This window comes from Apium graveolens, chromosome 2, assembly GCF_009905375.1.
Source record: "Apium graveolens cultivar Ventura chromosome 2, ASM990537v1, whole genome shotgun sequence".
Taxonomy (NCBI): Eukaryota; Viridiplantae; Streptophyta; class Magnoliopsida; order Apiales; family Apiaceae; genus Apium; species Apium graveolens.
Window position 1 is genome coordinate 164,957,060 of NC_133648.1, and position 72,089 is coordinate 165,029,148.

At 37.0% G+C, this 72,089-nt stretch overlaps 1 protein-coding gene across 1 annotated transcript; it reads right to left on the minus strand.

Moving 5' to 3' along the window:
* Nucleotides 1-31,763: 31,763 nt before the first annotated feature.
* LOC141707967 (protein NOI4-like) lies at nt 31,764-38,006 on the minus strand. Its single transcript, XM_074511420.1, has 3 exons — nt 37,802-38,006; nt 36,625-36,807; nt 31,764-32,090 (listed from the first exon to the last, which is right to left on the minus strand). The coding sequence occupies exons 1-3, from the start codon at nt 37,805-37,807 to the stop codon at nt 32,046-32,048; spliced, it is 234 nt and encodes a 77-aa protein (XP_074367521.1). The 5' UTR covers nt 37,808-38,006; the 3' UTR covers nt 31,764-32,045.
* Between the last annotated feature and the right edge of the window lie 34,083 nt (nt 38,007-72,089).

The window sequence follows — 72,089 nt, forward strand, 5'->3', positions numbered from 1 at the left end:
CTGCCACCCTGGTTCGCCCCAAATCAACCCGGAACTCAAGTTCCGATGTAAAACCAACAAGGTTCAACCAATTTCCAGCCAAAACCCGAATTTAATCATTTCTCAATCAAAAATCACGTTTAATATGTCTAAATGATGCTCAGGATATCTACAAACGTTTCCTATAATCAAAATCTATCAAACTAGTATCAATAATCAGTAAAATCGAAAAATAAAAAGGGATAAAACCAAGAACTCGCCTATAACATTCTGGGACTAAAACAAATCAAATAAATGCATAAATCGATTCTCCTGATCATTATAAAGCTATTCATAACCTCAGAATCATTCAACAATCATCAATAATCAAAAATCGGAATTCAAGAACATGAACCAAAAATCGATTTTCACAATCAAGCAACCTCAATTTATAAAAATGGTACCAATAGAACGGGCTCATTGAGAGGATTGTTTTGGTAGGTCGAGCATCAACAGAGGATCCCTAAATCTCCCAAAATCATTGGATTTGTGTTCTTGAAGAAATTTTACCCCCAATTTTGTTCCCGGCTATTGTTTTTAATGAAAATAAAAATGAAATAAAAGATTTAATGGGCTATTTATATTTTTTGAAAAATAAATACCCTAAAATCAATTTAGGGTATTTTTATTCCCTAATTAAAATAATTAAGCCCCAAAATAATAATTACGGGGAATAATTTTAAAAATAGTAAAATATAAAATTTGTATCAAATTTTCCCCAAAATTGTGAATAATTCAAAAATATAAAATACATGGTATTTGAAATACGTATAATTTTATAAAAATAAAAACGTAAATTTTGTGGGTTTTGACGTCCTGATGGGGTCCCGGTCCGTTAATTTTTGAAAAACCGAAATGATTCTTAAATTAGCAGAAAAACCTGAAAACACATTAAATAAATTAAACACACATAAAACGAGATAAAACGATTAACTCGATAAAGACACAAATAAACACGCATCTAAATTAAGGATCGATTCATATAAATGCATCTTAAACACGTAACAAGTATCTCATTGAATCATATCGGATCCGAAAATAGATTATTTAGCCGCTAAGTAACTATAGAAACGATACAATTTAATATCAGATTTGGATAATTATCAAAACCGGGCTTCTTATAAAATACTTTAGACGAAAATAATGTAATAATATCCCGCCTTTCGAGAATACGGGTTTTGTTGATTTATCAAAACGTTTATCGTATTGAAAATTTTACGTCGGGACGCGTACGGGTCAAACCGTAATCCGGATTGAAAAAGTCAAAACAGGGAAAATGTCCGGAATTACCAGATTAGGTTAGGAAGGAGTTTTTGGAAGAGTTTCGGGTTTTAAAAATGCAAAAACAGTTGAAGTTGGACGATTACCGGTTTTATAAAATAGTTTTGTAATTATTCAGAAAATAATTAATAAATTCATAAATCATTATAAATTCATATAATAGTCCAAAAATTACCAGAAAAATATCATAATTATCTATATTTTATCATGTATATATTACAAATTAAAATGCTCAAATAATATCACATATAAACATCCAAAACATCAACTCTAATTATCATATAATTCACTAAAATTCACATAAAATCACATAAACAATTTCAAATAATAATAATAATAATATTTGCAAATATGGGATATTAAAATGTACCCCCTTATAAGGATTCCGTCCTCGGAATCAGTAGAAGAAAGCACTAATGGTCTTGTTACCAACTTCCCAATCTTGCATACGCAACTTTTCTCAAAATTTCCAATAACACTGCAATTCCTTATACCACACAGTTATTACGAAAGCTTCACTCTGCACCATTGTTCCATCCACATCCTTTTTACAATTCTTCAATAGAATCACTTTTACTGATTGCGAGAAAGAAGAATAGAGAGAGAGATAGAGAGAAAGAAAGAGAGAGAGTGAGTGAGAGAGAGAGAGAGATAAATAGAGAGAGAAATAAAGAAACATACCGACTTCGGAATACGCCACTGATATTATAACCACATCACAGTCCACTGTTGCTCTTGGTAATCCCATCACATAGCCTTACTTTGACTCGACCAGGATAACTCAGCTTAACTTGATTGGCATACCTTCGAATATTTGAGATAATAAAATAATGGAATTTCAAAGAGAAAAGAATTTCATATCATAACGGGTTTCCCACCATTGTGGTTACCAAAATCTGAATTTGAGAGAAAGTATTGTTGAAATGAAAAAATAACTGAGAGATCAATATGATCAAACGAACTTGGTATTGCATGCCAAAATCAAACACTACTAAAGGTTGTTAACCTTCTTGTATTCACAACACACACAAGTGATGACGTCCCATCCAACTCCTATCACACAGACAGGTATACCTTGTGTCCCCTATAGTAAAGGTTGTTCACCTCAGTCGGAATCTAAGAATATGAAAGGAATTCAAACTCAAATGAATAAAACTGAAAAGATTTCAAAGCTGATATTTCCGAAGAAAATAAAATCCAGAAAACAAGATTCTAGCATAAAATGATAAACGAGTGTTAGGGAATATATCCTCTAACAGATACCTCTTTTTGAGAGATGACAAAAGAAGTTATAGAAATAGAAGGTATTTCCAAGGTCTTAATACTTATCTTATATTTTAACTCTTCGGTTGACTCGTCATCCGATTCTAGACATTTCTTCACGTTCCAAGGATATCAATAATCTCCATCGTCGTCGAAACGTAGTAGCCTCGGAAGATTCCATAATAGAATTTTGCAACTTCCAAGAGTTTTGTCCATCTCAGCACAATCATCTCAAATGAATGCGCCTATCTTAGCTTACTCGTTGGTACTATATCCAATAGTCCAACAGGAACTCGATATGAGCTCAAGCGTCCTCACATAGCTATACACACTCCTACGCACTCTCGTTTCTAGTTTTCTATAACCTTAGCTCTGATACCAACCTGTAACGCCCCCAAATCCGGGGTCAGGGGATTTGGTCATCAATATGAAACTTCAATCCAAATTAACCTGTTAAATCAAAGTGCAAATGCCAGCGGAAGTTATTTATCATTTATTACCCCAAACTAATCCAAGATCTTTTAAGGTTACAGTTCTAGAAACAAGAAATCCAAATTCTACAAATAAATTTTTCTCTTTCTTTTTCTTTTAAAACTCTTTTCAACCGATTCCAAAACTCAAAACTTAACCCGCTAGTATAAATTCGAAAAGAAGTATACTAGGCCCAACTATAAAATAACACAATTATAATATAATATAATATAAACAACTTTACAAAAAAGAACTTACACTAGTCCGCAAATCCCTGGACCCACCACCTTCCAAAAACTTCTTCTTTGCTTCCTCGAATTACACGGCTAAACAATGCAAGTTAATCCTCACTGGATGTTAAATTTAAAAACAGGCAAATATGAGCGAAAGAAATACCCAGCAAGATCATTATAGCATGTACAGGGTCATTTTGATATAAAACTGACATATCCAATAGGGCAGAATATTTTAAAATCATAATTGCTGAAACAGAAAATTTGTTAAAGAATCAGATAATTGTTTCTCACTGTATTCAAAACTCTTTTTGATATTTTCGAGCAAAATACTTCAGCAATACTTTGAATCTTGACGAGAATAAAACTCGTAAAATAGTGTTTACGGAAATATCTAAAACAACGAAAACAAGAAACAATGATTATGGAATGAATCATAAATTTTATTCAAAACCGAGCAAAAACTGAATCAAGACTGCATTTCACCTTTAATCCAAAACAGAAACAGTTGATAAATCATTTATTCTATGATTATCAAAAATAATATAATAATTAAATTGGGATCATTCACCGACGGACGTACTATCACATGTTGATCAGCCCATGTGATAGCACAAGGTCGTGATTCATAGAAACATGTCCCCAAAATATGAGTACTCAAATAAAAAGGCAATATATCTGCCTGTGGCACAAATCGTGTCATAATATTTCATATGACACTTAGAAATAGCCCTTCGTTGGACCGTCCGCCCCGGTCACTTACGCATTGATCCAATCTTAAAACATTTTATTGGTAGGGGGTCATAATAATCGACACCCGAATAATTTTACTCCCCCATTTACTTGGGTAGGAAAATTCACAACCAAATTACTTTTTTCAAAATACAAAACATTTATAAATCCAGTAATTTGATGAGTAAAATCACTTAGCTATTCTGAACATAGAATAACAGAAGAGTACTTGCCTAAACAGAATCATTTAATTCAGCGATATGTAAAACATTTATCTATTTCGAACTGAGAATTGGGAAAGCAATATTTGCATAAGAAGATTTAGAATAAATATCACTTGAACAATAAGTTATGATAGGGATACTTGCCTTTAGGTTTTTAGCAGTTAGTCACACCCACAATGACGCATCTATTCTGACATTCTGTCTCAAAACATCACCGTCCTTCTTTTCAACACTTTACTGATATGCTGCTCCTGCGATTACTAGAAGCCAGATATCCAATACCATTCCATTTCATTCTTTATCCAACGTCTTGTCCTGATCAACTCGAACAATCTGCATCTATAATTAAAAGATAACACTTTAATCGTCTAAACGATAATTACTCGACGAACTGCGCGTTAAAACCCTATTGTCTACCCATACGATAGCCCGCACATAATTACAACAGCCAAACACAGGACTCTTGACCCACATATGCACATAACTCACATAGCACATAAGCACATAATCCATGTAACCTATAATTCATATAACACATGACTCGGTTCGTCAAAACATTCGACTCGGTACGTCTACGTACGTTTAAAACTGAAATCGGGTTAAAATACGTCTTTTTGGTGAATACGTGACTCAAAATTAACTTGCACAACAAGCGATCTTTCGAAAAAAAAGGATTTGGATCTCGAAAGTATTTTTAATGAAAGCGAAATATTTTTCTGAGTCGACTCACGTTCGTTTCGTATTAAACAGACGAACGATTTATTAATTACGAATAAAATAAGAATAAATCAATTAATAATAATATTAATTGATTTTTAAATACCTAAATATATTTTTAAAAGCTCATTATAATTTTTAAATTATTATTTAGGAAAAATCAGAATTAAAAATAATTTTTCCATAATTTTTGGAATTAAAATAAAATTAATACAAACTATCTAAATAAATTGATTAATTATTAATAAAAGAAAATATTTTTTTGGAATTTAAAATAATTAAGATAATGATTTTTAGAATTTAAAATAATAAGTAAATGATTTTTGAATTTAAAATAAATGATTTTTAGAAAAATAGAAATGAATTTTGAAATAAAAATAAAAAGAAATAACAGAAACAAGTTTACAGGGTGGGGAACTAGACAGGACAGATCGAAGGGTGGGGGAATTGGGGAAGACGACCGGAGTTCGGACGAACACGGCCGGAAATTGGAAACACGCCCAGAAACCGGCGAGTTACGCCGACTTCCGGCTGAAAGGAATATGTCCTAAGTCCAATCGTGTATTAGGATTTAGGAATAACTTTTATGTAATCTGTTTTGATTTCATTGATATTAATAAAGACTTGTTTTGTTTTTATTACGGGCTCTATCTATTTACGTGTTTAAATAAGATATACCATAGTTTAGAGTAAAGCTTTTTATGGATTATGATGAGATCATAATAGTGAGACCTAAAAAGATGATAACTCTAAACTTAAATAGTTCCTGGTCATAGGATTACTAACTGGTAATTAATAATCCACAAAGATCGGTACATACTATGCTTGCTTCATTATGAAGGATGTCTGTTCTCATAGATATTTGTGTGGTGACACTATAGCTAGTATGTAGGTGCTTATTATAGAATAAGTTCACTGAACATGACTCGCCCAGCTGAACAACTGTTGGAGTTCACTCACGTGTCAGCAGTTGTTCGCTTAGTGATAGTTGTACAAGTATCCTTAGACTTGAGGTCATCATAGTCATCTTGTGTACACTGAACTATGCTTTGGTTTAGTTCTTAGTCTCCAGGGACAATTATTAGGGCTCTTCTGGGTATAGGAATTTGTACACGAAGATAGTGTATGATCAATAAAGGATCTACCCCTTCCAGTGAAGGAAGCGAATGTTCAAAGCTGATCCACTTATGCTAGTTCAGGAATCTCTGGCCAGAGTGAATGAAATTAGAAAGGAGTTTCTAATTTGCATAGAACTACGCATAGTAAATGGTAAGCAAGTGATTGAATTAGATAGGCTTGACACGAGATCCATGCCTTGTATTTAATCGGGACATTGTAGGGTAGAAGGAGTTTATTGTACGGTAACTATTCACTGACAGGTTCTTGGTATTCTAAGCAGTGAATTTATATTATCCGGATAGTCGCGATATGTTGAGAAGCATCACTCACGATGTAGAATAAATGTGATTAATTAATTAATCATATTTAATAAATTAGAGAATTTATATAAATAATGATAAAATAGTTTTATTATTATTTATTTCTACTACCGGCTTAATATTGAACCTACAGGGTCACACCATAAAAAGAGAATGATTTTATGGTGGAGGAATTAATTAATAATGGCTAATAATTATTTATTTGTGAAATAAATAATTAATTAGCAAATTTAATAATTGATTAAATGAGATTTAATTGATTATAAATTAATTAAGAAAAGTTCTGTTATGGATAAAAAACTAAGGTTATTATTTGCTGTATTTATTACCAAGATTCGGGAGCTCAAGGCCTTTAATGGCTGCTCTCGTGTTTCGTAGCTTAATTCTGCCTTTACGAGATGCCTACGTATCTCTGTGAATTAGAGAATCAAGCCAAAAAATGTAGTTCTGATTGATGGGGGTGAGACCCCTTATATAGATGTTGGGAGTCCTTGAATTAGACTTGGTATAGGAGACTTGGTGGGCAAGTCTCATAATTAGAATGGACTTTGGAGTCCTAGATAGTAGGAAACTGATTCCTTATCCTTTTAGGTCCCCTTGAGGCTAATCTATAAGGATTTATATCCTTATCGGGACTCTTCTCAATAGCTGATTTTTCCCTTATTAATTAATTACGAAATTAATTAATAATCAGGGCTTTTGGGCCTTCTTTATTTCATCAGGCCTGATCTGGTCCATCAGGCTTAACCTTTCTGGTCTGAGTATCGTATATCTTTTTATTGGGCCTAGCAGCCCACACCTTGCAGTATTTAATTATACTATCATAATTTATTTATCCCTATCATTTGCCCCCCAACTTTTGGGAAACATTGATTAGGTTTCGCAGAAGTTAAGTCTGTTTATTCCCTTACAGGGTTTCGTTTTCGCGTAAAGTGTGGAGCGACTTACACATTTACAATGAATTTTCCTTTTATTCAGGAATTATCTTAATTTCCAGGAATTTTTCCCTTATTCCCGGGATTTTTCCCTAATTTCCTGGGATTTGTCCTTAATTTTCCGGGATTTATCCTTAATTTCTGGATTTTCCCCTAATTTTCTGGGATTTGTCCTTAATTTCTGGATTTTTCCCTAATTTTCTAGAATTTATCCCAAATTTTTGGATTTTTCCCTAATTTTCTGGGATTTTTCCTTTAATTTCTGAATTTTTCAGATTTCCAGCCCTTTTTCGACCAGGATCCTAGTCGAAATTTCGACCTGGATCCTAGTCGAAATAGGGGTCAGCCTTGCCATCCTGGTCGAAGGAATTCGACTAGGATCCACGACCTGGAATTCGACCAGGATCCTAGTCGAAATTTCGACCTGGATCTAGGTTCCAGGATCCTAGTCGAAATTTCGACCTAGATCTAGGTCGAAAATTCCCCACCTTTTTTAGCTTCTGGTCATGAGCCTATCGACAAGGATTTCGACCAGGATTCTAGTCGATATTTCGACCTGAATCCTGTTCGAAAATTCTTTGGTTTTCTTGCTTCCTGGTCGAAGGATTTCGACTAGGATCCACGACCTGAAATTCGGTCAGGATCCTAGTCGAACTTCGACCTGGGTTTTTAATCCTCATTCCTGAAAGATGTTTGGCTAATTCGACCTCATTCCTGGTCGAGGTTTTGACCTCAATTCAGTCCTATTTTTTCCGTTGTTTTCGTGTATCTAGTCGAAAAATTTCGGGCAGGATTCACGACCTGGAATTCGACCTGAATCCTGGTCTCTTTTATCCGTTATTTTCGGGTGCCTGCTCGAAAGTTTTCGGGCAGGATCCACGACCCGGAATTCGACCTGAATCTTGGTCTTTCACTAGCCTTTTTTTATTTGGCTTTAATTTAAGGTATTGTATTTTCCAAATCCTAATTGGATTTGGGCCTGGCCTTCTTTATTGGGCCTCTCCAAAACTTACTGGGCCTCTTTTATTGGGCTTCTCCAAAACTTACTGGGCCTCCTTTATTGGGCTTCTCCAAAACTTACTGGGCCTCCTTTATTGGGCTTCTCCAAAACTTACTGGGCCTCCTTTATTGGGCTTAATATTGATCCGTTTAGAATCCTCTAGAATCTTTGGAATATTCTGGAATGTTCCTTTTTATGGGCTTTTTCCATGGGCCTTTGTCCTTAATGGGCTTTCGTCCCTTCAACTTCCTTTTCCTCTTATATAAAGAATTGAGGACAGGCTACTACTTCCTATCTTCTCATTTCTAAGTTTTCTTCTTTCTCCTCCTGCTAAGATTCTCAGAGCAATAACAGCTAGTCGGAGCTCAAAGCCTTTTTTAGGAGCGCTTCTACAGGTAAAATCCCTCCCTTTTCTTTTCGTGTCTATTTTATTGGGTGCCCTTCTTAAGATATCCTGTATGTGTCCTTCTTGCAGATGGCGGACAAGAAAATGACCCGCTTGGCCAAGATGAACGTGGCTAGAAAGTCCAACGAGTTCCCTATCCGATCGAGGTACACTTCTTTAATCGATATGATCAACACTCGAGGGGACGAGTACCCGACTGATGCGCATCTGGACGCGCACAATCATATCAGTGCCTTACGAGACCCCAAGGAGCTGGAAAAGTTGAGCAGCTGCTTCAGAATCAAGGAACCTTTTAAGCTGGTTCTTGTAGGTCCGGCCGACAGGGCCTGTCAGTGGAAGAAGGACGCGCTATGCGTCTATAGGGATACTCTAAGGGCAGGTATCAGACTCCCTGTTCATCCATTCATTCCTTTGCTACTGGCTGATGTGGGCATCAGCCCTTGCCAACTTCCCCCTAATTCTTGGAGGCTGATTCTGTGCTATCTGTCGCAATGCACCAAGCACAATGTCCCCACATCTGTTGCTGTCTTCAGAAAGATTTTTCAGTTCAAGAATAGCCCTGATAAAAGTCCGGGTTGGGTTTCTATAAATCAGCGCCCCACTATCCCCCATATCGTGAATGGGAAGTCCATCCCTGACAACAACTTGGGGTGGAAGAAAGATTTCTTGTTCATTATTTGGAAAGGTGGAGATTGGGGCTCCCTGTTTCGATCATCCTTTGGGCTGGCCGTGGACGGGAGCCCAAATGATATAACTTTGTCTGAGGAGGAGGCTAGAGCTTTCAACCTCCTTACACAAGACAACGGTACTTCCCATTCTTGGGATCTTATCCGGGAGACCGTCTTGGTAGAACGCGGCCTCTCGCCCGTTCATAAGAAAATTAAGTTCCCTTTCTTACCTCCTTTATTTCCTTCATTTTTTATTCCATTGATCTTCAACTGACTTCATTTGTTGCAGTGGCTGAGAAGATTGAGGAGGCTACTAAGCCTAAGGACCTGGAGACAACCAGGATGAAGAGGGCTGGGAAGGTCTTTAAAGACCCTCGACTTGGTGATCGCTTCCCTGAGTTCCTCCTTCAGGCAATGGAGCCAAGCGAGGAAGGCCCCAGCCAAGTTTTGGGCACCAAGCAGAGGCCAGGGGCCTATTTTCAACCTGCTTGGGGGATCCGGGGCAAGGACTCAATCGTGGGCAGCACAGCGCTGTCCAAGGAATGGTCTAAGCATTCCATCTCCCCGGTGGACTATCAAGATTTTGTCCTTCAACAGGACTTAGAGGGGAATGAGCTATTTGGAGCCCAGGCTCTGGCGACGGTACGTCCTTTACCTATGCCCTTCATACTTATCTTTCCATGTTTCTTTTCTAAACTTCTGCTGTTTCTCTTGCAGGCTAACGCCCATTTCCAAGGGGCAATTCACCAAGCTAAGGCTTGGAAGGTTGGCCTGGAAGATGCCAACAAGAAGTTGGAGGAGGCCAACCAAAAAATAGAGGCCCTTGAAGCTCAACTGGCCTCTTCCACTTCTGACCTGGAAACGGCCCGGGCAGAAAATGTCATTCTGAAGGCGCAGAATGACAAAGCTTTTGATGGCTGGATGGACACCCAGGAATTCAAAGACTTGATGGTGGAGCATGATGCCCTTCTTCACCCAGTTAGCTACAAAGAGGGCTGAGACGCTGCTGTGGAGGCCATCCAGGATGATTTTCCAGAGGTCCTCGAGCAGTCCTCCTTTCCTTGCCCTGTGCGAGTTCCAGAGCTTGGAGGTGTTACTGAGAAGCTTGCTGATATGATCAAGGATGGAGAGGAGGAAGATTCTTCCGAAGAGGAGCTTAAGCCTATCGCTAAGAAGGCCAGGGTGGAAGAGCCTCTAAGAGCAGCGCCTCAACAGCCAGCATCTCCCGCAGAGGGAACCGCTACAGGGACTTCGGAGGGGACGACCGAGACGTCCGAAGGAACGACTGAGACATCCGAGGAGACTTCGGATAGTGGTTTCGAGGAATCTCAGCCTTCCAAGGCCTAAGTTTTTTTTTTGTATATCTTCTTTTTAAACTTCATTCATATCAGAACTTGTTACCCTCCGGGGTTATATTTCATATGTTGCTTTTCTTGCCTCTTTCTATTTTAACTTTACAATCTTAATACGCATTTGAACTTTAAACATCCTTAGATTGAAATAATTTCAAACTCTTTAATATGAAGTCTGGTTTTCCAAAACCTTACACAGCATGGGTTCGACCCTAATCAACAATAACTAGACAATGTAAATTCTACTGGAATATAAAATCCTACGCAAGCAAAGCTTCAAGGTGCTTTTAAACCTACTTGTCACGATGACAAGTGAGAATCGTACTTCGCCTATCTTATACGTAGTAAACCTTCAAGTTTTGTGCGTGCCAGGTCCTCGGGACTTCAAAACCATCCATAGTTTCCAGCTTGTAGGTTCCTCTACCCTGAACGCTCTTGACTCTGTACGGCCCTTCCCAATTCGGGGCAAGCTTTCCTTTCTGTCCGACACCAGAAGCCTCTATTTTTTTCAAGACTTGATCACCTTGTTTAAAAAACCTCTCTTTAACCCTTAGGTTGTAGTAGAATGAAGCCTTTTTCTGATATTCTACTATCTTTGCATGTGCTTTATCTCGCACTTCATCGATTAAATCCAGGGCTAACCTCTGCCCTTCATCATTTTCTTCCTCATCGAAAGCCTGAATCCTTGGAGAGGAATGTGATATCTCTACTGGAACTACTGCTTCTGCCCCATATGCCAACATGAAGGGAGTTGCTCCTATCGTGACTCTACAGGTAGTCCTATAGGCCCATAATATTAGAAGTATTTCATCTACCCAATTATTTCTTGACTTCTCGATCCTCTTCTTTAGTCCATCCAGGATTATCCGATTTGCTACCTCTGCTTGCCCATTGGCTTGCGGGTGAGCCACAGAGGTGAATCGTAACTCAATTTCATTTTCTTCACAATACTTCTTGAATTCCTCATTGTTGAATTGTGTTTGATTGTCAGTGACGAGGATACGGGGAATTCCATATCGGCACATAATGTTTTCCCACAGGAATTGTGCAACCTGCTTAGTTGTGATCTTGGCCAAGGGTTTGGCTTCGATCCACTTGGTGAAATAATCAATGGCTACAATCAGAAATTTCCTTTGTGCTGTGGCCATGGGAAAAGGCCCCAAAATATCCATTCCCCACATAGCAAAAGGAATGGGCGAGTTGATAGAGGTCAGCATCTCGGGGGGTTGTCTAACAACAGGTGCATGCTTCTGACAGCGGTCACATTTCTTCACGTATTCTTTGGCATCAGCCATCATTTCTGGCCAATAAAAACCTAAATGAGTTATCTTATGAGCCAAGGCCCTGCCCCCCAAGTGTTGTCCACAAATACTTTCATGCACTTCTTCAAGAGTCAAGCGTGCCTCATCGGGCCTGAGACACCTCAAGTAGGGAACCACGAAAGATCTTTTGTAAAGAATCCCATCTATCAAAGAGTACCTTAGTGCCCGAACAGTTAACTTCCGTGCTTCAGTTGCATCGCTTGGCAACCAACCGGTCTGAATGTGAGCCTTGATGGGATCAATCCATGACGTCCCCAAGCCTATGGGAGCCACTAGCTTAACATCTATGCTTCGTGTCTTCAAAACACAGAAGTACACACTTCCTGAACTTTCTTCAATCTCAGACGAAGCGAACTTTGATAGCGCATCTGCCTTAACATTTTCTTCCCTTGGAATGTGTTCAACATGGCATTCATTAAATTGGGTCATCACAGCCCTTACTAGGTGGACATACTTAGCCATCGTATCATCCCTTGCCTCAAATTCTCCCTTTACCTGGGATATGATCAGCTTCGAGTCTCCACGGACCTTTAAGTTTTTGACTCTAAGTGTCCCAGCTAGACCAAGACCAGCTATCAGGGCTTCATACTCTGCCTCATTGTTTGTGGTTGGAAAGTCTAGCTTCATAGCATACTCAATTAAGAACCCATTAGGGCTTTGCAAAACCAATCCTGCTCCACTGGAGTTTGTTTTTGATGCCCCATCAAAATAGAGAACCCAATATTCTTTATCATCCTTCTCTTTGCCCCCATCATCGACTCCCTTGTCTTGAGGTATGGCATCTTCCTGCCCCCCGGCTTCTTGGTTGGGTATGGTACATTCCACCACGAAGTCAGCTAGTGCTTGGGCTTTTTTTGCCGTACGTGGCTTATACTTGAGATCGAACTCTCCCAGCTCTATTGCCCACTTAATCAATCTCCCACTTGCCTTGGGACTGTGAATGATATTTCTCAGGGGCTGATTTGTTAGCACCTCAATCTGGTGAGCCTGAAAATAAGGACGCAGTTTTCTCGAAGCCATTACCAAGGCTAAAGCAAATTTCTCAATAGCTGAATAATTCAACTCAGCACCATGCAAAATTTTGCTGACATAGTATACTGGTTTCTGGACTTTCAATTCCTCCTTAACCAACACCGCGCTCAAGGCGCTCTCTGAAACAGCCAAGTACAAAAATAAAACTTCACTCAGAACTGGCTTAGCCAACAACGGGGCCTGGGCCATATACTTCTTTAATTCTTCAAATGCCTTCTGGTTTTCCTCACTCCATACAAAGTCTTTGATGTTCTTTAGTGATTTGAAGAATGTCAAGCACTTGTCTCCTGACTTGGAGATGAATCGTCCTAGCGCCGCAACCCTTCCTGTGAGCTTCTGAACATCCTTGACAGTTTTTGGTGGTTCCATATCCAGGATTGCCTTTATTTTATCGGGGTTAGCCTCAATTCCCCTCTTTGAGACCATCAATCCCAAGAATTTTCCAGATCCTACTCCGAAAGCACACTTCGTAGGATTCAACATCATCTTGTGGTACCTTAGGACCTCAAAAGCTTCCCTCAAATGGGTTATTTGATCAGTATTTACTAGACTCTTGACTAGCATGTCATCAACATAGACTTCCATAGTCTTTCCAATAAGATCCTTAAAAATTTTATTCACCAACCTTTGATAGGTGGCTCCTGTATTCTTGAGACCAAACGCCATAACAAGATAACAATAAATACCAAAGTCAGTGATAAATGATACCTTTGGAATGTCATCTTTATGCATTTTGATCTGATTGTATCCGCTAAATCCATCCATGAAACTCAGCATCTCATGTCCAGCAGTGGCATCAATCAAAGTATCAATTCTAGGCAGCGGAAAATAGTCTTTGGGGCATGCATCATTTAGATCAGTGAAGTCTATAAACATCCTCCACTTTCCATTAGCCTTCTTCACCATTACAGGGTTGGCTAACCACTCCGGAAATTGAATCTCCTCAATGAAACCAGCCTCTAAGAGCTTTTCTACTTCCTGTTTTATAGCCTCTTGTCTTTCTGGGGCAAAATTTCTTTTCTTTTGTTTCACTGTCTTCCGGCTTGGATCCACGTTCAACTTATGAGTAATCAGCCCCGAGTCTATGCCTGGCATATCAGTTGTTGACCAAGAAAACACATCACTATTTTCTTGCAAAAATTTTACCAACTTCCCTCTAAGGGGCTCTTCCAATGTGGCTCCAATGAAAGTCATCCTTTCAGGATTCTCGTGGTCTAAAGGAACCGAAACCAATTCTTCTGCTGGCCTTCCTCTATTCTCGTCATTTTCTCGAACATCCATATCTTCTATAGGAAGAACCTGCCCCCCGACTCCATCTGCCCTCAAAGAGGCCACATAACAGCTTCTAGCCATTTTTTGATCTCCTCTCTCTTCTCCAATCCCATTACGGGTGGGAAACTTTATGACTGAATGGTAGGAAGAGGGGACTGCCTTGAAGGCATGTATCCCTGTTCTCCCCATGATAGCATTATAAGTTGAACTAGCCTTTACCACCACGAAATCCAGCATCTGCGTTGCTTGCCTTGGCTCCGTACCTATAGTGGTCGGCAATTTGATTATCCCTTCCACAGGACATTCTACTCCAGCAAATCCATATATCGGCATGTCGGTTGGTGTCAACTGGGAGTCGTTATACCCCATCCTTAGAAAGGTGTCGTGGAGCAAGATATCCACAGAAGCACCATTATCCACAAGGACCCTCTTAACCGGGCTATTTCCTATTATCGGTGTTATGACGAGCGGGTCGTCATGGGGAAACTTCACACCCTCTAGGTCGGAATCATCAAAAACCAATGTTACTTCTGTCCTGGCCCTCTTCGGGGCTTCGCCAACAATATGCATAACCTCCCTGGTGTATGCCTTTCTGGAATTTTTGGACAATCCAGCAGCAGTTGGACCTCCAAAGATCGTGTTTATCACAGGTCCTCGAGGGCGTCGTGGTCCTCCAAAAATTGCATTTATAACCGGCCCTCTAGGTTGGGGATTCCACCCCTGATCGTCTTGGTCCCTCCTACGATCTTCAAAGTTCTTCCTTCCATTATTGTTTCTGTCCCCTCCATCTCCAGTATACTTGTTCAACCTTCCTTTTCGAATCAAAAACTCAATTTCATCTTTCAATTGCCTACACTCATCGGTGTCATGGCCAACATCCTTGTGAAACCTGCAATACTTGCTCTTATCTAGCTTGGCGGGATTAGCCTTCAAGAGCTTAGGCCAGCGAATATCTCTATCTTTCTCAATCTCCATCAAAATCTGACTTCTAGGAGCACTCAGCTTAGCGTATTCAGTGAACTTTTGCCCAGGTCCTCCCTTCTTGGGGGTTGAATCAGGGTTTTGTTCGGTTCTAGGATATTTTTCCTTAGCGATATACTCCAGATCAGTTTTTCGCTTCTTGCCTCCAGTGGGCTCATTACTTACTACGGTCTTCCTCATGCTTTCTTCAACCTTGATATACTTCCCTGCCCTCTCTTGGAGTTGCAATATATTTTCAGGGGGACGTTTGGCCAAGGACATCTTGAAAAACTCATCCCTAGTTCCTTGTTGCAGTGCTATCATGGCTACCTTATCATCAAGGTCTGGGACTTTTAAAGCCTCCTTTGTAAAACGATTCAGGTAATCTCTCAAGGATTCCTTAGCTCCCTGCACAAGACTCATAAGAGATGCTGAACTTTTCTCATGGACTCTTCCACTGATGAATTGCTTAATAAAAGCCTGACTTAATTCTCTGAACGATCCAATAGAATTTGGGGGCAGGCGACTGTACCATCTTTGAGCCATACCCGACAGGGTTTGAGGGAAGGCTCGACACTTTATAGCATCATTCACGGGTTGCAGCAGCAGTGCATTAGAGAATGTCCTAACATGATTAGCGGGGTCTCCCGTGCCATCATAGGCTTTGATAGTGGGCATCTTGAATTTCCTTGAGATATGGGCATTCATTATCTCTTCTGTGAAGGGTGGAGTTGGATCATCAGGATCTCCAAGGGGAAGGAGATTGCTTGGATCAGTTCTTGGGACAGCAGCCCTTCTTCTTACCGGACCATCCAGGTCTATGACAGGAGGAGGATTTCTCCCCCTAGGAGGTATCTGGGGTCTGGTGGCCTGGTGAGCCTCCAAATCACGCATCAGCCTTTGGATTTCAGCCTCATGAGCCCTGATCCTTTCCTGCACTTCTTGGGGATTCGCCCCTGGGGTGCTTTGGGGGCGTTGCCTTCCATCGGCCATTGGCTCTTTTCCAGGATGCCTCCTTCTCGGGGCCACTTCATCATCCGAAGATTCGGAGTCTCTCTCAGTGTAAGGACCAGAAAATTCCCGATCCTCAGGGATAGGACCCAAACCTCGTATATAGGGGGGCGACTGCCCTCGTGCTTCGCTTCGCCCAGCATATCCGCTTCCTCCAACCTCAGGGTGAAGGGGCATCCCATAAGGGGGGTTAGTAGTAACAATAGTTGAATATTCATACCCGACGGGTCGAGAATTCACAGGTATATGTACTTGTTGAACTTGAGGATTCGTACCTTGAATAGTCGGGGGAGTTGTCCCTTGTAGCTGAGGTTGAGTTGCCCCTGTCTGGGCTTCCCCCGAGTAGATGCATAAGTTGAATGGGGAGGAACCTCCACGGTTGATGAAATCACCTGGGTTGTCTCTGATGGTGTTCCTTCCTCTAGAGCTCTAATTATTCTCCGTGTTCTCGCCATGGTTGTTGTTGTGCCTTCCCACAGACGGCGCCAAATGTTATGGATAAAAAACTAAGGTTATTATTTGCTGTATTTATTACCAAGATTCGGGAGCTCAAGGCCTTTAATGGCTGCTCTCGTGTTTCGTAGCTTAATTCTGCCTTTACGAGATGCCTACGTATCTCTGTGAATTAAAGAATCAAGCCAAAAAACGTAGTTCTGATTGGTGGGGGTGAGACCCCTTATATAGATGTTGGGAGTCCTTGAATTAGACTTGGTATAGGAGACTTGGTGGGCAAGTCTCATAATTAGAATGGACTTTGGAGTCCTAGATAGTAGGAAACTGATTCCTTATCCTTTTAGGTCCCCTTGAGGCTAATCTATAAGGATTTATATCCTTATCGGGACTCTTCTCAATAGCTGATTTTTCCCTTATTAATTAATTACGAAATTAATTAATAATCAGGGCTTTTGGGCCTTCTTTATTTCATCAGGCCTGATCTGGTCCATCAGGCTTAACCTTTCTGGTCTGAGTATCGTATATCTTTTTATTGGGCCTAGCAGCCCACACCTTGCAGTATTTAATTATACTATCATAATTTATTTATCCCTATCAAGTTCTTAATATTATTAATTAAGGATTTAACTTTTGGAAATTAGATCAAGAGAGAGAATTATTTCTAAAGTGTTTAGAAAAAGGATTAATAATTAAAAGGTGTTTTAATTATTAATGAGAATAATAAATGGGATAATAATAATATTATTTATGGGAAAATTTCAGCTGAAAATTTTGCCTATAAATACACTATTATAGACCCTATTTTATTCTAACCCCAGAAACCCAAAAGTTTCAGAAAACCAAATTCTCTCCACCTCCTCCTCCTAAAAGTCGTTTTCTTGGTGGATACCAGTGGAGTGCTTCACACTTAAGGAGCAACTGCTAAGGATCTCTGATCGTTGTCTCCGAATTATTTTTAAAGGTTAGATTCGATCCCTCGAATTTTTATTCACGATTTATATGCTTTTATTTGGATTTTGTGTGTGTAAAAGTGTTTTTTCACGCCCCGCTGCGTTTAAAAATCCAACATTGGTATCAGAGCATAGGTGGTATGCATATAGATCAGTGGTAAAAATTTCAGAATTTTATGTGCTTGTATGAATTAATTATGATTTTTACAAGTTATATTATGGATTAATTTTGCCTGATGAGAAATCGTTTCTCAAAATAATTTTGAATGTTGATCTGGGTTCTACAAGTGTTTTAGATCATCTGGGTATTTTTTTCATAATTTTATGATGTATAGATTTTTTATTATGAATTTTTGAAGTTGTATCAATTAAATTCGTAATTAAATAAAGTTATATATATATATGAATTGTTTGTATGTATATATCTGTTCTGCTGTATTCTGCATCTGTTGTCTGTCTACTGCTGTAAAGAGAAGGTCAAATGTCAGGCGGCGCGGATTCCAAGAAACCAGGCGGCGGCTGAGAAAATTAAAAAATATATATATATATAGGGGTGTAACGCATTCCGGGAATGCGTTACAGGTGTGTAACGCATTCAGGAAATGCGTTACACCTTTTAAATGGCTTAAAAGGCTGTAACGCATCACCGGAATGCGTTACAGGGCTTGTAATACGTTCCTGTAATGCGTTACAGCCCGACTGTCCATATTAAATTTGATTTTCTGGGAGTTTCGTAACTCCGTTTTGGGCGTGTAATATACCGTTGGATTCGTTTTTCTGAGACGGATCTAATGGAGTGATCAATTTTAGTTTATATAAAAGTTTTTAACTGTTTATATTTCCATGAAGTGTTTTAAAGTTATTTTTAACTGTTTAAGTTGCTTTTAAATACTTCATGTGATACATAGAGATGTATAATGCTTAGAATAATGTGCTAGATGATATAACATGCCTACCTTGATGTTTATTCATGTTGATATATGTGATATATGCTTAGTTTATCATGCGATGATAAATTTAGGTGAACTTAAATAAACATAAGGCGTTTGTTAGACAACCTAGTATAGTGAAATTGTTTCATAACCTTAATAACAATATTATGAATACAATCATGAGATTCTTGTGTTTGTGAAACACGTTATTGAATATGAATTTTCGATATGAGAGAAAGGATGATTCTGTCAACAACAGATTTCTATCTGTAAGAAAGGGTTATTAAGTGACGCCTCTTGACAATGCTCCACCCGATCTGGGAATCATCTGATTATTGATTATTAATTTGAAATATTTAATTTAAAAGGAAGAATCTCTTTATAATATGATTATGATTGTAACGTAATATAATCCCTCTAAAATTAAATAATATCAAGTAGTAATTGGCCAATGATACAACGGGCTTGTGTCGGTCATAGCCTTCCAACATGGTAGAAAGTAGTTCTTATTTTTGAATCATTGTCATTTCGTGCCACAGCCGAGGGCTTTGATTTCGAAATAAGAAATACTTGTCTATTACATAGAGATGTGTACATTGAATAAGAATCTAAATGTCGTTACGTGCCACAGCCGTGGGCTTTTGGGGACTGATTCAATTGTACGGAATGTTGGGTTAGACTTGACTTAGAATATTGAGTTTGTCGTGCCACAGCCGTGACTCAATTATTCAAGAGGCTAAAGTTTGATTAGGGAATAACATTAGATGTAATTGACAAGAGTTGTCTGCTTATTGAACATTACATGGCGTTTCGTGCCACAGCCGGGGTTGTGTAATGGAATGTAGGATCCCTATTCCCACTAGCATTATGAATGCTTAATTTTTCATGTAGGGGGTTGAATAAATTAGGAAAACTAGTGGGAGCCACTTATGAATAAAGACCCGATTCATATAGTGTTTTAAAATGAAATCGAATATTTGCTAAGTGTTGTTATGTGTTTATCATTTATAGATTTACTTTGTACGTTATGTCTTCTGCACTATCACTCAGGAGCATACTAGATGCTCACAAATTGACTGGTCCTAATTATGCTGACTGGCTTCGAAACTTGAGAATTGTTCTCAGGATTGAGAAGCTGGAATACGTGATTGACTCACCTAAGCCTACTGAACCTGCTAGTGATGCACATAATGATGAACACATTGTGTATCGTAAGTGGATGGATGATGCAAATGTTGCTCAATGCATCATGCTAGCTTCCATGAACATTGAGCTACAGAAGCAACATGAGCATATGGATGCTCACACTATCCTCATGCATCTACAAGAGTTGTATGATTGGCGGGGAGGACAGATCGATATGAGATATCGAAGGAGCTGTTCGGGTGTAGGATGTCTGAGGGATCATCTATGAATGACCATGTACTTAAGATGATCAATTTGATTGAACGTCTTGGACAACTTGGTTTTGCCATGGATGGGGAGCTGAGCCAAGACTTGGTCTTGCAATCGCTTCCGAGTTCGTTCTCGCAGTTTGTTGTGAACTTTCACATGAATAAGTTGGATGTCAGCCTGCCTGAACTCCACAACATGTTGAAGACTGCGGAATCGAATTTTCCCCTAAGAAGAGTTCTGTTCTTCTAATTGGTGAAGGTTCCAATCCTAAGAAAAGGAAGAGGAACTCTTCCAAGAAGAAGAAAGTAGGTGAGAAAATGCCGGTTCCACCAAAAGCTGAAGACCCCAAGAGCAAAGTTGTTTGCTTTCACTGTAACAAGGTGGGGCACTGGAAGAGGAACTGCAAGGTTTACCTTGCAGAATTGAAGAAGAAGAAGAAGGGTAGTGAGACTACCGCTTCTGATTCAGGTATGTTCATGATAGAAGTGAATATGTCATTAAATCAAATTTCTACTTGGGTATTAGATACCGCCTGTGGTTCTCAAATCTGCAATTTGTTGCAGGGACCAAGGAGAAGTAGGACTCTTGAGGAAGAGGAGGTGATTCTACTGATGGGAAATGGAGCAAGAGTTGCTGCTGAAGATGTAGAATCATTTCATTTACATAGGCCTACGGGCAAGACTATTGTTTGAAATAATTGTTATTTTGTTCCCTCGATTGTGAGGAATATTATTCCCATGTTAGACTTGGGTGGATTTTTCATTTATTATTGAGAATAATGAATGTTCTATTCTTAGAGATAATATTCTTTATGGACGTGGTACTTTAAATAATGGTCTGTATATATGTGACATAATTTACTTCAGATTGAACAAACTCATAAAAGAAAAGGGATGATGAAAATCTCACTTTATAGGGGCACTGCAGTCTCCATTTAGTAGACATGGAGAGAGGGCTGCAAATTTGCTAGGAATGGTACACACAGATGTATGTGGACCAATGTCTAAGCAAGCCATGGGTGGATTTTCATACTTCATTACTTTCATAGATGATAGATCTGGATTCGGATATGTGTTTGATGAAACACAAGTCTGAGGCCTTTGAAAAGTTCAAAGAATATAAGTATGAAGTGGAGAAACAAACCAAACATAGTATTATAACTCTTCGATCAGATCGAGGTGGTGAATACTTTAATGGAGTGTTTCTAGATTATCTCTAAGTAAATGGTATAGTCTCCCAGTGGACTCCTCCAGATTGGTATCTGAAAGGAGAAATCGAACTTTGTTAGACATAGTTCGGTCCATGATGAGCTATGCGAATCTTCCAGTATTCCTATGGGGTTATGCATTGGAAACCTCAGCATATTTACTGAATAAGGTGCTTTCCAAAATCTGTTCCTCAAACTTCGTATGAGATATGGAAAGAAAGGAAACCGAGTCTTAAACACGTTAAGATTTGGGGATGTCCAGCTTATGTCAAGAAAGTTGACCCAGATAAGCTGGAATATCGATCCGTAAAATGTAGTTTTGTGGGATATCCTAAAGAGACTTTAGTGTATTACTTTTGCACCGATCATCGGGTGTTTGTCTCCAGACATGCTACCTTCTTGGAAAAGGAGTTTATCCTTGAAGGAAATAGTGGGAGCAAAATTGAACTTAATGAAGTTCAAGAAGCACAAACTACTACAGATCGAGTGGAAACACCTGTTCTGACTGAACAACCTTTTGTGGAACAGCCCATTCATAGATCAGGGAGAGTGTCTCGCCAACCTGAGAGGTAATATGGCCTTGTCATTGAGAACGACAATGAGTTGTCAATCATTTGATGATGACGACCCTGTGACCTATAATGAGGCTATGAGTAGTGTTGACTCAGAGAAATGGCATAGTGCCATGAAATCCAGAATGAAATCTATGTATACGGTATACAAAAGATAGATTATAGCAGATGGCCAGGTGGAGACCTATAAGGCCAGGCTTGTGGCAAAAGAATTCAAACAAAGGCAATAGATTGACTTTGATGAAGCCTTTTACCTGTAGCCCTGTTATAATCAGTTCGGATTTTGCTTGCGAATGCTGCTTACTACGACTATGAGATCTGGCAAATAGCCAGATGGTTTTCTTTAGCCAGATGGTTTTCTTTCCAAGGGAAATGAAAACCTAGTGTGTTAGCTGCTGCGAACCATATGTGGTTTAAAGCAAGCTTCTCATAGATGGAACATCCGTTTTGATGAGACAATCAAAGAGTTTGATTTTATCAAAAACGTGGATGAACCATGCGTCTACAAAAGGGTTAGTGGGAGCGCGATAACATTTCTTGTATTGTATTGAAATAGAGTTGACACACATAACAACATAGCAGACCCACTCACAAAGCTACTTTATGAAAGTCACTTTGATCGTCAAGATGGGTATTGGATACCAGAGTGATTGGCTTTAGTACAAGTGGGAGATTGAAAGGAATATGTCCTAAGTCCAATCGTGTATTAGGATTTAGGAATAACTTTTATGTAATCTGTTTTGATTTCATTGATATTAATAAAGACTTGTTTTGTTTTTATTACGGGCTCTATCTATTTAAGTGTTTAAATAAGATATACCATAGTTTAGAGTAAAGCTTTTTATGGATTATGATGAGATCATAATAGTGAGACCTAAAAAGATGATAACTCTAAACTTAAATAGTTCCTGGTCATAGGATTACTAACTGGTAATTAATAATCCGCAAAGATCGGTACATACTATGCTTGCTTCATTATGAAGGATGTCTGTTCTCATAGACATTTGTGTGGTGACACTATAGCTAATATGTAGGTGCTTATTATAGAATAAGTTTACTGAACATGACTCGCCCAGCTGAACAACTGATGGAGTTCACTCACGTGTCAGCAGTTGTTCGCTTAGTGATAGTTGTACAAGTATCCTTAGACTTGAGGTCATCATAGTCATCTTGTGTACACTGAACTATGCTTTGGTTTAGTTCTTAGTCTCCAGGGACAATTATTAGGGCTCTTCTGGGTATAGGAATTTGTACACGAAGATAGTGTATGATCAATAAAGGATCTACCCCTTCCAGTGAAGGAAGCGAATGTTCAAGGCTGATCCACTTATGCTAGTTCAGGAATCTCTGGCCAGAGTGAATGAAATTAGAAAGGAGTTTCTAATTTGCATAGAACTACGCATAGTAAATGGTAAGCAAGTGATTGAATTAGATAGGCTTGACACGAGATCCATGCCTTGTATTTAATCGGGACATTGTAGGGTAGAAGGAGTTTATTGTACGGTAACTATTCACTGACAGGTTCTTGGTATTCTAAGCAGTGAATTTATATTATCCGGATAGTCGCGATATGTTGAGAAGCATCACTCACGATTTAGAATAAATGTGATTAATTAATTAATCATATTTAATAAATTAGAGAATTTATATAAATAATGATAAAATAGTTTTATTATTATTTATTTCTACTACCGGCTTAATATTGAACCTATAGGGTCACACCATAAAAAGAGAATGATTTTATGGTGGAGGAATTAATTAATAATGGCTAATAATTATTTATTTGTGAAATAAATAATTAATTGGCAAATTTAATAATTGATTGAATGAGATTTAATTGATTATAAATTAATTAAGAAAAGTTCTTAATATTATTAATTAAGGATTTAATTTTTGGAAATTAAATCAAGAGAGAGAATTATTTCTAAAGTGTTTAGAAAAAGGATTAATAATTAAAAGGTGTTTTAATTATTAATGAGAATAATAAATGGGATAATAATAATATTATTTATGGGAAAATTTCAGCTGAAAATTTTGCCTATAAATACACTATTATAGACCCTATTTTATTCTAACCCCAGAAACCCAAAAGTTTCGGAAAACCAAATTCTCTCCACCTCCTCCTCCTCCTAAAAGTCGTTTTCTTGGTGGATACCGGTGGAGTGCTTCACACTTGAGGAGCAACTGCTAAGGATCTCTGATCGTTGTCTCCGAATTATTTTTAAAGGTTAGATTCGATCCCTCGAATTTTTATTCACGATTTATATGCTTTTATTTGGATTTTGTGTGTGTAAAAGTGTTTTTCCACGCCCCGCTGCGTTTAAAAATCCAACACCGGCGACCCCAAAAACCGCCAGAAACCTTCGGTTTTTCAGTGCAATCCCATCCTTACTCCCTTGCCCTTCCTGCCACCCTGGTTCGCCCTAAGTCAACTTGGAACTCAAGTTCCGATCTAAAACCGAAAAGTTTCAACCAATTTCCGGCGAAAACCCGAATTCACTCATTTCTCAATCAAAAATCACGTTTAATATGTCAATTTGATGCTTAGGATATCTACAAACGTTTCCTATAATCAAAATCTATCAAACTAGTATCAATAATCAATAAAATCGAAAAATAAAAAGGGACAAAACCAAAAACTCGCCTATAACATTCTAGGACTAAAACAAATCAAATAAATGCATAAATCGATTCTCCTGATCATTATAAAGCTATTCATAACCTCAGAGTCATTCAACAATCATTAATAATCAAAAATCCAAATTCAAGAACATGAACCAAAAATCGATATTCACAATCAAGCAACCTCAATTTGTAAAAATAGTACCAATAGAACGGGCTCATTGAAAGGATTGTTTTGGTATGTGGAGCATCAACAGATGATCCCTGAATCTCCCAAAATCATTGGATTTGTGTTCTTGAAGAAATTTTACCCCCAATTTTGTTCTTGGTTATTGTTCTTAATGAAAATAAAAATAAAATAAAAGAATTAATGGGTTATTTATATTTTCTGAAAAATAAATACCCCAAAATCAATTTAGGGTATTTTTATTCCCTAATTAAAATAATTAAACCCCAAAATAATAATTACGGGGAATAATTTTAAAAACAGTAAAATATAAAATTTGTATCAAATTTTCCCCAAAATTGCGAATAATTCAAAAATATAAAATACAGGGTATTTGAAATACGTATAATTTGATAAAAATAAAAACGTAAATTTTGTGGTCTTTGACGTCCCGATGTGGTCCCGGTCCTTTAATTTTTGAAAACCCGAAACGATTCTTAAATTAACAGAAAAACCTGAAAACACATAAAATAAATTAATTAAACACACATAAAAGAGATAAAACGAGTAACTCGATAAAGACGCAAATAAACACGCATCTAAATTACGGACCGATTCATATAAATGCATCTTAAACACGTAGCAAGTATCTCATTGGATCATATCGTATCCGAAAATAGATTACTTAGCCGCTAAGTAACTATAGAAACGATACAATTTAATATCAGATTTGGATAATTATCAAAATCGGGCTTCTTATAAAATAATTTATACGAAAATAATGTAATAATATCCCGCCTTTCGAGAATACGGGTTTTGTTGATTTATCAAAACGTTTATTGTATCAAAAATTTTGCGCTGGGACGCGTACGGGTCAAATCGTAATCCGGATTGAAAAAGTCAAAACACGGAAAATGTCCGGAATTACCAGATTAGGTTGTGAAGGAGTTTTCGGAAGAGTTTCGGGTTGTAAAAACGCAAAAACAGTTGAAATTGAACGATTCCCGGTTTTATAAAATAGTTTTGTAATTATTCAGAAAAAATTAATAACTCCATAAATCATTATAAATTCATATAATAGTCCAAAAATTACCAGAAAAATATTATAATTATCTATATTCTATCCCGGACATATTACAAATTAAAATACTCAAATAATATCACATATAAACATCCAAAATATCAACTCCAATTATCATATAATTCACTAAAATTCACATAAAATCACATAAATAATTTCAAATAATAATAATAATAATATCTACAAATATGGGATATTACAAAAACAACCTCTTTAATCTCCACAGAAGTGACCTCTCTAACCATAGCAGACGCTGCACCAGGCTCTAGCTTCCTGGCGTAAGGTTCCAAACCAACACATTTGTCACAGTAGTCCTTCGAGCCCAGTAAAAGCTTATAAAAGTCCACGAAATGATCATTCATCTCAGCTCCTTGAAGACTAACACCCTCTTGATTCACAATTTCTATCACTTTCTTCTTTAACCTCCTGGATTGTAAGCTTTTATGAAAGAATTTCGAATTTTGATCACCCACCTTTAACCAATGCACCTTAGCTCTCTGTTTCAGCAACCTTTCTTCCTCCAATCTACAAGTTCTGTATTCTCGAGAAATATTTGCCTCCTTCTTTTTTAAGTCCTCATCAAAAGGAGTAAGGTCCAGATTCTTCTGAATATCAATTAACCTGTTCTTCAATAATTCTCCCTGAACAGCCAAGTTCCCACCTTTCCAAGACTCGGTCTTAAAAACCCTTTTAAGTCTATGGAGCTTCTGAACAATTTGAAACATTTTAAAACCTCCATCACGTTTAGACCACTCTGCCTCCACTAAATTTAAGAAATTATTTCTATAAGCCAGAAAATTATTAAACTTGAAAGACCTCTTACCCTGTTGACGAGCTTGACATAACTTTACAATGGCTGAACTATGATCACTGACCCCCCTTGGCAAGAAAGAAACCTTAGCTCCTCCAAATTTCTGAAAGAAATCTAAATTAGCAAGGACTCTATCAAGCTTTTTAACCATCCCCACACCTTGAGGAGAACCTGCCCAAGTAAAATTAATACCAGAAAAAACCACATCCTGGACCTCGATAAAGTTGACACAATCTCGAAACTCTTGTGTAGAAGGCGACTAACTCTCCACACCTCCTAAACACTCAGCTTCAGTAAGCATAGCATTAAAATCCCCCATCAAGGAGAAGTTGATGTACGCAAGCTATACGAGTTGAGAGAATGTCACAATTTCCTCCTGTCAACATGTTTATTTTCCGCATAGACAATAGAGCAATGAAATGAAAAGATATCTTACTTTCCAATAGTCACCACACTATGAATAACTTGATCAGTGGTAATAATTTCCAGAACCTCAAAAATATTTGAATTCCAACCAAGCACAATTCGACAACCCCTAGAGCAAAACTCAGAATTCGAAATCCAATCCCATCTTCTAAACAAGTTATTAAAAATATTCTTGACTCTACCACGAGCAACATGCATCTCAATAAGGCCACACAAACCAATTTGGTTATCTAAAATTAAATCTTCGACTTCTTTACGTTTTGAGGGCTGATTGAACCCTCTCACATTCCAAAAACCTATATTATCCATAAAATAACGGATAGATAAGTAAGGAACCCAGATAATAGGCCTACTAATGATGAGGAGCATCCGCATCACCTGACCCCCAAGCTGAATAATCCCCTTCATTTAACTGGCAATCTATACCTTGCAGCATAAAATTGTCAGTGTCATCGGGCTCGGATAAAATATCCTTGTCAGAATTAGAAAAACCAGATACAGACTTCACTTTATGAATTCGATTCTGATGTTCCTCAAGTTCCTCAATGTTTTGTTCCATTCGAGAAATAACTTCAGGTGGCAAATTACTTCCACTCAAGATATGCTCCTTAACCCTGTCATTTAGAATTTCCACAGCTGACTTCTCTACAACTTGCTGAGACTTCACCATAACAGACTCAGGCACCACATCCAACCCTTCAACAACCAAATTATTAGACACCTCTACTGTATCCAAGTCCAGCACATCAAACCGGTTCTTAACAGCAACTTGTCCCACAGAGTTCCCTATCCTATCTTTGCCACCATAATGCCCTGATCCTTTATTACTTCTACCTCCATAATTTTGCTTGTCAAAAATAACCACACCTCAATTAACACTCTGAAAATTACGACTCACAACACCCTTCTTATTATACTTCCCAGGTCCTCCACACTCCACCATTTTCTCCTTCCCCTTTCGATGCACCTCCTTAAAACCATCATCTTGCACTACTTGATTCTAAACCTCCTTAGCCTTCCTAGATTCATGAATCTTTTTAGCAACCAAGACAGAACAAACAGACCTGGAATGCCCAAATGTTGAACAGTGAGAACACCATGAAGGCCTCCAAAACTACTCTACTTATTAACTTTTATTTGAACCAAATGCTGAACAGTGAGAACACCATGAAGGCCTCCAAATTAACTTTTATTTTAAAATTTATGTTTTTACATGTTTTTCTAAATAAAGATTTATGAATTAAGATAAATTTATTTAAAATTTATTTATTTTAGCGGAGTTAAGTAAAAAAAAATTTGACATTTAACCAAAAACTTATTTAACTTACAAATATATATTTATATATTACTTATACTAGTTTACGGCCCGTGCATACTTGATTAATATTTATATATTTTTATTTTCATTTTTTATAATTTTAATAAAATGCTATATAAATAATTAAATACTATATAATGATTATATAATTATAATTTCATTGTGCATAATTTCAAGTTAGGTACAAATATTATAAATAATATATGATCTATGAGATCATATTCATAAATAATAATATAAATATTTGTTGTTGGTAAGATTTGAACCTATATGTATCTTTATAAATAATAATATAAATGTTTGTTGTTGACGAGATTCGAACCTGAGAACTAGTGAAGTGTATTTTTTAGTATTTGAATCTAACGGCTCCGATTATTTGATGAAAAATATCTGACGGTCGTGATAGAAAGGGATAACCAAACTACAAATTATACCCATGCTGATTATTATAATATAGTATAGAAGTCTCTTATTTATTTTAAATTATAACTTATTTATTTTACAACGGTAACTTATATTTTTATTGTAATCTTTCTTTTGTACCAATGGTGGCGAGTTTAGGATTCGGGTTGCAATTTCCTTTTCAATTAAATTGAAGAATATTGAATAAAGCATGACTCGACCTAACAAATTCTGGATATAAAAAAATTCAACATTTTCTTTACAATTTTAATGATAGAAATTTAAAAAAGATAAATTCCCCTAAAGCTGCTTTTTCTTAAAAAAATGATGTCTGGAAAGTTCTCCCACATGTTTTTTGATTAGTGTCACTACCAAACATGTCCATTTTATATATATATATATATATATATATATATATATATATAGTTTGTCCTCTTTTTGTTTAGTGTTTTCAGAACACAAAGAATCCAGCATCAAAGTAAATTCAAGCGTTTTTAAACAAATTACAGGAGCATGGACTTAAAAGCCAAGCACCAATATCAACGTTGTACACCAAAATGCCTTTAGTATTGGAAATCTGCTTGCATTGCCCGGTGATTCAGTTGGCAGTCATTGCATCAATTGACATTCACCGATACAAGGCAGTTGCTTTACAAGCTGTATTCACTGTTTTTTTACTGAATTGCGCTGAACCTGAATGCTTACATATTTGATCACACCTCTTGGACTGCATTAGGCTACCCCAAATACTAGATATTTGATCACACCCCTTGTACTATATTAAGCCCTAAATGCTAGATATTTGATCACACCCCTTATATAAGTTCCTCGTATATATTGTGTATGTGCTACATGTAATATAACTTTTTTTAGTAAATGCGTGTAATAGAACTTGCGAGATCTTGAAAATTTGTGCTCCACTTTGGATGCGGATATCATATTTTAAACCTTATTCATTAGAACCCCTATATTAGAAAATATGACTAAACATGAAACTATAAATTTTATTTCCTTCTAATTCAGTTACTACATTTCTTTTGTTTTCTCCATCAAGTATAAGCAGAGACTTTGAATTTTTCTCTTCCCACACTTGTTTGCGCAACAACAAACAGAAGAATCTTAAAAGTGCCATATTAATTGGTTCTTAATTTTCTTATCACATATGACTAACAACAAACAAAAGAATCTAAAAAAATACACAAATGAATCAGTCATAAATTTTTCCTATTGAAATCAATATTCATTATCGTGACATGACAAAGTCAGAAGTTTGAGTTTGTGACTCATCCTGGAGGCCACCGGCAAGTCTCTAGCGATGCCTTTGAAAGGAAGTCCAACAATTGCCTAAAATACTTAGAGCTATTGCTATATTTTAAATACAAAAAATGAATTTTCATGTTAAAATACAACTTGCCTCCTTTGACACAAAACATATTCCAAGTAAAACAATATTTCAATTATGTAATTCTAAAGTGCACAACTACGTTGTCATAATTACTTTATTAATTTATCTAACTACTTGCATGCATGTGAGAATCTATCTATACTATATTATTATAAGCAAAACATTCGTTTGGTGGTTGGTTAACGGTTTCCTAAAAAGTATGATAACACTTCTAAAATAACAAATATACTTTTATTAAAAAAATAAATCAAATATCTAATATAACTACAAACTCTATAAATTTTTATCCAACTTAATATCTAATTACAATCAATTTCTTTCTTAACTCTTTTGTACGAAACCAAACACTTTCAAAATTAATAATTTATAGTTGTCACATGAGTAGCTACTAAAAACCTACTCCAATGACTATTTATATCAAAAACATATTTGGATTGCAAATTTAATAAATAAATTTGAAAATAATAAGATTAAATAATTTATATTAAAATTAATATCATAAATTTCAAAAACTTATTTATTTTATTTCATAATTTACCTTTAATAATAAAAAGTCAATATAATAATAATATAATTATAAATATTAAAATTAAATCATGCATCGCATAGGATATATGTTATTTTAAGCGTAATATGTTATGATTGGTTATTCAGTAAAAATCATCCTAAAAATTAGTTAACACGACTTTCAAAAACATTATTAATATTAAAAATAAGAAAAAAATATGTATTTTTGACTCTTTTAAAATTAATTCAAATTATAATTCTCGAATTGGAGACCAAATAATTTTATAATCAATTAATTCTTAATGGTTAATACACATTAGATGAACACAAATATTATATTTAAAAATTAAATTAAAAATACATGAAAGTGAAAAAACACAAAACTTGCATTTTCTTACTGTCTTTACATATGTCAACATAAAATAGGATTCCTTATGTTGAAATAGAATTCTTTATATTTAAAAAACACCGATAACTAAAAAATGGATATTTTCGAAGTAAAAAAATTGAATTTAGGTTTTGTACACTAAAATTTTAATTATAAAATAAAGAATTTATGGTGTAAATATTAAAATATTAGTCATGTCACATTTTTAATATATTTCAATTTTAATAATTTAGTATTGAAATATGATGGTATTGTTAAATATTAAAATAAATATACGAGAATCGTTATATTCAATATGAACAATATTCTAGATTTTAATATTTTAAATATCCAAATTTGAATCCGTCAAAAATATAATATTAAAAATGTCTCATTAATTTCAATAATACATAATTATTATATTTTATTTAATTATCTTTTATAATTTTTATTTTTTACAAAAAATATTAAATAAATAATAATATTATATTATAATTAGTAATATTTATACTTGGTTCTATATTTATTATCCCGTATAACATTTTTCTATTTCGCATCCATGTATAACATTCCATTAGAGTAGAGCTTTATCTGAAATATTGTATTATAGAAATAGCACCCCCTATTAACACCACCGTTGTACTTTCTCTGTGGACTGTGATGATACATATAATAAATGTACCTCTTTTGTTGGCACATGGACTGAGCATTGATTATTCCATTCTATTGAATACAAAGTCTGTACAGTTGTTCTCTATGTACTCAACCAAACAAGGATCTACATGTTTGATTCAAAAATCATTAAGCACTTGATAAATCATAAAATTTGATGTCATTTGAGAAAACAAATTCAAGTAGTGATAAACATAATCTACAAGGCATAGACCAAGGGCTTAAGCTTAGAAACCCACAAAACTAGTAGTACAAGTCAAAAGTATTATCTGTCTTCCAGTATCGAATTCCCCACAAATGAGACTTTATAACAGACAAACATGGACTCCACTAGTGCCCATTACCTTTTTACAGCTCCCATCTAAAGGAATATTGTGACGGCAATTGTGCAGAAGCTCCTTCTATTATTGGAGCTCCATTTGATCAAGACTCTGCAAGTGACCCATTTGCACAGCAAAACCACTTTTTCTGCACATCAATGGGCATTACGGATCAATTGCACAAACAAATTTCTTCGGCTATTGATATAATTAATAAAAAATCTCCAATAACTTCTGAAATAGTTTTCGAGCGTATTGGCAAAATTAACTTTTTAATACAAAAAAATCCAGAATGGCAACTAACAAGGGCAGTCACAAACAGTGCACATATCAAGAATTGCTACGACAAGATGACATGAACTTTTGCAGTGAACAAAGCAGTGCGGACTGTCAGCTAGATACAACAAAATTCCAAAAACACAACTATATTCACAACTATGATACAGGGCCCTACCTTATATTTTGAGGCATCCAACCAAAAACAGATCCAAACAATTGTGTAAAATATGTATTAAGAGTTTAAGAACTACTAACATAACTGCAGTTTGAATCTCCGACATAATACCTTCTGTAGCAAAATACCTATACTTTTAAGAGAAACAACCATTACCTCCTATGTCGTATATATTTCCAAAATATTATCTCCGTAAAACAATTTTTGGGATGCATTGCATACATATTTGACATTGCCATCTTAAACAACTAGCTACATCTTTCTTTAATAACCGGCTTAAAATCCAAAAAAGTTTCAGGTAGTACTAAGAACTAACAAATCTTAACCAATTTTTTCATTCCCATTCAGAAAATATAACTTAATTCTGACCTAGTCATTTGAATCAGACAGAAATCTGTAAGTGGACAAATTAACCTGAGAATTGTCCACTTCTCACGAAGAAGTTTCAAGAGGGAATGTAAGAGTCCTATACTCCCCTAGTTCTTGTTGCACTTGTTGGTTTACTCACTATTCTCCACTATTTAATTTATTGTGTTTAGATCTAAGGCTTGTGGAGACTATTTACATTCTCACCGAAGGTGATTATCTTCATCTTTCAAGTTGTAAGGTCTTCTCTCACTATTTCTCTCTTATGCAAGGTTAGATAGTTAAATTGGTTGTTACTTTAGGTGTGAGCGTTTAATCAAAGATGTAAGGTCTACTACAATATTTCTCGATTAAGCAAGGATAAATAGCTGATTTTACAGAAAACATTGACTGGTTTCTCAATGGCTTAACAAAATGAAAGACGGATGCAACTTCTTTCTATTGTGGTTTAACTTTATTCAAATGTAGGTAAACCAAACCTAGTTCCAATACTTCTAAATAGCCTTTTCAGTTTTTTCGGCAAAATTGACTGCATTCCCTATTCCAAGTCCAGCAATGACGATTTGTTCGACCTAGTTACGTTCTAACAACTCCCTGTTTGTTTTGTTTGTCCAAATGGCTTCTACTACAATAATTTCTATAATAACGTGCAAGTATCTCATAGCTCAAAGATAGCATACCCAATTCCGAATGACATAAAAGTTACCTTCCTCACTTCTATCATCAAACTTGAGAGCTTTTGTAGTCGGTCACCCACTTTTGGTTATCCAATTTTTTGGTTTCCTCAAATTTGTAATATGATATCAAATATATTATAAAATATCTTTTTAGATCCTATATGCTATATATTACATTGTCATACTAAAAATCCTGTTTACAATTTAATATTACATAAGATAATCTTACCAAGTACAATCTACCTACACATCACAGAATACAGATTAATAAGCACTCAAAACTCCAGTTCTCCACTTTACATTTTTAAATAAAACCATTTAAAATTGCAACTCATTACTTACATTAAATCTCATTAAAAATGTTATATACATATTCAAAATGTATGTTGGAACATGCGAATTCCCTTTCAAGATGTATAAACTTTTACTTCATTTAAGTCTTGCTTATTAGCAAGTTTTATCTTCTATCTCTGTGGCAAGAGGTTTTCTTTCTTTTATCTACTATTGTCTCTGTATAAAACTTTGGAATTCCCTGAATATGGAGCGCAAAAACGTCGTCTTGAAGATTTATGTTCAAAAATGACTATAGAAGAGGAGGAATTGTTATTGAAGCAGAGGAGGTCCAAGAGCAAAAAGAAACATTTGTGTTGGGCAAATTCTTAACAGAGAAAAAAATAAATTACGAGGCTATGCAGAATTTGTTGGCATCTTTATGGAGACCTAAAGGAGGGGTCGAAAATTCACGATCTCGAAGGACACAGATACTCCTCCATTTTTAACATATAATGAATTTGCAAAAAGTGCTAACCCAGATAAGGAAATCAACGCTTGTGGCGTTTGCTTACGGGCGCCAACGCGGAGACTAAGGCAAGTTCTGGGGCAAGGTGCTTAAGGAATGCACACGTGATGGAGAAGCTAGTTCGACATTGAAAGATGCTAAGGCCAGGTCGTCAAAAAATGCTCCCAAGGATGATGAAATGGAGGCGAGATTTATTGAAGTTGATGGTGTGGTGTGCAAACTTTCTGGAGATGTTGGGGAAATTAAGATCAGGAAGCAGAATCAGGGGGAAAGAGATATGCTAAATCATAATAAGAAACAGGGTCGATGTCTATGAATTGCGAAAGTGGTGGGAATGAACAAATTGTGATAGACCCGAAACAGGTGTTGGACAGAAGAGATAGTATTAGAGCAACAAATGGGCTGACAAAACAAAATGAAGATGTGCCAAAAAACTTGAAGATGGAGGGCTCCAGGTACCAGGCCTACCTAGAATTATGAGTCTAATAGCATGGAATTGCCTATAGCCTGGAAAACCCATGGGCGTTTAAATTTCTAAATGAAATCAACCAACACTTTAGTTTTAGGCGCAGTTTATACTTTTATCTGAAACTTTAGTTAGTAAAGGTAAAGTAGGCAAAGTATGCAAGAAATTAGGTTCTGCCGGGTATTGGAGTGTTGACTCGCGGGGCGTGGAGGTCTTCCCCTCTTTTGGAAACATGAGAAAGGGATAGAGATCAAAGGAAGTGAATAACATTTTCTTTATTTTTAAGTAGAAATGGAACAGATTGACAGATGGAGATATACAGGTTTTTATGGTTGTCCGGAAAGGAGACGAGAATCTTGTAATTTGTTACGCGATTTGGCATCTAGATCAGTTACCATGGTGTGCTACCGGAGATTTGGATGATCTTATTTTTACTGATGAAAAGTGTGGAGTAACTTCTAGCTTCACACATAATGAGATGGAATTTGGTGAAGTTATACCTCAAAGAGGGGTACGTCAAGGAGATCCCATATCTTTGTATCTTTACATTGTATGTGCGGAGGACCTTAGTGCGATTATGAGAAACGAAGAAGGTCTGATCCATGGATGTACTATTGCGAAGGGAGCACCAACTATTTTACATCTTCTGTTTGCAGACGATTGTTATTTCTTTTTTAAGGCTACTGGTCTGGAAGCAAAGAATATGAAAAAAATATTTAAGGTATGAGGCACTATCAGGGCAGACCATCAATTTTAGTAAGTCAAACCTTATTTTCTACCCGAATACTAGTGGAGATAATAGAAGACTAGTCTGTGAAAGCCTTGGGGTAGGTGAGGTGTATGCGCCTAGTAAGTATCTTGGGATGCCGATAAGAATTGGAAAGAACAAGAGTGCGATGTTTGACTTTTTGATAAATCGAGTGCGAGAAAAAATTGCAGGTGTGGAGTACAAGTGCCTACAAGGAGCTGATAAACTTATATTGTTAAAACGGCTGCACGAGCAGTTCCAAACTTTTAAGTGAATCTCTTTTTACTCCCAATTGAAGTTTGTGAGGATATTAAAAGACAGATAAATGGTTTTTGGAGGGGGGATAAGATGGTTGTGATGGGAGAAGCTATGACTCGTAAAAGAGGTTGGAACTTGGGATGTAAAAATTTAGGAATGTTCAAAATGCTTGCAAAACAGGGGTCGAGGCTAATCAATAATGATAATCCCCTTCTGTCAAAAATCACCAGGGCAAGATATTTCCCAAATAGTGACATAAAGATGGGTGCTAATCCAAATTACATGTGGCGGAGTATATTAGCAGCACAAGAAATAATTAGAAGGGGTTGCAGAAGAAGTATCAGGAACGGTGAAGATATGCGCATGTGGAAAGTGCCCTGGTTACCTTGTAAAGAGAATGGCTATTTAATGACCGATATGCCACAGAGCTTAAAGGATGTTGCAGTCCAAGGATTGATGGGAACGGGCAAAAAATACTTGTAAAATGTAGGTTCTAGCGGAAATCTGTAATGAGATACAGGGAGTTAATCAAAAAAATTCCTCTTCCCCACGCAAGAAAGACAAGATTCCTGGTTTTGGTTACTATATGAGAAGGGGTGTTTCACGGCTAAGAGTTACTATTAAAGTTTGCAGGGCGAGTTCGATACTACTGACTCAAGTTTTTGGAGAAAATTATAGAGTCTAAAGATTAATAGGGATGTTATTAAATTCTTATGGCGTACATGTAAAGTTTGTCTACCATCTCACCCCGTCTCTACCATTTCAATATGGAGGAGAAACAGACATGAGCCATTAGCGGCAGCAATTATATAATAATAGTAACACAAACTAATGAAAAAGTTCTCAGTTGATCGATATATGCTGAAAATCAGTATGTTACATATAATTCTACATCAGCAAGTTAAAGAACTTACAGCCTGCGGCTTCACAGGATCCACAGCATACTTCATGTTAGGATCTGCTTTTGAGGGTGACTCAGGCTTTCCACCAGTCTTTTTCTCATCTCTGGCCTTGTTAAAAATAACAGTGAACCCTTCAGCAGAAGCAGGATCGTTCACATCCCATTCACCAAACTTTGGCAATGGCCTGCCCTTATCCTGCCAATACACAACAGAAGAAACTCTTAAATATGTAACATAGTCGATCTTTCTGATAAAAACTTTACATGGAAATTTTACCATTATATTACTGCTCAAACACTATCAAAATGTACTAAATTCGTTGAATGTAGCCTGAAAATTCTTTTCTTCGCTTGAGTAACGCAAACATCTCACAGAAGTACAATTAATCTTGCACTCTTTCTTGCCAGTATGAATAAAAACTATCTTACACAGTGAGGCACACTTCAATGTCATAAACCAATTTACAGCGGACACAAAACTTGATAACATGTATAAAAAAACGAGACAATTGACAAATTAAGCAGAAGGGGTATGGTAAGAAGCAAGTAAGGCTTAGAAGCTCAACTCTGTAATATGATGTACAGCAAACATTTCAGATTGTACTCATATATTTGCCCAAAATGCAGAATCACAAAATGTAAAACCTCGGAATAAACAACTTAAAATTAAATCCAGTTAAATGAGAGTTTGTAGTCTGTAATTAAAGTGGACCGAAGAAGATGGTATTCAGATAAAAAAAGTAGCATTTCCTTTTTGTTTAAAACCTTGGGCACAGATACAAATTATTGAGGCTCTCATTTTCATGTTATAAAGGATCTAAAGAAAGGAACAGCAAAAGTTTTAACGGCATGGGGAACTTAAACGACCCTTCCCTTTGCAGTGTAATTTACAAATAAACGAATAAATGGATCCCCGGACAAAGAATCGAAACCCTTGTGTTGTTAGATCACCCAACAAAGACAAGACTGGACAAAAATTAGAATACTCAAGGTAGAATAAAGCAAAGGGTACAGTGAAGCACAACAAAATTAGATACAACCCTAGTACCAAATTAAGATTATATACACTAACCCAAGTATTGAAATGAGGAAAAAATGCAAGCAAGCAATTATTAGAATACAATAAAAAACAAGTAAAACAATAAAGACGGAATGTTGAATGTAGGGTGAGAACAAAAGCGATCACATACCGACATGAATCGAGAGAGGAGAGGAGAGGACAGATGGGGGAGTTTTAAAAACTTGGTCTTGGGAAGATAAAAGAGAAGAGAAAGGGGGAGGACTAAAAGGGGCAGTAGCAGAGGGGAGAGAGAGAGTATGGAGAGTCGTGTCTTGTGTGTGAATGTAGGTGTAATAATGATGCACTCTATGCTTCACTACCATAAATATTCTCTTACTTTCACGCACTCTCATGTTTGTGCAGCTGCTGTTCAGTATTTTCGGAATATTAATACCACTCCCTCCATACAAATTCCCCTTTTAAAAAACATTGTTTCATTTAGTTGTTCATTTTAATTTTCAATATAAATTTATGTTTTCAAATATCTTTTTTTATCAAACTCCGCATATTTTTTATTTATATTTACAACATTAATCTTATCCCATATATTTTAACTATTTAACACAATTAATTTGTTAACATTCATATAATTGATCTCAATTCATACATTAAATCTTAAAAATTATATTTACTTTAATAATATGTCATATTATAAATTTATTTGTATAAATATTTATAATATGTATAATCAAAATAGGAAAATAATTACATGTAATATTATTTATAAATAATAATAATAATAAATTAATTCTGATTAATCCCCGATTACCCGATTAATCAGAGCTTTCACCGAATAAGTCTGATTCCCGCTTTTTACAACACTGGTATAGGCTGATATTTTGCAATATGATTGTCATAACCCCAATTTTTGGAATTTTTGAAACACGGATGAATAGTAACTTTTGCTGATGATGCTGATTAAGGAAAATTATCAGATCACGCTATATAGGAGTACTGTTATGGAAATTCTAAGATCGTATTAGTATTCCATAAAGTAAATAAGTGTATGTAAAGATCGTCAGAATCCAAATTCGAACACTTTGATTTTTCCCGAAAATCCACCAGATACCGAAAGAATTGAGTATAAGGTAACATGATTAAAAGGATTTAAATTCAAAGATTATAAGAGAGGATTATAAAAGGAATATAAAATATTGAGAAAGGGTAGAGGAACCCAAATAATAAGATCCCGGATATGATCCCTCGAACGATAAACGCGAACGAAAGTTAAGCGAACCGTATAACAGATCAGCGATCATTAGCCAAGTAATTAGGAGTTAGTCAAAGGGGTTAGTGGATGATGATGTCATCACACCAACAAGAGGAAGACAAGTGTAACAAGATGACATAAATAGATGACATAGGCATGACCAAATGGGAAGGGTTGGTTGGTTGATTGTGAGCCACACAATTTTTACCATGGTAAAAGGTTAATTAACAAACAAAAAAGAAGCAACCAAGCAAACACATTCATTTCTTCCCCCATCTCCTTGCTCACGGTTTTTGAAGAAAAACAAGAAGAAAAATTTCCAAACCCAAGCTCCACTCAATCATAATTCAAGAGGTCTGTTTCCTTGGATTCTATATTTCATAACTAAGAAGAGCAAGTAGTTTGAGTGCTTGAGTCCAAGGTTTGCTAGCTCAAATAAATCATTTTAGTTTAGGGTGAATAGTAACTTTCAAGAACAAATTTTTGATTCTTGATTTTATTTGTAAGGTCAAGGTAGCTTAAGCATAGATTAAGGCTTCCATGGTCATTCCAAGGATCTTTCATTGATTAAAAGCTTCAAGGAAGGTATAAAACTTCAAACCCGAGTTTTACTTTGAATATTTAGGAGTGGTTTTGATTAATATAGTTCATGAGAAGCATGATGCTTGTGTGTTTAAAGTTTGGTTGGGTTTGTAGTGATTTGGATGATTAAATCTTGTTTATAGTTAATGAAACTTAAGTATAGTTAGTAGTTCATGTTTGTGGTTGAATAAATTGAAAAATCTTGAGGATATGGACTGATGTAGTAAGGTTTGGATGAAGTTTGGTTGTATTGGTGGTTATGGGTTGATTTGTTGTTGATTTGTGGATGATTGGAGTAGTTTAAACTTTGGTAATCACGTAAACATAGCTGTCGTAATGCCCGATTTACCTTAGACTACTTTTGTTCTTAACATCAGGACCCGTGAACTCACTGTTAGGTTTTGACCATTGCCATGTTTAGATAGTTCATGTTACGAGCTTCGTTTTGATATGTGGTTCGCTTGAATCCGATGTACGGTTTAGGAGAAACGACCGTTTTAAGTAACGGCGTTTCGCGAACGAACCATTACCCCTCTCCTTACTTTGAAACCTTGGTTAAGGATGCGGCCCCTATCCAACAAGGACTCTCGTCAAATTATGGATGATTTTAACACTCTGGTCGAACTGATTTTCGAACAGGAATCCTGACCTCGTATACCAGGAATCCTAGTCTTTTAGACCAGGAACCCTGAATTACGGGTTACCAGCCTTTTAATGGCCATAACTTTTCGCTCGTTGCTCTGATTTGAGCATATAATATACCGAAACGAAGCTTATTACGAGCACTAACTCATGATGGCATCTTCTTAATTTTTTTGCGTTCCTCGATCCATCAATTTTGACATAAAGTGGCCTATACGAGCTTTCAATTAACGTGATCTCTACGAGCCTTATTTCTACTTAGTCCAACCAGGTGAGTTGTCCTTCTGATATTCCCAACCATATTAAACCTTGAGGTTTAAGGTATGTCAAGTCTGAGTACCTTATTTTCTCAAACTGTTTCCAAGTTTGTGGGATCCTTGTCCCAAATATGTTCATGTTTAAGATGACTCTTCGAAAATAGGTATTGCCTTTCCTTTCTGCCCAACTCGGGACGCCTTGATTTTTCCAAGGACTAAGTCTCTCTATCGAAGAAATCTTTCTTTTATTCTTACAGTATAGTCATCGAAACTTGTTTCAGATGCTCAACAATCCTGGTGTTGGCTTCATCAAATCTAAAGTATGTGTCATGTCTTCCTCATTCTCCCCGGGCTCAAAGACCTCAACCTTTGGAGTTGTTTAAGTGATTCATAATGGCATCACAACCTCAGCTTTATCAGCCAGTAAGAATGGAATAACTCCTATCATTTCTTTGCAAGTGGCATATCCGCCTAGTCTTTTCTCGAGTATTCTTCCCTCTTTCAGTCCACCAAGGATTACTCGACTTCCTACCTCGGCTTGCCCTTTCATTTAGGGGTGAGAAATAGTTATGGAGCAGGATTTATTATCGCTCTTCTCACATCATTGTTGTTGTGCTGTCTTCTATCACCCGTCACTAGGATTTGTGGGAGTTCATACCTTTATATCGCATCTTTCTGCGGGAATTGTGTCACTTGGATGCTAGTTATACAACCAAGGGTTTTAGCCTCAAACTTCTTTGTGTCAGGATCTACCTCCGGGAACTGGCTATGGGAATGTATCAAGAGTATCAATCTTATACGTTGTAAATGAGACATGGGAATTGGTTAAAATCAATATCTTATAAGATTTCCTAACAACATGTGTGTGCTTCCGACATCAAGTATACTTTCTTATCGTAATATTTGGCATCACCCATCATCTTTAGCCAATAGAATTCCAACAAGTAAGTTTTGAGTGTCGGCCCCGTACCCCGGACGTAACCCACGTTTCTTCTCATGTATTCCTTTGAGATCAACTCCATTTTTCGGGTTCTCGGGCATTTCAGGTAATGAGTCACGAACTACTTCTTGTATAAATTCCTTGCAATCGGATTAAGCTTCAAAGCTTTTTCCAGCATTTTTCATGCTTCCATGGCATCGTCGGGTCATCGACTATTTTGAGTCGAGACTTTTAGGCAATGAGTCCTCGCACATATCGGTGTTATCAGCTTTTTATTAGTTTTTGGGTCTTTGAGGCTTAGAAGTAAAAACTTCTCGTATATTTTTGTATCTTTTGAGTCACGGCCCTCATGCCTTCCTTCCTCAGGATGGAGAATTCATCAAATTCAGTCATGACTTCACAAGTCTCTCATATCTTGTTGGAGAATCTATTGATTCTAAAACTCCAGCCTTCTGGTTGACTTATCTTTAATTTAGACAGCCTGGTTGAACCGTATTTCGGTCAGGATTTAGTCTCCTTTCGAGCTGAATTCTGCTCAACTACTTTTTTTTGGTGTCAGCCTTGCCCCCCCCCCCGGGTGCTGCTCATTGATGAACTTCTGTAGAGGTTAGTTCCGCTTCTTAGGGTCCCAAGTATTCCGAGTATGGATCACAAAGAATTTCTTATGTAACACCTCTCACCTAGAGCGTATCTAGGAGCTTTTACAATGGCTTTCATGCCTCATATGCATTGGGTAACCACTAGTTTCTAGGTAAACCTTCATAAAATTAACCCAACAATTTTCCACATGTGACGGCCTCAACCCCGGGGTCAGGAGTTGTCGTCACCAACAACAATAATAATAATCATAATATAATTCAAATCACTAATTACATAACCACGACCCCTTTACCAAGACCTTTTACAGGTTTAAGTATAATTTAGGTTACATCTATTATACAACCAACTTACTACAAATGATCTGAACAATACTATCTTAGTACATCAACTCAACAAACCTCATCTGGTCTGAACACAACTACCTCAGAGGAGCCTGGCACGGAAGGAACTGGAACTCTTCCCTGACTACCACGGAAGAATCTCCTAGGCCTCTGTAATAAATATATAAAACATTTTACAAGGGTGATCAATCAATTGCTCAGCAGTACCACTATTTGAATAACAAGTAAACGATTTAAGATAAAGCAGTTACAGGAACAGAATTCATAACTCATTAGAAAACAAGTAAACATTGTATAAACTGGATATTCAAAACTAGCATGCTCTGTAAAACAAAATCAACAGTCGTGTGCTGTGCATAAATACCAGAGTTCAATTTTAGCATGTTATTTTCATTTCCAAACCTTCTATTCCATTACAGAAACCATAAAACCATTTGTCCCGTTACGGGGACCCAAAACCATTTGTTCCGTTACTGGAACCTTAATCACTTATTCCGTTACTGGAACCACAAAACCACAATCAGATATGTATTGGATATTATCTAGGGACGGATGATCAGGCCTCCAAACAAATTATCTAGGATAGTTGGCCGGGCTATCACACAAAATGTCTAGGAAAGCTGATCAGGCTTTCACATAAAATAACCGGATCCGTAGAGACTAGCTAGGTCTCTAATTATCTATGCTGGACTAATCGGTTATGTAATGCGCAAAACCGAATTAGCCACTTGTGCAACGTTATCCAATATCTGATTCGTTTTATGTAGTTTCCAAATCCAGTTTTACCTATCTCTTTTCAAAACAATTTTATCACAACACACTATTCAAAACTTCCTTTCAATTTAATCACATTTTAGAGATAGGTGCTTTCAGAAGTTACTTTTCCCCAAAAAATATATTAAACAACATTTTCAAATACAGGGGATACATAACTTAAAACCTTTATGTTCCATTACGAGAATAAAAAAACAGCTATTCATATATATTGAACCACAAGAGTATGGGCAGGGGTACTTGCCTTGCAGAGCTTTACAACTATTAATGATCGACTCTGAGCCGACTCGGACGCTCTGGCTTTATCGTCCAACCACTAGATCACCTTGGATTCGACTTCGATACTCAGGTTCTTCGGTTGAAACCCTATTGAGCTCGTCGACTGTCCACTAGGTTAACTTTAGTCCAACGTCCAATTTCGGTTTCCCGACTAGAACCTCAGGGTCGAAATACTCTATGTTAGACACCCAGTTATGCTTGACATATCCTCGCTAACAAGCCTACCCATTTGATATCACATTCTGACTCGTGATTATACTCATTATTGTAATAAACGTATCAATTAGGGTTCACATTCTCAAAATCCGGTCCTGGGTTCGTTTTCAGAAACTAAGTATACTCGTTATTTTATGAAATTTGGGTTATTGATTTTTGGCAAATTCTTCACCACAACATACAATAAAGTTCGTATAAAGTATATATATATATATATATTCACTCGACGTCCCGATAATTACCGGATACACTCCCATATTTTCGTGGTTTGATTTCCCGGAAATCGGGCAGCGTCTCCTTTGTTTATCGGACTCCCCGTCGAAACAATTCGACGTCCCAATTCACAACAATGACAACCAACAATTACAATCCCAATAATCTCGAATAATATTTAGCTACTATTTCACTTCGAGCTTATAAATAAAAATTTATACGTTTATTATTTATTTACATTAGGACTCAGAACCGCGTCATCACAGTCCACCGTCTACTCACTAATGTTCATCGCTGATGGCGATAAAATTCGCGGGTACCCGTTTATTTCGGGTTTCCAACGTGAATCCTACCGATTAAATATTATAACCCCACATGAAATATTTTATTTCATGAATAATACTCAAGTAATTTCCTGCAGAAATTAAATAAATAAATTAATAATTAAAAATGCTAATCCGAATAACAGAGAAACAACCAATCTGCAGCACAGGCACCAACGCGCGTTACACGCGCCTCACACCACACAGGCACACAGAAACAATTGCAAAGTCACACACAACACCACTGTAAACAGAACACGAGTAGGAACAGGGAGACAACGCAAACGTGCCACCCTAAAACAGGGTCGCCTCGCAGGAATTCAGTCCGGCGGCAACCGGATGGAACAAAATAACAGCATCGCCACAAAGATATACACATAGTATGCATATATATATATAAGTAAGCAATTCACAGGACAAAACGGAGGAGCAGACCGGCCGGAACTCCGACGGTTGCTTACGGGCGAGTCCAAGCAAGCCACGGGCACATAGAGGATGAGGAATTAGAAGAAATCGAAGAAAGAAAACAAGAAACACAAGAGAGAGATTTAGAAGAGCGAGAGAGAAAATTAGAGAGAGAAGAACACAGATGAGGGACTAAGAGAGATTGATGTTTGCACATTTTGCTGGCTGCTTAATTTCAATCCACGTGTCCGAATAAAAAGGACACGTGGCCCTTTTCTGACTACATGCCTCAAATTCGACTCGAATTCACGTTTTAGAGACATATTTTACGAGTAGAAATGAGTCGAAAAATTTAATAAATTAATATTAAAATTTCCAAAATACCCAAAAACTAATAAAATAGGATTTTCGTAATTTTTAAATCATTCTTGAATCGCGTTAACATACCCACCATTCATAATTAACGAACCGAGCCGCACTTAATACAATTTCAGAAAATCACGTAAATAGTCTTAAAATATTATAAATATCCTGAAGCTAATAAAAACATAAATTTTGAAATTTTAAAATAATTTCTGAAACATAATTTATACCCGCTTTTATCAATTAATCGAATCGACGCGCGGGTGAAATTAATCCCAAAAATTTCCAAAATTATTTAAAATTCTCGGAATAATCCAAACTTAATAAAGTATGTATTTCATAATTTTTGAGACACCTTTGAATTTAATATTAAATTTACACATAAATGCAATCAGAAAATCATTCAGGAATAATAATCAATAAAATATTGATTTCTAAATTTTATAAATTCCCAAAAATAATTATTGTAATTATAAAATTATAAAATAATTTTAGAGACCATCCAAATATTTATGAAAATAAATATGCCATAATACCATTTTTAAAAGTGAAACAAAACAATACGGCTCAATAATTAATTACACGAACAACCTTGTACACCACAAATCATCCATAGATAATAATTAAACAACACATAGCTGACAGAGGCTATACACATAATTTATTTATTTAATAATTCCATAAACACACATTTAAATAATATGAAAATATACGAGTCGTTACACCACACCTACTAGTGGTATCAACTTGGAATCCATGCTTCAGGTTCCAAAATTTATAAATCTCTATCGTTGAATATGCAAACTCAAATGGGACATTATCCTTCATGATTTCCTCCACTAGGATGTAACTTTCGCAACATCCATTGAATTTATTCACGGCTTCGCATGCCTTTCTCATACTTTGTTTCGAATTCCCCATTTACTTGAGAAATCACCAACACCGAGTCTCCATAGACTTTGAGGTTTTCAACCCTCAAGGTTCGAGCTAAACCAAGTCTGACCATCGAGGCCTTATTTTCAACTTCATCATTCGTTATTGAAAAATCCGATGTCGAGGTTAACTATATCATTAATCCGTCATGAATTTGCAACACTCACTTTTGTTTTGAATGTTCCATCAAAATAGAGAACCAAATAGTACTTCAGTATGATATCTTTATCTTGTCCTACATATTTCCTTGCCCTCATAGGGTATCTCATCCTGCCCCCCGACTTCTTGGTTGTCAATAGGACATTCAACTATGAAGTCGGTCAAATCTTGAACCTTAAATAATGTACATGTTTATACTAAATTCGTCAGGTACGGTTGTTCACTTAAACCACCTTTTACCAGCCTCAGGACTGTGCATTGTGCCCCCGGGGCTAGTTTTGCACATTTGGAAATACAGTTTAACCTCCTCATGCCGTGGTCATGGCTAACGCGAACTTCTCAATACTAGAGTTATTAACATAATTTTTCACTGTCCCAAGATGTGGGTTGCTGAACCTCTATGTCTTTTCTCACAGGGGCAAGTCTCAATTACACAATTGAGTTTTCCATGTATAAATTTAGTACTTCTTCTGGTGTTCCAATTTTCTGCTTCTTCAATTTCTCAAAGGTTACATGGCTTTCATCAATCTATAAAGGGTCCTTTACTTTCTTCAATATTGTGAAGAAGGGCAAACATTTGTCACTGGATTCAGAGATGAACCTCTCCTAAATCGCACTCTTTAGTTTCTCTATTTTCTTAATGAAAGATGAGGGTTCCATAACTAGGAATCTTATCAACGTTGGACTTGATTCCCCACTCAGAAATGTGGTCTAAAAATTTACAAATCCTACCTCGAAGGCACACCTTGTACGATTTAACATCATCTTATGGTGCATCGGCACTTCAAATGTCTCTCGAGGGTGCTTCATGCATTCTGCCTTGTCTAGGCTCTTTATTCTTAGAAATATTGTCCTTATAATTAGCTTACTATTTTGTGGTTTCTCGCCTGCCAAGGGCAAAAATTCCTCTTCATTTTCCTCATTGTACTCCAGTTACAAGTGGATAAGAATCATATCTACTGTTGAATTTCCTCATTGCTCGTCGAACTTTCGGAATTCTATGTCTTCTTTTGGAAGGACCTGCGCCCCACTCAATCGGGCCTTTAATCGTGGAAACATATCATAAAAGGCAAGTTGGGAATTAGCGAGTCCCATTTTCCAAGAATCTTTCAAAGTTTTATATCATAGTGCGATGATCATCGGGTCTTCATGGGGGAATTTCAACCCTTTCGAATCAGAATCATCAAAGTTATTGAAAATTTCCATTGTCGCTCCTTATGATGTACTACCTTTCGGGCGCAAGCTTTCATTGAGCTTCTTGAAGTCTCATCGATTATTAGTCTTCTAAAGATCATATTGACAATTGGCCCTCGGGGCTGCTTATTTTCCTGGAGTATCTTGATCTCCCCTCTTATTCTTCATAATCTTTCATTCTATTATTTCTCCACCATTTTGGTGAACCTCTTCAGTATCCCTCCTCGGATTTATAACTCAATTTTATTCCTTAGCTAACGGAAATCGTCGATGTCCTCTATGTGAAATCTTGGATATAAATTCTTGTTCCTCTTTTCAGGGTTGGTGCTAAATTCTTGTTCCTCTTTTCAGGGTTGGTGCATAGTGGCATCGACCATCAACGGTCTTCATCTTTTTTAATTTTCATCAACATACGACTTCTTGGAGTATTAAAACGTGCACACTTGGTTAATTTCGATTCTCTATTATTCTTTCTTGAGGGAGAATCAGGGTCTCCATCAGGGATACTTATTCTTATTATCACACTCTTGATCCTCCTTTGACTTCTAGTTGTAATCTTATTCGCCTCATATTATGGGTCAAATTCTTCTTTATATTGTTTATTTTTATATTGAAATACTTGCCTTCCCACTATAGTAACTTGTGTATGCTTTTCAGATTGGTTTCGGTCAATGATAACTTAAAGTTAGCATCCCAGGCTCCTTGTTGGACTATCAATGACATCCTATCATTCAAGTATATGGTGATCAAGGATTTTCTTTGAATCGGTCTTGGTCATACAAGGATTCTTTTTATCCTCGTTTCATGTTCTTGGGGGATGCAAAATAGCTCATACAGTTTTGCACCATTATCGAGTCGTGCCCCCCGGGGGTTTAAGAAAACGTCATGCACTTTATAAAAATCGTTCATCAGTTGTTGTACTAGAGAGTTTGAAAACTTTCTTACGTGGTTATCCGGATTACTAAATCCATCATACGCTCAGATTGGGGTACCTTTAGCTTCCTTGAAATATAGGTTTTTGTAGTTTCTCTTGTGGAGAGATACGTGGGATTATTTAGACCTTCAAAGGGCATCAAATCTTTGGGATCAATCCTTGGAACTTCCGTATTCTCTGTTCATGGAAGGCTATTCGAACCAACTATATCGGGTAATCGACCCTCGGTGTAACGCCCCCAAATCCCGGGTCAGAGGATTTGGTCGTCACTATAAAACCTCAATCCAAATCAACCTATTAAATTAATAAATAATTGTCAGCGGAAGATATTTAACATCTATGACCCCAATTAATCCAAGATCTTTTAAGGTTACAGTTCTAGAAACAAGAATTCCAATTTCCACCAATAAATTTTCACTTTATTTTAAAACTCTTTTCAATAATTCTCAATCTCAAAACTTAACCCGCTAGTATAACTTCGAAAAGAAGTATACTAGGCCCAACTATAAAATAACACAACTATAATATAATATAATATAAACAACTTTACATAATAGAACTTACACTAGTTCGCAAACCCTGGACCGACCAACCACCTTCCAAAAGCTTCTTTTTTACTTCCTCGAATTACGCGACTAAACAACGCAAGTTAATCCTCACTGGAGGTTAAATATGAAAACAGGCAAGTATGAGCGAAAGAAATGCTCAAAAAGATCATTGTAATATATATATATATATATATATATATATATATATATATATGGTCATTTTGATATAAAACCGACGTCTGCAATAGCGCAGAACATTTTAAAATCATAATTGCTGAAACATAAATTTTTTTAGAATCGGATAATTATTTCTCACTGTATTCAAAACTCTTTTTGATATTTTCGAGCGAAATGCTTCAGCAATACTTTGAATCTTGACGAGAATAAAACTCGTAAAACAGTGTTTACAGAAATATCGTAAACAACAATAACAAGAAATAATGATTATAGAATGAATCATAAACTTTACTCAAAACCGAACTCTTAATATTAATACTCATTTTGTTGTCATATCAAATTAGATATCACTACGAACTTTGATGCTCACCACATCCCATACTGAAGTCAACACCAATCATCTGTTATGGCGCCCCAAAATCCGGGGTCAGGAATCTCGGAGGCCACGCCATCAAAACTACTATAAACCACATACCTTGCACCACAATATATAAATACTCACACTTTACAACCCCACACTTATCACACACACACACTTACAGGTTATTGTCTTGGAAACGAACCATTCATTACTAGAGTAGATTAAACCGCACAGTGATATTTATTACAACCCAAAAGTAATTAAGTCTTACCGGGGAATAATTTTTAAGTAAGGCTAGTCCGTCGACCAAATATACGTTTCTTATTTATTACCTTACATAAGTCAAACTTATAAATAAGCCGAACTAAAAATAACTGAAAACCAATCCAGCTTATTCGGACTACCTGCGGTACAACACCAAACAATCTACGGAACAGCTGGCCATTTCCTACCCGTTTCCTGACTGTGGTTCTCATGGTAGGCATCTTGATTCACTGTTGTGTTGTGTCATTTAAAGAAAGCAAGAGTGAGCTATAGTGCCCAGCATAATAATGTACAGTATGAAAATGACTGTATTATAAGCTTACGTAAAACATCATATATGATAATTATGTTTTATTCGAAATTAGTTTTCCTTGGTGATACACTTATGAAAACAATTTTTTAGGGGATTTTATTATCCTGCGAATACCTTAATAGTAAACCCAGCACCTAGGCTTTGGTTACGGTATTGCATCACAATTCCAATTGGAAGAATAGGACACTCGTTGGAGCCACCGCATACGATGATCAGTCGTAATACGACAATAGTAACCTTTTCTACTAGTAGAAGGACGACACCTTCATATCCCAGTTATCACCCTTGTCGCATTCGGGCTACGTGTCCCATTTTTGGGTATACACATACTTCACAAGTTCCTGAGTACACAGAGTACCTTCGCTTGCGGTACCTTTGGTAGTCCATCTAGCACACATAGTATCAGAGTCTACCCCTCCCTTATCCTTTTAAAAGAATTCTATCATATCTCGAGAACTCGAACCACATCGAAGTTCCCCAAGCGTTTTGCTTGTTGATAGAAACAGTTTATCTTACTATGATATAAATGTGTATATATATATACGTACTTCCGAAATATTCGGAGGAAGTACTAAGGATGTGAGTTGACTGTTTTCAACAGATAATTAAATAAGGGGAAAAGTTTCTCCTTGAAACTATATTCAAAATATTAAATAAGTCGGGATAATATTCTCCGACGATCTGAAATTATTCGAACGATTTTCGAAAATCAGAAAGTAATTTAAATCCGGTTCTATGATTTTTAAATCATAAATAAACCCTTTAGTAAATAGTAAATAATTAAATGATAATCGATAAATAATTATACCTCGAAAGAGTTTACTTTTAAAAGAATAAAATAATATTCCTCAATTAATTTATGTTTAATACATTAATAACTTTAATATTTAATCGAGATTGAAGTAAATATTTACTGGAGAATACTTCTCCCTAATAAATGAATAGTAAGTAAATATTTCTTGTCCAAATGATAAAGTATAGTTGAGGGAATACGATCTTTGGAAATCGTTTAAATAAAAGCTCGGGGTGTTTAATATTGGTAAGTGGACGTTGAGTCCCTTTAAAACGTACTACTATAGACTTGTAATCGTCCTATAATATCACCAGAATGATTCCCGGGTTTTAATCTTGAAATCCCGACCGACTCTCGGTCTTATTATAATACGTAATGCTTATAGCGGAATTAAACATTTCACGATATATACTTATCGTACAACATCGCCATATCATGCGAAAATTCAATAGCTAGGTATCATGGCAAACATGGTACTTATGCAATGATAATAAAACAATCCTTTCACAACACAACAATAAATGGAATTGGGTTCGTAAACTTGCCTGGGTATCTCGAGGTGGAGGATGCTCTAGGTTCCACTCGGAAATCTATAATCATGAACACAATTCATTTCGTTAGGTCTCGTTCTAATTTACGGCTACCCGCACTCATGCGCTAATTAATATGCACCTTCTCAACTTATTTTATCCTTATTATTCCTTTAAGTCCTTATTCACATCATGGTCGTTTCCTTTTTCAAAGTATCTTAAGTTTATTTTCATTTTCGTCGTTGGCTCCACTTATGGATTCTACGGTTTCTAATCGCGCGGTCTCGGCTCCGATATTTTTATAAAATTAAAAAATCATTATTTTCACTTGAAATTTTTATGGCAGTTAGGAAACTCAAAATTATATTCTCTGTATAAATTTCATGATTTATGAACATTTTTAAGTCGATCCTTTATATTTTCAAAGTTCGTAATTCGTAGCAGTTTTTGTCGCATAAATCACTTTTAGTAAAATGGCCATAACTTTTGATCCGTAAATCGGAATCAAGCGATTTAAGCACCTAAAAGATACTTATAACATTTACTATAATAATAAAGGATTATTTTTCAAGAAACTACAGTTTACATCTTCGGGACTTTCTGCAGAAACTTAAAGTTACGTTTTGTTCATTTTAAAGAGATTACGTTTACGATCGGAGTTTCGTTTACGCCTTAAATCTTTATACTACCACCAACAATCATCATATCATCATAAACAAACTAACTCCTCTCAAGAACATCATGTTCTTGAGGCAACAACAATCAACCTTAAATCTACTTAACTAAACATCAAGATCTTAACAATATCACCACTAAGACTAGGTTTATAACTACATACTAAAAGGATCTTGAAATTGAATCTTAAATAAAGTTGGGTCAAATATTTTTACCTTTATTGAAATCTTGAGGTGTGTTCTTGATGATGTTGAAGTCTTGGGAGTGCTTGGTATGGTTTTTGGAACCTAAAACCACCATTGAAATCAAGAAACCAAAGAAGAGTTACTATTTATACTATTCATTCTCAACTTTATTGATTTTATTTCACCCATCAAACCTTAATAAAAAGAGATCAAAGATTTATCTTACCTTAGTTTTGTTGTTAGGAAGCTTGAGAATTAATGGGAGGATTTAACCATGGCTAGAACTTGAGGTTTTGAATTTGATTTCTATTATTTTTAGGAAGGGGCCGAATGAAGCTTGATGAAGAAGTGGGGAGAGAGTTTTTATGCTTGCTTCCTTGGTTGCTTCTAGGAAATTATGTTGGTGATATCTTATATTGATTTGATATTCTCTAGTTTAGAATCCTAGGTTTATTCTTGTTGCCAAATCAATGGACAAATCTAACTAGCTTCCTAGTTTACAAGCTAAGCTACATGTTTTAGCTTCCTTAGCTCACTATTTCATTAGCCTTGGTTGATCATCCTATATCTAGCTCACTATTTGATAAAGTAACCATGGTTACTTTCTTACCATGGTTAGTTAGTGCGTTACGTTTATTTAATCGTTTACGCATTCGCTCGGTCGCTTAAACGTTTTCGTAATACTTCCTCGTAAATGGTCCGTGACGTAATTCCTTTCGTATTTATTCCTTATATTTTGGATTATCATACTTGGATATAAATCCGTAGGGTTTTAATCTTATAATTATATTGTGATTTCCGTAATCCTCGATGAGTCATAAATATGGTCGTTTTTCAAAGTTCATTTTCTTCGAAAACTAATAGCGTTTACATACACTTATTTGGTACGTATAATCATAATATCAACTCCGAAACTCATTTTCTCATGCACTACATAGTGTGGGCTCAAAAGTTTTTCCCGTCCGTCAGTGTTACTATTCATTAAACATTTTACAAGGTCTCAAAAATTCTAGTTATTATAGCATCCAACCTCCTCGCAAGACGCCTATACTGCGTCAAACTCAAACCAGCTCCCATCTCTGCTCCTGCTGCCTCCCCATACTGCTGCTGCTGCGATGGACCAGTCTCCTCGCCCAACTCGGCTCTCCAAGCCGCCTTGCTAGCCTGCTGTGTACCACCGACATATGACTGAGGGGATGGACGTCCTCCTGGTAGATGATCATAAGAATAACCAAGCCCCTTAGGATCGGGCTTCCCTCCATACCACTCAACCATGCTGTGCAGCGTAGAACTGTCAATAGGAGCACTGGGAATCTGAAACTGCTCATGTGCGGGCCAATGAACACCAACTGCCACGCACAACTTCATCACAATGGACGCATACAGAATCGCCCCCGTAGTACCTCCTCTCAAAACCCTCAGGATCCCCTAATATATCACCATTCCCTAATTAATGTAATCACCCTGCAGAATACCCCAAAGCAGACGAGCATGCTCCACCGTAATCTCATGCACATGCGAAGATGGCATGATATTTGCACAAATAAACGAGTTCCAAGCCCGTGCATACCTGTTCATGCATGAAGTAGGGAATATGGAGTAATCAGTAGTGCCCCTCTTAAACTTCCAATGAGTCTCAGGCACACAGAGAGTAGCAACAATGAGATCCAAATTGAAGTCCTCAGGAGTCTTATCATTCCAAGTGTCCTGGCCCACCTTCCTCGCAGGCTGCTCAATCACTGTCCTGATAGCCTCAACACTGTACTCAACAGTCCTCCCCCTTACCACCGTAAAACCATTCTTCTCCGCCTTGCTGTTGGCGTAGAACTCCCGCACAACACTCATGGGCACAGCAGCGGGAGCCTCACAAAAAGGAACCCAGCCCATCTCCAAAATCATCTCCAACAACCTACCATCTTTTCCTGATGGCAGAAATCCTCTTTCCTTAGCAATAGGCTTCGAGAGAAGCCTCGTGTACTCCTCCTCAGCCTCAGGAGTAGAGAACCTGGGCCTCACACCACTCGCAGTAGAAGAATCGGTGGTGCTGCTTCCAACTTGAGTTCTATGTCTTTTGGGTGTCATCGGATTGAAAAAGAGCGAATAAAAGCTTAAGTGTTTAGAGAGAATATGTGTTTGAGAGTTTGTGAATTGGTGGAGAAGATGTATGCAAGTGTATGTATTTAAGGTGGAGGGATGTGAATTTGATAAGGAATAGAAGTGGGAATTGATTATGGGAATCGTGGGAATAATGGAATTGATTAGGAGAGGGAATTATGGGATAAGGAAGAGTAAAAATTGGGTTAAAATTGATTTTGGAATTAAAATCCCGATTTTCTCTAATAAAACTGTTGTTTTTATTTTTTTCTGAACAGGGACTCGGCGCGGGCGCGCGCTAGGACAGCGCGGGCGCGCTCACATTCTGGAAAACCGGCGCGGGCGCGCTTGATTACTGGAAAAATGGCGCGGCCGCGCGCTTGGCCAGCGCGGGCGCGCCCAGCTTCTGTGCTTGGCCCCAAATTTTTTCCTTTTTCTGATTTTTTTGTGTTTTTCTCTTTTCTTCTTGCTTCCTCTACCTATTACTGTACAAAATACTTGGGTTGCCTCCCAAGAAGCGCTTCTTTTACGTCGCTAGCTCGACGTAGAATCTCGAGATCAAGTGGACAATAAAATGGCACTAACCACCTCGTTGTTTGCCGTATCGCCATAATAATGCTTCAACTGTTGACCATTTACCTTGAATGCTTGGCCCGGATCATTATCAAAAATTTCCACCGCTCCATGTGGAAACACAATTTTGATTATGAAGGGCCCTGACCATCTTGACTTCAACATTCCAGGAAAAAGACGGAGACGAGAATTGAATAAAAGAACTTGTTGCCCTGGCATAAATTTCTTGAGCACTAGACCCCGATCGTGCCACCTCTTGACTTTCTCCTTGTACATTTTGTTGTTCTAGTAAGCTTGAAGTCAAAATTCGTCAAGTTCGTTCAATTGAAGCATCCTTTTCTTTCCAGCTGTATCCAAGTCCAGATTCAATTTCTTCAAAGCCCAATAAGCTTTATGCTCGAGCTCCACCGGCAAATGACACCCATTACCATAAACCAACTGTAATGACGACATTCCCAATGGAGTCTTATATGATGTTCTATACGCCCAAACAGCTTCATCAAACTTCCAAGACCAATACTTCCTTGATGGACATACCACTTTCTCTAAAATGCGCTTTATCTCTATGTTAGAAACCTCAGCTTGACCATTTGTCTGAGGATGATAAGCCGTAGCAATGCGATGATTCACATTATACCTCTTCATCATGGCAGTGAAGTTGTGGTTGCAAAAATGCAACCCCTCATCACTGATTATGACTCTTGGAGGCCCAAACCCTATGAATATCTGCTATTGAAGAAAATTAAGCACGACTTTCATATCGTTCATTGGCAATGCCTTAACTTCAACCCATTTTGACACATAATCAACCGCCAACAAGATATACTGATTATTGCAAGACGAGACAAATGGTCTCATGAAGTCAATTCCCAAACATCGAAGACCTCAACCTCGAGAAGCACATTAAGAGGCATCTCATCCTTTTTAGACATATTACCCACACGTTGACATCGATCACATTTCAAAACGAACCGATACACATCTTTAAACAATGTTGGCCAAAAGAAACCTGCTTGATGAACACGAGCTGCTATCTTTTCTCCACCATAATGTCCTCCATAAGCTGTTGAGTGGCAATCTCGCAAGAGTCCCCCCATTTCGCTATAAGGAATACATCTCCTGATGATTTGGTCAGCTTCCTGGCGAAAAAGAAACGGCTCATCCCACATATACCCCTTCACTTCATGTAGAAACTTCTTCCTTTGAGCATAAGATAAGTCGGGAGGCATAATGTTACTCACAAGGTAGTTCACAATGTCTGCAAACCAAGGCTCTTCTTCTTGCACTCCAAATAGCTACTCATCGGGAAAAGACTCATTTATCAATATCTTATCCAATGAAGTTGCATTAGGATTCTCTAAACGCGAGAGATGATCAGCAACTTGATTTTCAGTTCCTTTTATGTTCTTGATCTCTAGTTCAAATTTTTGGAGCAAAAGAACCCATCTAATCAATCTAGGCTTCGAGTCTTTCTTCGAGAAAAAATATCGAATGGCGGCGTGATCAGTGAAAACTGTCACCTTAGTCCCAAGTAGATAAGATCGAAATTTTCTCAAAACCGTAGACAATAGCCAAAAGTTCTTTCTCCGTAATAGTGTAATTCAGTTGAGCACCATTTAGAGTCTTACTTGCGTAGTAGACTACATGAAATATATTGTTCTTCCTCTGCCCAAGAACTGCTTCAACTGCATAATCAGTTGCATCACACATCATCTCAAAAGGCTCATTTCAATCAGGTGCAGTTATGACCGGTGCCGAGATTAGACTTAAATATCTCAAAAGCCGCAAGGCACTCGTCATCAAACTTGAAAGGGACATCTTTCTCTAGTAAATTGCACAATGGCTTTGAAATTTTCGAGAAGTCTTTGATGAAACGCCTGTAGAAACCCGTTTGACCAAGAAAACTGCGAATTCCCTTGACATAAATAGGTGGGGGAAGATTCTCAATGACCCCCACCTTGGCCTTATCCACCTCAAGACCCTTACTAGAAACCTTGTGCCCGAGAATTATGCATTGACGCACCATAAAGTGACATTTCTCCCAATTGAGAACTAAATTGGTCTCAACGCACCTCTTGAGGACATGTCCAAGATTTTGCAAGCATTCATCAAAAGAATTGCCAAAGACTGAGAAGTCGTCCATGAACACTTCCACATTCTGGCCAATCATATCAGAAAAGATGGCCATCATACATCGCTCAAATGTGGCTGGTGCACCACACATATCAAAAGAAACTCGTCTAAAGGCGAACGTACCGAATGGACAAGTGAAGGTAGTTTTCTCTTGATCTTCTGGAGCGATACAAATCTGATTATAACCCGAATACCCATCCAGAAGACAATAGTACTCATGACCAGCCAACCTGTCAAACATCTGATCAATGAAGGGCAAGGGAAAGTAATCCTTCCTAGTGGCCTTGTTTAGCTTCCTGTAGTCCGTACAGACTCTCAACCCCGTGACTGTCCGTATAGGAATAAGCTCATTCTTCTCATTTGCTACCACAGTAATACCACCTTTCTTTGGTACACATTGAACCGGGCTTACCCATGAACTGTCAGAGATGGGATAAATGATCCCTACATCTAGCCACTTTAGAATTTCCTTCTTTACTACTTCCTTCATGATTGGATTAAGTATTCTTTGCTGCTCGACTGTAGGTTTGCTACCTTCTTCTAGCAGAATTTTATGTATGCAGTAAGAAGGGCTGATTCCCTTGATATCCGCTATAGTCCATCCAATTTCCGATTTGAACTCTCTCAGAATTCTCAAAAGCTTTTCCTCATCACTAACTGAAAGGTCAGATGCAATAATAACAGGCAGAGTAGATGCATCACCTAAAAAAGCATAACTCAAATATTCAGGTAAAGGCTTAAGCTCAAGAGTAGGAGTTTCCTCAATAGAAGGCTTGAGGCGTTTAAGAGCTTTGCTCAATTCTTCCATTCCAAGAGATTCAAAAGGCATATCGATCTTCCTCTTCCAGGGAGACACATTCAAATATTGTAATTGCTCATCTCCTTCGTCATCTTCACTGTCTGAATTTCCCAACAAGGCTTTTTCTAAGGCATTAGACCTTAGCATTTGATCAAGTTCCGATGTGACCACCGAGTCGACCAACTCGACTTTTAAACACTTCTCATTATCAGTAGGAAATTTCATAGCATTGAACATATTGAAAGTCACATCCTGATCCAACACTCGCATTGTAAGCTCACCCTTCTGCACATCAATCAAGGTCCGGCCAGTTGCCAAGAAGGGCCTTCCCAAGATTATGGGAATCTTCTTATCCTCCTCGAAATCAAGAATGACAAAATCAGCAGGGAAGATGAGTTTATCCACCTTGACCAAGACATCCTCCACAATACCTCTCGGATATGTAATAGAACGGTCGGCCAACTGCAAAGTCGTATAAATTGGTTTGGGATCAGGTAAGTCCAATTGCTTGAAGATTGACAAGGGCATCAGATTGATGCTAGCTCCCAAGTCACATAAGCATCTGTCAAAAGACACTTTTCCAATAGTATATGGAATAGTGAAACTTCCTGGATCTTTAAGCTTTGAAGGCAACTTCTGTTGCAGCACAACACTGCATTCCTCCGTGAGAGCGACAGTCTCTAAATCATCTAGCTCCACCTTCCAAGAGAGAATACCTTTCATAAATTTTACATAAATAGGCATCTGCTCGAGAGCCTCCGTGAAAGGTATGTTGATATGAAGTTTCTTGAACACCTCCAGATTCTTCTCGAATTGCTTGTCCAGCTTTTTCTTCTGCAGCCTCTTAGGAAAGGGCGGTGGAGGATAGATCTCTTTCTTCCCTGTATTACCCTCAGGCAGAGTGTGCTCAATAGTAGTCTTCCTTAGTTCCACTTCTTCATCCTGCTGCTTTGCTTCTTCCTCAACCCCAGCTTCTTCAGTCAATTCTTGAGTTTGATCGGGATTTGCAACCTTCCCAGACCTCAAAGTGATTGCCTTTACCTGCTTTTTAGCTTCCTTCTTTCCTGGTACTTCAGTGTCACTGGGCAATGTACCGGGTTGACGATTTAGCAAGGCATTGGAAATTTGCCCAATTTGATTTTCCAAGGTCTTGATAGAAACAGCTTGACTCTTGCACATGAGCTTCAACTCCTCTAATTCAGATTTTACGTTAGCTTGTTGCAGCTGGAGTTATTGTTTTCATGCATACTGCGGTTGCTGAAAACCAGGGGGGTTGTACTGCTTAGCTGGATACTACTGATAAGGCTGTTGAACCGCATCCCGAGCATTGCTCCAACTGAAATTAGGATGATTGCGGTTGTTAGGATGATAGGTGGCTGGCACAGGTTGCTGCGATCGCTGGAAGTTGCTCACGAACTGAGCTGATTCATTAGAAATTGCGTACTGATCAGTCTCATGAGCGCCAGCACAAAGTCACAGACACTAGTAATTTGCTTAACTCCATAATTAGCCAAAGTGTCCACCTTCATGGTCAAAGCCTTCAGTTGGGCGGCTATAGCAGTTGCTGCGTCCAACTCCAGAATTCCTGCCACTATTCTTCGATTAGATCGAGGTGGTGAATACTTGAATGGAGAGTTTCTGGATTATCTCAAAGTAAATGGTATAGTCTCCCAGTGGACGCCTCCAGATTGGTATCTGAAAGGAGATATCGAACTTTGTTAGACATAGTTCGGTCCATGATGAGCTATGCAAATCTTCCAGTATTCCTATAGGGTTATGCATTGGAAACCTCAGCATATTTACTGAATAAGGTGCCTTCCAAATCTGTTCCTCAAACTCCGTATGAGATATGGAAAGAAAGGAAACCGAGTCCTAAACATGTTAAGATTTGGGGATGTCCAGCTTATATCAAATAAGTTGACCCAGATAAGCTGGAATATCGATCCGTAAAATGTAGTTTTGTGGGATATCCTAAAGAGACTTTAGGGTATTACTTTTACACCGATCATCGGGTGTTTGTCTCCAGACATGCTACCTTCTTGGAAAAGGAGTTTATCCTTGAAGGAAACAGTGGGAGCAAAATTGAACTTGATGAAGTTCAAGAAGCACAAACTACTACGGATCAAGTGGAAACACCTGTTCTGACTGAACAACCTTCTGTGGAACAGCCCATTTGTAGGTCAGGGAGAGTGTCTCGCCAACCTGAGAGGTAATATGGCCTTGTCATTGAGAATGACAATGAGTTGTCGATCATTGATGATGACGAGCCTGTGACCTATAATGAGGCTATAAGTAGTGTTGACTCAGAGAAATGGCAAAGTGCCATAAAATCCAGAATAAAATCTATGTATACGGGATACAAAAGAATGATTAGAGCAGATGGCCAAGTGGAGACCTTTAAGGCCAGGCTTTTGGAAAAAGGATTCAAACAAAGGCAATGGATTGACTTTGATGAAACCTTTTACCTGTAGCCCTGTTATAATCAGTTCGGATTTTGCTTGCGAATGCTGCTTACTACGACTATGAGATCTGGCAAATAGCCAGATGGTTTTCTTTCCAAGAAAAATGAAAACCTAGTGTGTAAGCTGCTGCGAACCATATGTGGTTTAAAGCAAGCTTCTCGTAGATGGAACATCCGTTTTGATGAGACAATCAAAGAGTTTGGTTTTATGAAAAACGTAGATGAACCATGTGTCTACAAAAGGGTTAGTGGGAGCGCGATAACATTTCTTGTGTTGTATTAAAAGAGAGTTGACACACATAACAACATAGCAGACCCACTCACAAAGCTACTTTCTGAAAGTCACTTTGATCGTGATAAAGATTAGATGGGTATTAGATACCAGAGTGATTGGCTTTAGTACAAGTGGGAGATTGAAAGGAATATGTCCTAAGTCCAATCATGTATGAGGATTTAGGAATAACTTTTATGTAATCTGTTTTGATTTCATTGATATTAATAAAAGACTTGTTTTGTTTTTATTACGGGCTCTATCTATTTAAGTGTTTAAATAAGATATACCATAGTTTAGAGTAAAGCTTTTATGGATTATGATGAGATCATAATAGTGAGACCTAAAAGATGATAACTCTAAACTTAAATAGTTCCTGATCATAGGATTACTAACTGGTAATTAATAATCCGCAAAGATCGGTACATACTATGCTTGCTTCATTATGAAGGATGTCTGTTCTCATAGACATTTGTGTGGTGACACTATAGCTAGTATGTAGGTGCTTATTATAGAATAAGTTCACTGAACATGACTCGCACAGCTGAACAACTGATGGAGTTCACTCACGTGTCAGCAGTTGTTCACATAGTGATTGTTGTACAAGTATCCTTAGACTTGAGGTCATCATAGTCATCTTGTGTACACTGAACTATGCTTTGGTTTAGTTCTTAGTCTCCAGGGATAATTATTAGGGCTCTACTGGGTATAGGAATTTGTACACGAAGATAGTGTATGATCAATAAAGGATCTACCCCTTCCAGTGAAGGAAGCGAATGTTCAAGGCTGATCCACTTATGCTAGTTCAGGAATCTCTGGCCAGAGTGAATGAAATTAGAAAGGAGTTTCTAATTTGCATAGAACTAAGCATAGTAAATGGTAAGCAAGTGATTAAATTAGATAGGCTTGACACGAGATCCATGCCTTGTATTTAATCATGACACTGTAGGGTAGAAGGAGTTTATTTTACGGTAACTATTCACTGAATAGGTTCTTGGTATTCTAAGCAGTGAATTCGTATTATCCGGATAGTCGCGATATGCTGAGAAGTATCTCTCACGATGTAGAATAAATATGATTAATTAATTAATCATATTTAATAAATTAGAGAATTTATATAAATAATGATAAAATAGTTTTATTATTATTTATTTCTACTACCGGCTTAATATTGAACCTACAGGGACACACCATAAAAAGAGAATGATTTAATGGTGGAGGAATTAATTAATAATGGCTGATAATTATTTATTTATGAAATAAATAATTAATTGGCAAAATTTAATAATTGATTAAATGAGATTTAATTGATTATAAATTAATTAAGAAAAGTTCTTAATATTATTAATTAAGAATTTAATTTTTGGAAATTAAATCAAGAGAGAGAATTATTTCTAAAGTGTTTAGAAAAAGGATTAATAATTAAAAGGTGTTTTAATTATTAATGAGAATAATAAATGGGTTAATAATAATAATATTTTATGGGAAAATTTCAGCTAAAATTTTTGCCAATAAATATACTATTATAAACCCTATTTTTATAAAAAACCCAAAAATTTTAGAAAAACCTAATTCTCTCCACCTCCTCCTCCTCCTTAACGTCGTTTTCTTGGTGGATACCGGTGGAGTGCTTCACGTTTGAGGAGCAGCTGCTAAGGATCTCCGATCGTTGCTTTTGGATCGCTATTAAAGGTTAGTAATCGATTCATATGTTTTAATCACGATTTATATGCTTTTATTTGGATTTTATATGTGTAAAAGTGTTTTACCTTGCCTCTGCTGCGATTAAAATCCAACAATGGTATCAGAGCATAGGTTGTATGCATATAGATATGTGGAAAAAATTTCGGAATTTTATGTGCTTGTATGAATTAATTATGATTTTTACAAGTTATATCATGGATTAATTTTGTCTGATGAGAAATCGTTTCTCAGAATTATTTTGAATGTTGATGAGGGTTCTACAAGTGTTGTAGATCGTCTGGGTATTTTTCTTATAATTTTATGATGTATAGATTTTTTATTATAAATTTTTGAAGATCTTGCAATTAAATTCGTAATTAAATAATCATATATTTATAAATTGTAAGTATATATATATTATGCATCTGCTGCTATTTGTCTGCTGTTGTTTGTGTGATGCACGGAAAGAAAGAAAAGACAGGCACGGCGTTCGAGAAAAGATGTCAGGCCGCGGCGAATCGCAAGAAGGGCGAAGGACCGCGCATCTGCAGTGCGTGCGTGGGGTACACGCGCCCGTGTACCACGCGCGACGCGTGGCAGACACGCGCTGGTCAACGTGCTGACGTCATGCTGACGTCATCAGATGACGTCATACTGACGTCAGCGTAGGGTCGTAGGCGCGTGAAGCGCGTGGGGCGCGTGGCGCGCGTGGGCGGTGTTCTGACACGCTCCTGAAAGCGCGTGTGCGCGTGGCCGCGCGTGGGGGACCTTGTTTCGGCACGTGAGGGCGCGTGCCAGCTCAGAATTGGGTGTTTTTGGTGCCGTTGGATTCGTCTTTTCGAGATGCTTCTAGTGGTATATTATTTTATGAAATTGTTTCGAACTGTTTATAGTTAGAAGAAGTGTTTTAAAGCTGTTTTTGACTATTTTAATAGCTTTTAAATGCTTCATGTGATACATAGTGATGTATAATGCTTAGACCAATATGCTAGATGATGTAACATGCCTACCTTTATGTTTATTCATGTTGATATATGTGATATATGCTTAGTTTATCATGCGATGATAGATTTAGGTGAACTTAAATGAACATAAGGCGTTTGTTAGACAACCTAGTATAGTGAAATTGTTTCATAACCTTAATAATAATATTATGAATACAATCATGAGATTCTTGTGTTTATGAAACACGTAATTGAATATGAATTTTCGATATGAGAGAAAGGATGATTCAGTCAACAACAGATTTCTATCTGTAAGAAAGGGTTATTAAGTGATGCCTCTTAACAATGCTCCACCCGATCTGGGAATCATCTGATTATTGATTATTGATTTGAAATATTTAATTTAAAAGGAAGAATCTCTTTATAATATGATTATGATTGTAACGTAATATAATCCCTCTAAAATTAAATAATATCAAGTAGTAATTGGCCAATGATACAACGGGCTTGTGTCGGTCATAGCCTTCCAACATGATAGAAAGTAGTTCTTATTTTTAAATTATTGTCGGTTCGTGCTACAGCTGAGGGCTTTGATTTCGAAATAAGAAATACTTGTCTATTACATAGAGATGTGTACATTGAATTAGAATCTAAAGGTCGGTACGTGCCATAGCCGTGGGCCTTTGGAGACTGATTCAAATGTACGGAATGTTGGGTTAGACTTGACTTAGAATATTGAGTTTGTCGTGCCACAGCCGTGACTCAAGTATTCAAGAGGCTAAAGTTTGATTAGGGAATAACATAAGATGTAATTGACAAGAGTTGTCTGCCTATTGAACATTACATGGCGGTTCGTGCCACAGCCGGGGTTGTGTAATGGAATGTAGGATCCCTATTCCCACTAACATTATGAATGCTTAATTTTTCATGTAGGGGGTTGAATAAATTAGATAAACTAGTGGGAGCCACTTATGAATAAAGACCCGATTCATATAGTGTTTTAAAATGAAATCGAATATTTGCTAAGTGTTGTTATGTGTTTATCATTTACAGATTTACAATATACATTATGTCTTCTGCACTATCACTCAGGAGCATACTGGATACTCATAAGTTGATTGGTCCTAATTATGTTGACTGGCTTCGAAACTTGAGAATTGTTCTCAGGATTGAGAAGCTGGAATACGTGATTGACTCACCTAAGCCTACTGAACCTGCTAGTGATGCACATAATGATGAACATGTTGTGTATCGTAAGTGGGTAGATGATGCAAATGTTGCTCAATGCATCATGCTAGCTTCCATGAACATTGAGCTACAGAAGCAACATGAGCATATGGATGCTCACACTATCCTCATGCATCTACAAGAGTTGTATGATGTGGTAGGTAGGACAACTCGATATGAGATATCGAAGGAGCTGTTCGGTTGTAGGATGTCTGAGGGATCATCTGTGAATAACCATGTACTTAAGATGATCAGTTTGATTGAACGTCTTGGACAACTTGGTTTTGCCATGGATGGGGAGCTGAGCCAAGACCTGGTCTTGCAATCGCTTCCAAGTTCGTTCTCGCAGTTTGTTGTGAACTTTCACATGAATAAGTTGGATGTCAGCCTGCCTGAACTCCACAACATGTTGAAGACTGCGGAATCGAATTTTCCCCCCAAGAAGAGTTATGTTCTTCTAATTGGTGAAGGTTCCAATCCTAAGAAAAGGAAGAGGAACCCTTCCAAGAAGAAGAAAGTAGGTGAGAAAACGCCGGTTCCACCAAAAGCTGAAGACCCCAAGAGCAAAGTTGTTTGCTTTCACTGTAACAAGGTGGGGCACTGGAAGAGGAACTGCAAGGTTTACCTTGCAGAATTGAAGAAGAAGAAGGGTAGTGAGACTACCGCTTCTGATTCAGGTATGTTCATGATAGAAGTGAATATGTCACTAAATCAAATTTCTACTTGGGTATTAGATACCGCCTGTGGTTCTCATATCTGCAATTTGTTGCAGGGACTAAGGAGTAATAGGACTCTTGAGGGAGAGGAGGTGATTCTACTGATGGGAAATGGAGCAAGAGTTGCTGCTAAAGATGTAGAATCATTTCATTTACATATGCCTACGGGCAAGACTATTGTTTTAAATAATTGTTATTTTTTTCCCTCGATTGTGAGGAATATTATTTCTATTCCCATGTTAGACTTGGCTGGATTTTCATTTATTATTGAGAATAATGAATGTTCTATTCTTAGAGATAATATTCTTTATGGACGTGGTACTTTAAATAATGGTCTGGATAAATGTGACATAATTTACTTCAGATTGAACAAACTAATAAAAGAAAAGGGATGATGAAAATCTCACTTCATTGTGGCACTGCAGTCTCCATTTAGTAGACATGGAGAGAGGGCTGCAAATTTGCTAGGAATGGTACACACAGATGTATGTGGACCAATGTCTATGCAAGCCATTGGTGGATTTTCATACTTCATTACTTTCATGGATAATAGATCTAGATTCGGATATGTGTTTGATGAAACACAAGTCTGAAGCCTTTGAAAAGTTCAAAGAGTATAAGTATGAAGTGGAGAAACAAACCAAATATAGTATTATAATTCTTCGATTAGATCGAGGTGGTGAATACTTGAATGGAGAGTTTCTGGATTATCTCAAAGTAAATGGTATAGTCTCCCAGTGGACGCCTACAGATTGGTATCTGAAAGGAGATATCGAACTTTGTTAGACATAGTTCGGTCCATGATGAGCTATACAAATCTTCCAGTATTCCTATAGGTTTATGCATTGGAAACCTCAGCATATTTACTGAATAAGGTGCCTTCCAAATCTGTTCCTCAAACTCCGTATGAGATATGGAAAGAAAGGAAACCGAGTCTTAAACACGTTAAGATTTGGGGATGTCTAGCTTATGTCAAATAAGTTGACCCAGATAAGCTGGAATATCGATCCGTAAAATATAGTTTTATGGGATATCCTAAAAAGACTTTAGGGTATTACTTTTACACCGATCATCGGGTGTTTGTCTCCATACATGCTACCTTCTTGGAAAAGGAGTTTATCCTTGAAGGAAATAGTGGGAGCAAAATTGAACTTGATGAAGTTCAAGAAGCACAAACTACTACGGATCAAGTGGAAACACCTGTTCTGACTGAACAACCTTCTGTGGAACAGCCCATTCGTAGGTCAGGGAGAGTGTCTCGCCAACCTGAGAGGTAATATAGCCTTGTCATTGAGAATGACAATGAGTTGTCGGTCATTGATGATGACGACCCTGTGACCTATAATGAGGCTATGAGTAGTGTTGACTCAGAGAAATGGCAAAGTGCCATAAAATCCGGAATGAAATCTATGTATACGGGATACAAAAGAATGATTAGAGCAGATGGCCAGGTGGAGACCTTTAAGGCCAGGCTTTTGGAAAAAGGATTCAAACAAAGGCAATGGATTGACTTTGATGAAACCTTTTACCTGTAGCCCTGTTATAATCAGTTCGGATTTTGCTTGCGAATGCTGCTTACTACGACTATGAGATCTGGCAAATAGCCAGATGGTTTTCTTTCCAAGAGAAATGAAAACCTAGTGTGTAAGCTGCTGCGAACCATATGTGGTTTAAAGCAAGCTTCTCGTAGATGGAACATCCGTTTTGATGAGACAATCAAAGAGTTTGGTTTTATGAAAAACGTAGATGAACCATGTGTCTACAAAAGGGTTAGTGGGAGCGCGATAACATTTCTTGTGTTGTATTAAAAGAGAGTTGACACACATAACAACATAGCAGACCCACTCACAAAGCTACTTTCTGAAAGTCACTTTGATCGTGATAAAGATTAGATGGGTATTAGATACCAGAGTGATTGGCTTTAGTACAAGTGGGAGATTGAAAGGAATATGTCCTAAGTCCAATCATGTATGAGGATTTAGGAATAAATTTTATGTAATCTGTTTTGATTTCATTGATATTAATAAAAGACTTGTTTTGTTTTTATTACGGGCTCTATCTATTTAAGTGTTTAAATAAGATATACCATAGTTTAGAGTAAAGCTTTTATGGATTATGATGAGATCATAATAGTGAGACCTAAAAGATGATAACTCTAAACTTAAATAGTTCCTAATCATAGGATTACTAACTGGTAATTAATAATCCGCAAAGATCGGTACATACTATGCTTGCTTCATTATGAAGGATGTCTGTTCTCATAGACATTTGTGTGGTGACACTATAGCTAGTATGTAGGTGCTTATTATAGAATAAGTTCACTGAACATGACTCGCACAGCTGAACAACTGATGGAGTTCACTCACGTGTCAGCAGTTGTTCACATAGTGATAGTTGTACAAGTATCCTTAGACTTGAGGTCATCATAGTCATCTTCTGTACACTGAACTATGCTTTGGTTTAGTTCTTAGTCTCCAGGGACAATTATTAGGGCTCTACTGGGTATAGGAATTTGTACACGAAGATAGTGTATGATCAATAAAGGATCTACCCCTTCCAGTGAAGGAAGCGAATGTTCAAGGCTGATCCACTTATGCTAGTTCAGGAATCTCTGGCCAGAGTGAATGAAATTAGAAAGGAGTTTCTAATTTGCATAGAACTAAGCATAGTAAATGGTAAGCAAGTGATTAAATTAGATAGGCTTGACACGAGATCCATGCCTTGTATTTAATCAGGACATTATAGGGTAGAAGGAGTTTATTGTACGGTAACTATTCACTGAATAGGTTCTTGGTATTCTAAGCAGTGAATTCGTATTATCCGGATAGTCGCGATATGCTGAGAAGTATCCCTCACGATGTAGAATAAATATGATTAATTAATTAATCATATTTAATAAATTAGAGAATTTATATAAATAATGATAAAATAGTTTTATTATTATTTATTTCTACTACCGGCTTAATATTGAACCTACAGGGTCACACCATAAAAAGAGAATGATTTAATGGTGGAGTAATTAATTAATAATGGCTGACAATTATTTATTTATGAAATAAATAATTAATTGGAAAAATTTAATAATTGATTAAATGAGATTTAATTGATTATAAATTAATTAATAAAAGTTCTTAATATTATTAATTAAGAATTTAATTTTTGGAAATTAAATCAAGAGAGAGAATTATTTCTAAAGTGTTTAGAAAAAGGATTAATAATTAAAAGGTGTTTTAATTATTAATGAGAATAATAAATGGGTTAATAATAATAATATTTTATGGGAAAATTTCAGCTGAAAATTTTGCCTATAAATATACTATTATAAACCCTATTTTTATAAAATACCCAAAAATTTTAGAAAAACCTAATTCTCTCCACCTCCTCCTCCTCCTTAACGTCGTTTTCTTGGTGGATACCGCTGGAGTGCTTCACGTTTGAGGAGCAGCTGCTAAGGATCTCCGATCGTTGCTTTTGGATCGCTATTAAAGGTTAGTAATCGATTCATATGTTTTAATCACGATTTATATGCTTTTATATGGATTTTATATGTGTAAAAGTGTTTTACCTTGCCTCCGCTACGATTAAAATCCAACAAATTGAGTCCTAGATATTAGTAATTAATATACGAGTCGATTATAAAGCGTACGGGTAGACGATAAGGGCTACGTGAAGTTAGTTTCAGATGCGATTGAGATATTGTTAGTCGCTAAACACGGGCTAATATTACACGCAAGTATACAAGTTCGCAAGTAGTATAAGATATAAATCAAATTCGATCCCACAGAGATTGTATTGGTTAACTATCTAAATTACGCACCTAAATAACAATGTATGGTTATTATTCAATGCTAAGACGATAACAAATTGAGAATGTTTATAACTAAGAATTACGCTAACTATTATAACTACGAGAATAAGATAGACTTAGTTAATATATATGACAGACATGGGATTCTAACTTCATTAAATACTTCATTCAATAGCTTTATTATTCTCAACCTTAGCATGCAATGGTGATGACACTAATCAGACAACACGAAACTGATAAACGCCAACTTTCGTTGCACGAGTACCATTCTACCAGACATCCACAAAAGAGATAGAAGCTGAATAGACGCCAATTATATTGAGACCCTATATGTCTATAGAATTTGACAACATAACGGTTTAAGCACAAGTTATCTATCTTGATTACATAGGGCAAGTAAGATGGTTAAAATTACCTATGAATCATGCATATCAATACATAAACCTATGCTAGCGTGGCAAGTTTTAAATCCTTAAATTCACTTTCGCTTCATTAGGAATTAACACACTATCTTATAAGTTCGCGACGCTCACAAGACGAATACGCACAACCATAACTAGGATATCATACAATCACCACACACTTAGGTATCAAACAATTTAACTAAAGAAATCCATATATAAATCCGCTAGAACCCCACGATAACGATTAGGCCATAATCGAACTCATCGCCAACGTGGGTTCCAATGAAAACATGATATAACAAATGTAGTCTTTATACGAATAAATAAACCAAAGTACAAACAAAAGTAAAGGTTCAGCAAAACAAGAAACAAGCATCCAAATTACAACTTAAAACAAAGATTCACAAGAATAAACTAGTTCATCTTCGCCTTTGTTGAATTGTGCCAAAAGGTCTCTTACCGTCTTCTCCCTCCTTGATGTCTTGATATCTCTCAATATCTCCTGAAAACGACCTAAGTTATTTTTATATAGCAGTCCATGCATCCCAGGAGTCCAGCAATTTGAATTATAAAAGAATCAGGATTTTAATATCCTGACCCAGCGCGGCCGCGCGCTTCACTAACGCGGGCGCGCTGTCTCTCTGTACTCCCGGCACGGCGTTGCGCGCGGGCGCGCCTGCCTTCTGCCAAAACTTCATTTTTTCTTCTTCTTTATTCCTTACAGCTTCGAGCCAGTCTTTCAAGCTTTTATTCCATCACATCCTTAACACCATATTAGCATCAAAACAATGCTAATTCACCTGATTCACGAAGTAAAGCCTGAAATGCAAAAACACTTGAAAACACATTAAAACACAAATAACTTGAGTACAAATACACCAACTCAAAGCTTATTAGAGCATAAATAAGTGTCATAAATGCCACTTAACAGATACAAGTTAACTAAATGAGTATCTTTCTCTAATAGATACAAAGCCAACAAGGCGGACCAAGCCAGTGTTAAAAGACGGTGATATAATTTTGGTAGATCGCGTAACAGGCAAGTTTCCCCTTATTTTAAATTCAGAATAGTGAATTGCTTTCAGATTCTTATCGCATTTACACATTGATAATTCCTGTTCACAATAACTGACATACAATTATGATCCATTTGTTTATATTTCATTTTCATTCCTGATTTCTCATAATTCATTGAATCCTCTATTCATATTCCAATAGTTTATATATATACATATCCTGATATATTCCGATATTGGAATATATATAAGCATACCGATTGTTCCGATTGCTCAACTGTGGACTGGATGGTGATGAATAGGATCAGATGTACACTTGATCCTATGGGCTGGGAGTTAACCAACTGGATCTATACATAGAGGTATAGATCTGCACTGTATCCTGAGTGATCAGCGGAATATAGGTGCGAACTTGTGTCTAGTCTAGTTTATTGATACTCGCTGATAGTAACCTTCATTTTTCTTTGCAGATATATACAATTATTGATACAATCAGATTACCGGTTTATTTAGTTTTTCATAACACTGTTTATATATTGTAGACTTGTTGAGCAAATTTTGGCTCACCCCTTTATTGTTATTTACCTTATTTGTTTTCAGTTTAGAAAGAAAATGAAACATATCCAGATACACGTGGTAGAAAAGCGGGTCAAGCAGTGGGATCCTCTATTACCAAGAGTGTTAATCCCAATCTAGGAAGAGAGCTTTGAGCTACCTGAACAGGTGTAGTATAGATAGATGTGGTGTGAGTTTGAATAAAAATGAATGCCGTTTAAAACTTGTTTAGATAACGGCTTGTAATAAAGAGAGTTTTATGAGATTTTTTTAAAAAAATTGGATTCGTAATAAAGATAGTGTGTTCTTGTCTTCATACTTTAACCTGAAAAGATCCTAGATATGTAGAAGGGGTTAGATATGGTGTTTCATAATTATTATACATGTTCGTATTATACTGAAGTTTAGCGAGTAACCCCAAGATCTAGACCCCGGATTTGGAGGGCATTACAGTTAGCATCAGAGTCGTAGGTTTTGGAACCTGAAACAAGAACATTAGGATTAAGATAAGATAGGAAGATCATATAAGATAGAAATAGGATTGTTAGGGTTTGGAGAGCTTCTAAGATTAGGAAGTTATAAGTTTTAGGAATACTGAGTGACCCTTTTTCTTGTTTTGTTATATTATCAGATGCCATCATCATCTTCTGAGAGGACTGTCACAGGACCGGTAGCACCAGTGATACCACCAGTACCAGTTGAAATTCCAGCACTGATGCCTCCATCAGAGAAACCACAGGATCCAGTACTACCGGCCCCAGAGCAGCTCCCAGATCTTGACATGTTTGATCCGATGGAGTTTTTTGAGCCTTTGATACCACCTCCATTACCTTTAGAGTATCAATTCATACCTGAGGTTGAGACAGAGTTTCCATCGGCTGCAGTTCTACCTTCTTTGCTTGTTTATACTCCAGCACCAGAGGTATTTTAGAATGCCCCGGTTGAGGGGATGGGAGAGCATGATATATGATTACAGTTAGGACTGCCACAACAGGGTATTACTGGGATACCCAGGGTTCAGTCGCAAGAGTCAGTTGAGCAGGTCAGAGAGCTGAACATGGTACCGTATCATGAGTATAGCACCATGAGAGAGGGTGTGCACTATTGGAAGTCCCAGTGTAGAGAGATTATGGGATTGTTTGACCAGAGAGATAGAGGATGGTTAGCCACACTCTATCCAGATTATCTGATGAAACAGAGGTTACAACAGACAGTTTATGGTGCTTCAGTTGAGTTGTATGCATTGATACATGATGGGACACATACATATGCAAAGTTTTATAGAGCCACCTGTCTTGCACAGTCAGTTATTGAGACTCTTCACCAGGAATTGGGCCGTATTCCGCCAGGGTTCTGATATATGACTGTAGACAGGGATTGTAACACCCCAAAATCCGGGGTCGGGGATCCGGATTGTCACGAGTTCCATTTCCCTTAATAACACTCAATCTTAATAAACAACCAACTACTGCATACTGTGACCCCACAATATACACACACACCATAAGTTATAGTCCTAGAGA

Coding starts and splice junctions, on each gene's coding strand:
- LOC141707967 (XM_074511420.1), bottom strand. Junction 32,091..36,624: donor ATCCTGTGAAGCCGCAGGCT/GTAAGTTCTTTA, acceptor ATTGATGTGCAG/AAAAAGTGGTTTTGCTGTGC.